Source organism: Sceloporus occidentalis, unplaced genomic scaffold (genome assembly GCF_023333645.1).
Source record: "Sceloporus occidentalis isolate IW3139 unplaced genomic scaffold, rSceOcc1.0.p SCAF_78, whole genome shotgun sequence".
Taxonomy (NCBI): Eukaryota; Metazoa; Chordata; class Lepidosauria; order Squamata; family Phrynosomatidae; genus Sceloporus; species Sceloporus occidentalis.
In genome coordinates, this window is record NW_028317058.1 from 3,293,818 (window position 1) to 3,365,906 (window position 72,089).

At 40.1% G+C, this 72,089-nt stretch overlaps 1 protein-coding gene across 3 annotated transcripts; it reads left to right on the forward strand.

The window, feature by feature from the left end:
- The first annotated feature begins 13,173 nt into the window (after positions 1-13,173).
- On the forward strand, positions 13,174-30,173 carry LOC149285526 (DEP domain-containing protein 1B-like). 3 transcript variants are annotated; one of them, XM_089495294.1, is made up of 12 exons: positions 13,174-13,221; positions 16,035-16,300; positions 16,600-16,735; positions 18,197-18,324; positions 19,805-19,935; positions 20,123-20,170; positions 21,062-21,202; positions 27,394-27,560; positions 28,678-28,854; positions 28,922-28,924; positions 29,231-29,425; positions 30,012-30,173. In XM_089495294.1, exons 1-12 carry the CDS (start codon positions 13,174-13,176, stop codon positions 30,171-30,173), a joined length of 1,602 nt encoding a protein of 533 aa, XP_089351420.1. The 3 variants fall into 3 exon arrangements, with proteins under 3 accessions (XP_089351420.1, XP_089351421.1, XP_089351422.1); XM_089495295.1 differs by lacking the exon at positions 28,922-28,924; XM_089495296.1 differs by lacking the exons at positions 28,922-28,924; positions 29,231-29,425.
- Positions 30,174-72,089: the final 41,916 nt, after the last annotated feature.

Below are 72,089 nucleotides of genomic sequence, written 5' to 3' on the forward strand. Positions count from 1 at the left end.
ATTATTTATTACTATTTTACAGCATTTCTAATAATACCTACATTCGATGGGTATGACAAAACTAGAATTCACAGACTAAGACAAAATTAGAATATATTAGGTAAAGAAGGCCCTGCTCGCAAGTTTTTCTAAGCATAACTGTGCCTTTAATATACACTTAACTTCCATACCTGGGAACTTCTGGGCTCCTGCTACCTGGAGCCTTCCCTTGCGGGACGCGGCCAGGACTGCGCACTAACGACGGCGGGGGTGGTCCCGCTGATGTCGGCGGGGGTGGACCACGCCCCACATGTCGGCGGGGGTGGAACACACCCCCATTTAAAGGAAAAATGGGCGGGGAGCGGGGCGTGTCAAGGATACGGGTCTTGACCCGGAGAACCGGAGGAGCCGCGTTCACCCGGTAATTTCCCCACTTCCCCATACTCTGCACAATGTTTCTAGTTTTATGGCAAGTTAGACTAAACAGTATAACATTGAATTGACTTGTATTGTTTCTTTTTTTATTTTATTTCAGAATCATAAAAAGTGATTGTGATTCCCTACATATGTGCACGTGCGGTTATTGTCAGTATTGTGCTGTTTAATATTACCATGGGCTTCAGTCCTAGCTGTCCATTTCAACATCTCTCTACATATCAAGTTTATTCTACAAATGATATAATTGGGGCGTGCGTCATAGCAGCTCACCCCATGTTCTTGTTCTCTGGAATTAATGGAAATAACTATTCATAAACTCAACAATCTTTTTTAACATCAGTAATAAAAATGTTAATAAATACCAAACTAAATATAAAAGCAGTGGAAGCTAAGGTATAGTAATTCAAGAGCTTGGTAGATGATTAATACAGAGACAGATTTTTTACATTATGTACTCTTTTGGTACATTATTTTCTTCAGCCCGGATCTGCAGGGATCTGGTTAAGATCTCTTATCATTTTGGATGAGGAGCAGCAAGTGAACGAGACCTGACCAAACATCTGTCCTGTAATATAAGACAGCTTGTAAGGTAAAATATACATGCCACATTCTAGAACGTCTTAATGTATTGTAATGTGCACTTGTCTCTGAACAATGACAGTGTTGCTTTGTAGGGGTAACTTTTTATCCATACATTGTAATTGACAATGGTTAGAAAATCTATAGGAGAAAAGATATTGGATATTTTACACCCCCTCCTCCATTATCTCTACACTAGCATCAATCCGCTATAGTGATAAAAACTACAGTTATGAACACTACGTGTGTACTCATAATCCTATATGCTATGTAACAGCACGTGGTGGCTGCCATTGCATATACAGCCCTCTTGGATCTAACAGAGGAACAATGTAAATGTGCGCACAACATCCAGGCAGCCATATTGGGATCCCCCAGTAACTGGCATGGGCAAATCTTAGGTAGACTTGTTATACATTTTCTACCAATTTAGGTAGCATAACGTATATATTATATGTTATACGTACCTGGAGTGGGCCCTGTCACCTGCACTATTTTGGATGACAGGTCAATATTTCCTCTACAGAAAGAAAGTTATTTTTAAAGCCTGATGACGCCTTCATTTGTTGTGTTCTGTAGCTTTTACACTGTATGAGCATTAGCTAGTTAAGCAGGTATGGGTCATCTCAGGTCATTGGAGACGGTATATGTTTGGCTTCTCTCAGGCAGCGATACCAGTTTCAATCACTTGGCATTGTTTGTAATGGCAAGTAGATGTGAAGGGCTGGGTGTGAGATGTGTTAAACCTGCCTACACACACAAATAGGTCATCTAAGGTAACGTTACAAGTTTCGCAGATCCCTTGCTGTGCGCTCTGTCTAGAAAGGGAACACCCATAAGACAATAACTTCTAAGAATGATATTCTTAGCATTTTCAAAGCAGAATGGAGGCAATAGATGGAAACTAAAAACCAAGAGATAAGTGGAAGAAAGGAAAAAATGGAGAGACAGAGATGAACAGGGAAAGGGTGGCAGCTTGAGGGCCCTACATAGCATCGGGTAAATGGTGAAGGGCAAGATCCCTATGCACATACCTGTGAACATCCAGACTCCGGCTACCCAGAGCCCTCCCTCTTAAGGATGCAGGCGGGACCTATTATTTTGTGGGAGGGGCTAGCAGCAAACGCATTAAAGTTGTAAGGGGCAGGAGGGGGAAGTGGGCTGGAGTGGGGCGTGCCTAAACACCTGTGTTGCCACCCAGAGATACTATGCTGTGATCTGGGGACACGGAGAAGTGGTGCTTTACTGAGACCTGGAGAGTTCCCAGGTTTGCATATGTTACACAAAGTCACTATAACATGATATAAATCATTACTAACACTTGGCATTCCACTTTCCATGCCACACCATACCCATGTGAAGGCATAATGAAAGTGGTTCTGGCACCTTAAGGCCAGCGGCTGCTAAATGTACCGCCGGTTGCATACACTCAGCCACGCACTAGGCTTTTGCTCTCTAGCAGCATGCGTTCACATGTACCCCCCCCCCCCCCTATCTGCCGTGCGCCACTGTAAAGGTAAATGTGGAAGCCATTTCTAATGGCTCAACCATCCGGTTTTGGTAAATAAACAGGAATCTTGGCAAGAAAGCTTACAGCTGGGACAAAGGCCCAAGTATTAGGACTGTCCTTATAAAATGAGACTGTTTGCTGTTAATACATATAGACAAGAAAGAAAGTGTATAGTTAATACTATAAGTTTCTTTTGAGGTGGGCCTCCTAGTGACCACGTTTGTATCATCACAATTGACTACCAGGTTCAAACAGAAGTGCCTATTCATAAAAATGTGAGTTGGTTGGTCAGTATAACATAGTTTAGGATCATTTAGATTATACAAGCAACAGGAAACAAATATTATATGTGCTCTGCTATCAATACACGGGTTGTACAAAAGCATTTGCTGATTAGATACATGCACGGTATCTACTTAATACCTGAGATAAGTCGTTTCTGTGCTTCTGGTGTATTGCACCTCATCACACTGAATTATCAATACCTGACCATGTGTGTAGTGACAGCACGATCAGGTAGGAAGGCTTGCAAAACACAAACGACAATGATCACTCCAAAGCAGATGCGTGACCTCAAAAATACTGCATGCAAGAAGACAAAAATGCTTCCTTTTATGATTTTTTTCTATATTACAACCTACCTTAATATTTATTCTTCATTGGTGCAGCAGTGTTGGACACTAGCACTGGCATTTAACAGCAATCCATTGCTTGTCTGATGTATTGCATTATACAGATCCATATATTACAGCTCCACTCACTTAGAAGCCACTCTGAAGGTCAAAGGAAGGCTGAGAAAATGTTTTCAATTGAACAGAATTTTTTAAAAACTCTTCCACCACACCATTAGCTCTGATATAGCTGGGCAGTCCAAAGTGGTTCCAAAATGAGGCCCTGGTATATAAAGCACAACAAGCAGCAAATTAAATGACAAATGCATGTGCCAGCCCCTCTACTGGCTCCCTATATCCTCCAGAATAAAATATAAACTCCTGACCCTTAAGAACGAAGCACTTAATAATGCTGCTCACCCTCTATCTCTGCTGTCCAAATCCCCCGCTATGTCCATTCACATCTACTCTCCCCTACTTATAGTAATCTTCTTAAAAGCGCACCTGTTCAGAGAGGCATACAATCAGTTTGTTCTAAGCTCCATCAAGATAACCATGTCATTGACTTCTTGATATGATCAAGCAGTTCCTCCTCATCTCACTTATTTCCCCTCAACATCCTAATAGATTCTAAGCTCAGAAGAACTGGTCCTGTTTTCCTTCTGTATGTTTTAATGTGCTCTAATGTTATTATCGATTATGTATTTTGTCAGTTTTAACGTTATTGGTAATTTCCCCTTTCTCTTAATATAATTAGGGAACAGATCCAGCTACCAGGTAAAATGTGATGTAATGGTGTCTGTGATAAGACGTAGTGCTGTAAAGAACATTGTCTGTGTGAGTGTACAGGCTCCTTTATGGCTATGTCCTGGTGCATTGGTGTCTGCTTGTGCTCCTTCTGTGAACCAGTCACTGTTTCACAATGCTAGGTATTGTCCTTTAGCTTGGTGCCCCCATGTGGCCCATTCACAAAAGTACACTAAAAAGCTCATGCACACATAAAGAAATACGGGAAAGAACAGTAGATGACTAGATCTGAAGTGCTCATTGACTTTAAATGTGGCCACCTTTGCCAGTTTATGACATTTCTGCCCTCCTAGCACTGTAAGTGCTATTATTGTGAAGTGGGAGCATCTAGGAGTAACAACCCCTTAACCATGAAGCAGTAGACCACACACATTCACAGAGCAGGGTAGACAAGTGCATTAAGCATATAGCCCATAAAAATCTCGTCCTCTGTATCACTCACTACAGAGTTATAAACTGCCTCTGGAAGCATCATCAACACAAAAACTGTGCGTCAGGAGCTTTAGGTAATGGGTTTGTATTGATGAGCAGCTGCACACAAGCCGAAGATCACTATGGACAATGCCAAGCGTCAGCTAGAGTGGTGTAAAGCACACCGTCTCTGTAGCAGTGGCAATGAGTTCTCTGGAGCAATGAATCACATTTCACTATCTGGAAGTCTGATGGGTGAATCTGGGTTTGGCAGATGCTGGGAGAACGCTACCTACCTGAATACCTAGTGCCTACTGTAAAGTTTGGTGGAGGGATAATGGTCTGGACATTTTAGTCAATTGTATGCTTCCAACTTTGTGGGGACAGTTTGGGGAAGGCCATTTTCTATCCCAGCATGACTGTGCCCAAGTGCACACAGCAAGGTCCATAAAGACATGGTTGGATGAGTTTGTGTGGAAGTACTTGAGTGGACTGCACTGAACCCTGACCTTAACTCCCTTAAACACCTTTGGGATGAATTGGAACGCTGATTGCGAGACAGACCTTCTCGTCCAACATCAGTACCTGACACACATACACTTTTGGCTGAATGGGCCAAAATTCACACAGTCGGCCTGAGATAAGATACGTCACTGGCTCTGCCTTAAAAATGGACTTTAAGTACTATGGAGGCTGTGTCAGCTAAATGAGGCAGGTTACAAAGAAGATCTTTGATCTCCCCAACTGATCTATTGAACGGAGTGCATAGGTGTGCCTGATTGCGCAATAGGGTATTTACCTATACCACTAATAAAGATTGTGTTTTATGTATTAATATGGTTTCAAATTAAGGACCTATGTATTGTAAATATATATATATAACTTGTGTGAGCATGGAAAACGCAAATCATAGTTGAGCAAACATATCATAAAAAGCCCCAGTCATTAGTGTATAAAAAACCCCCTTTAATAGTTTCTATTAAAACCCTTACCATTTGTCCTGCACAACATGAGGTCCTCGTAGAGTTACAAAGGCAATAAAACAATAAAATGTGAAAATGTGTAATTGTTCGGAAGGTGTTATCTTGTTTTTTTCCATAGAGATTGTACCTTGTAGTAAGGTTACAGCTAGGGCTGCCAACAATAAGGAGCAGGTAAAAAATGAAAATGTGTTCTTTTAAGAACAATTTAACAAACTTCTAATATTGCCTCCATTTGATACTGGAAACATAGCATCTGTGTGGATAAGTGTTCATCTAGTCGATTCCATTTTCCCTACTGTGAAAACCTCAAAACCTTTATTTGTCCTTGGTCTTGTTATTTGCTCACATTGTATATAATGAAATGGTTAGATTGTTTTATCACACCCTTATGTTTCATAATGTAGCAATTTATGAAATAAGTAAGTAAAAGCCAATAAGTAAAAGCTTCAGAGTAATAATTTACCATTTAGCACCACACAATTTAGCAGCACAACGCATTAATTTAAGATAAAAATTGCAATTGCTTATATTTATTTCATTATTATTGTTATTAAAGTAAAAAGCATCAATATATTATTTGGCATTTTATGGTAGGAAATTATAGGTGCTAAAAATTAATTATATTGTTTCATCTTACTCCAAGTGGAAAAATATGAAAATGTTTTAAAAGTGTTTAGTCTACAATATTTGCAGACATGTGCTTTTCACAAAAAAACGTTTACCCAGCTCCAGGTCAAAGTTAAACCAATTAAAGGGTATACCCACTATGAGGCGTGGAGGGTATGTAAGTATATGGTGGGATATGGAGTGCTGAAGAGCCTTGAAGGTAACATGGAGGATTTTGAAGGTGATGCACTGTTTTATTGAAGGCCTTGGCATGATTATGGTGTAAAGAGGAAATAAAGTATTTTGGCATTTAAGTTGAGAACATGTGAAGCATGGAGACCACTGAGTAAGGAACTATAGTAGTCTAGACAGAAAATATGAGTACATGCATAAGTATTGTGGGTGTACAGTCATAGAGAAATTTGTGGATTTAAGCAATATTTCAATGAAATAGGTGGCAAGTTTTGCTACTTCTTCAATGTGGGACATAAATGAACGAGGTGAATTCAGACTTACCACTAGAACCCGTGTAGTTGTCACAGGGTAATAGTAACCAATGGTAGCCATGCGCAGTTAGACCGAAGCAAAGTATTTAAGAGGGATATGGGTAAAAAAGGCATCTTTTTTAACATATTATTCTTAGTCACTGGTGAGACATACAGGAAGAAACTACAGTGAGGAAAGCTGTAACTTTATGTTGAATTTCTGGTGAAAGTGAGAGCGTGGATAGATTTGTGTATCATCTGCATAGAGGTGCTAGATAAAGCCAGAGGGAAAAAAGAGATAGAGGATGGGACCCAAGACCAAGCCCTGGGGTACGGCCCTAAAAGGGGAAATGCTGTTCATGGGTTTAAGCATATAATACAAAAAAGGATCATTGGAAAAGATAAGACAGAAGCCACAAAATAGCCCTCACCAATATGAGAACAAAGTGTAGAGAAGCTCCACATGTCTGCTGGAAACAATGTATTTCAACAGTGTACTGACTGAAGAGTCTGTCCTATCTCAATGAACAATTCGCTGGAAAGTGCTCACCAAAGAATGGTCATAAACACTGAACTTGTAGACAAACCAGGGTAGTAATTTCAATAGCATTCATAAAACACGTTCAAATGTAATAATACAACAATACTACATTCTACAAAACCACTGACCAATGTATTTCTCTGTTTAAGCCTGCAGAACTATTTTCATTCTGTAGCGCTCCCAATTCGCAGACCCAAAAAGATTTGTGCCGTAAGAGGGCTTTAACCCTATCACGCCCTTGCTTCAAACCCAAAAAATCTCAAAGTAGCAGGAGAGCCATGGCCAGCCATATGATAATGTACGGCCATGGAATTTTGCTTTTCCTTATCTGTGCCCATTATTTTAAGAACATTTTGGATAGCAGACTCATGTTCTGCCATCCTTTCTTTTAGAGGTCTCTGGGTACATCCCACATAAATCTTGGAGCACGGGCAAAAAGTGGTTTGCTGTGTTACATTTAATAGTTTAGTAAGGGCAGTTTTTGTTTATGTAACCAATGTGACCAATATCACCAAGCAGAAAGTGTTATATCAAATGCCCTGTGGTGGCATCTCTTAAGGAGGTAATCTGTAGGTGCACTTGCATTCACGCTGTGCATTACATTGACTGAAATCACACTGTATATTAGACTACAAACCTACTGGGGGGTATTCACTAAACTGTGAGTGGTGGGCAATGTGATACAAAACCTTTTAGCTGACAGCTGACATCTCAGTGTGAACAAAAAATCTGTTTCACTTTGGCACTTAGTTCCTTTTCTTCATGTCCCTGTGTCAACATTTTATAAGGCGGAGGATGTATTGAGTAACAACAAGGACCGGAAAACATGTAACTATCCCGCAGCAATTAATCAGGAGCTCTTGACAGCTGTTTATGAATCACTAATCAGTGGACAGGCTAGACTGTCATAGACTTGCACGTGGAAATGACTTCACAATTCAAGAACCTCATATATTTAACATCCAGTTACATGGTTTCCGAATGCTTGTTAGCTGTAGGAATTTCCCTTTAATTTTTTCTGGTGTCTGTAGATGAGTGTTTAATAATGCTTCTACTACCCCCTTAATTTTAAGTGGAAGGGTTTTCCATCACCTTTACCCACCATAACTTATGTAATGGTATTTCTTAGCTACCCCAAGCCTCAACTATTAAGCCAGTATCGCAGCCTCATGCTGATGAGTCCCATTAAGGATGAAACAGCTGTCCATGAGTGGTGATCTGGCTACTGCACCTCTTTCCTGAGTTTTGTCTAAAAGCTGTACAGCGGACAATTACTTCAAAGGGCTCCATGTATAAAGTGGATATAGAGGCAAAAGGTATGTAACGTTCACCCTTCGCTGTATGGACTTGTTTAAGCTTGGTGCTACTCATTTTATGTTTCCAGCCACTAGTGGCCGCCCTTGCCACTCAGAACCACTCAGACTGATTATCAGGTCCAGCTGCAGTTGATTACCTGATCAAGACAGCCTTTATAAACCTGCCCAGCCCTGCAGCCTGGGCCTTGACATTGACGTTATAGGACTGCCTGATCTGGTTCCTGATCTGGTTCCTGATCTGGTTCCTGATCTGGTTCCTGATCTGGTTCCTGATCTGGTTCCTGATCTGGTTCCTGAGTTGCGGCCAGCGCCCCACTAAGTGGACTCCCAAGTCGAGTGCCCTGCAAGTGCGTGTTCCTGAGTTGCGGCCAGCGCCCCACTAAGCGGACTCCCAAGTCGAGTGCCCTGCAAGTGGGCAACCTGCCGTGTTCCTGAGTTGCGGCCAGCGCCCCACTAAGCGGACTCCCAAGTCGAGTGCCCTGCAAGTGGGCAACTTGCCATGTGCCCTGCAAGTGGGCAACTTGCCATGTGCCCTGCAAGAGGGCTTCCTGCCGTGCCGTGTGCCCTGCAAGAAGGCTTCCTGCCGTGCCGTGTGCCCCATCCCGAGGGCTTTCCTTGTTTGTATGTTGTACCAACATCTACAATACAACTCTTAATCCGCATCTTCTGTCTGTGGTTTATTTCCGGTGCCTGTCTGTACCAACCCCAAGCCATCATGCATCATGGGGTACAGACAGAGCCCCTCGTATCCCCTGCACCTGGGCTCCTATCAGACCTGCTCCCCCGGTTCGTGACAGGGTGATTATTGTTGACCTTATTTGCATGCGCCTACCCAGAATCCCCTGTGGTTGTGACACATCCATACCCCAACAAAGCTTGCTGAACACCATATCTACCAAGAACACATATTCATTAAATCAAAAAGCAACAAAACTGTGACATAAAAACTAAAGACATTATTGAGTGCAGCCTGGCTGTGGCAATCGAATCAGGGTACCACGTTAGGTCCCCATACATGCACTATTAGACTGGGGTAGTCAACCAGGGGGGCTGTTTTAGTCATTTCTGATGTGTTTAAGATTATTATTTAATTAAAAAGCATCAATGAATGGTTACCATTTTCACATTTGTTCACCTGCAATTTAATTTTAATGGGAGATGAGCCATATGGCATAGATAAAGTGTCTTACTTATTGCTTCAGAGCAGAACTGAAACATGCAGTATATATTGAAAAGAAATAATTGTAAATGGATCTATTAATTTCCTTTTGGCCAGTAGCTGATTTAATTGTTTCTAAGACTAGGACATGTGTGTGTATTGTATTCAATGTTAGTAACAATGTTTCTGTTAATGTTTCCTGAAGTTTGCGGAAGACGGCAGAAGGTTTGGTTCCTTGTAGAATAGGAGAAGTGGTTCTTGGTGTTGTCTATTGAGAAATTAACAGCTAACCCGTGTGTGACGGCCCCGGGTTAATCGGTACCGTCTGTAATAATTATTGTTTGTGATACCTGCATTTCCCAGTATATGTTGTGATTATGGTGTGTGCTTTTGTTCCCCTTGTTTGCTACCCTGTCCAGGTGCCACATGTCCTGCCCCTCCCTCCTTACACAGACTACAGTAGAGACCCCCTACTGGGCTGAGGGCTAATGCTCAGTCATATGCAAAGGAGGGCAGGATGTAATTCCCTTGTGTCTATTGGACGCAATTCCCTTGTGTCTATTGGACGCAATTCCCTTGTGTCTATTGGACGCAATTCCCTTGTGTGTCTATTGGACGTAACTCAATCCCTTGTACTGTTTAAATGCCCCTGTGTTCCCAAATAAAGAGAGTTCCTGTTTTACCTCACTACGAGTCCTGTCTTGTTATTGAGGTAAGCCTCGGTGCTGCCCTTATTAGGGCGGTAGGGTGCTGTATTGCTATACTTCGGTATACTACAGTACGGCCGAGGTTCCTGAAGAGCTGTGTTCTCTGCTATGATAGCGTATTGTCCTTTTCAGGACGATAGCCACCCTGTGTAGCTCAGTTTCGGCTAGCCACAGACAGCGAAGGGGTTAGTCTCTGGTGCCCCGGTGGCCATGGGGCGAAGGAAGCAACGTTCGGCGGGCGTACCCAGTCGGGGTACAGGTCGGTCCCGTCACACCGTGCTTTTCTTTAGTTCGCTCTAACAATCTAAAACAGTAACAATTTGTAGATATGCAATTTTCTCAATAAATACTTAATATGAGTAAAAGAACAACATATACAAAAGAATGGGAGGCTGACATAATGATTTATATATATATATATATATATATATATATATTGTACAGCGCTACGGAATTTGATGGCATTATATAAAACAATAAATAATAATATATATATCTTTATAGCACTGTTATTGATAACACTGTTGAGGGAATTGACCAAAGTCCTGATCTTAGTAGCTTAGTAGGAAGTAGCCCTTCCTGGCCTGTAACTAAAAGTTATTGCTGATTATGTTAAAAGTCACAGTCACTAATGCCTGCATGTTAGATGTAACTTTCGTCAGGGAGCACAGATCATCTTTTTCCCCAGACTCCCTTAACCAGTGGCTCTAGGACAATGCATGTGCATTTCCAGCAGCAGCTTTCGGTTTTATCAAAATCATGGACCAGCTAAAAAATCAGGACGTTGACTACAACAATGTGGAATGTGAGCACTGGTGAACCCTGTCCACCAGAAGCTCAACAACCAGGGACTCATATATCATTGTATATATCAGGTTAAAGCTATTAATCATCTTTATTAATAAAAAGGCTTAACTGATCACATGCTCAGGTATCTAAAGAGCTGGTAAGCTGCAGGCAGTCAGATGTTATAGACAAAGACTTCAAAGGCTATAATGTTCTGGGTGAACAGGTTTTACTGGACTACTTGTTGTCACCTGCAGGGTACAACAGTGCTGGTCTGTATCTGTTATCAGCCTATGGTTGTAAGGAATATAATGTAATATATGGTAATCTAATATTTGTCACAGATGTCTCAGAAATAGTTATTTCATCATTTCTTTCATGCGAGTTCTTCCCTACCCAAACTAGTTCCCGATACCTGGAAGAGTGCAATATAGTTGTATTTATGCTGCCAATTCCGTTAAACATCTATACACGCTCCATGTCCACTTTCCCTCCAACAATGGCGTGTGTCCCGTGAAGTCAGCTGGACCATACCTGCTGACGTCAGTGGGGAGTCCAGTGGATATTGCAGGACATGCGCTATTTTTAATGGCGGAGCGGGGCGTGCCGCTTCCACGACCTGGAGTTGCTCCTTTGCAACCCCGAGAAGTGGCGAAACTTGGACCTGGAGTTCACAGGTATGCCCACGACGTCTGCGGGACCCAGGTATAGGCAAAGTGTTCGTACAAGGACACCAGTGTCCGTGGCAAGGTTTCTGAAGGTCCATAGAACATTGATCAATTGTCCACTGCATACCCCGGTAAATGTCCACCATAAGCAATCTTGGTGCTGACCCCTGGCGGGACGGTCCACTGATGTCCCACATCAGTGGGACCACCACCAACATCGATGGGATCTACTACTCACATTCGCAAGTGGGGGGACTACAGGTAGCCGGAGCCACAAAGTTCCCAGGTATTATTGTCGCACAAACAGCAAAATGCGTCTTTGTTTGTGACGGTGCCCTGACTTCATGTACAGCACTTCTGATCTGAGCTCTGGATAGTAACACCCCTTACCGTCTGAGGTCTGACTACAAAAGGCCACCCGGGGACAGCAGAGACTAAGAAACACCTGTGCAAAATGTTACAAATAGCGACTTAGCAGACATCGCGAGGAACCCGCCAGACAATGCGAATGGGCCACATACGCAGGTTGTAGTAAATATCAGGTGAATTGGTCCAGAGTAGGCTGCGTTTTGCCATTTAGTAGAGATTATGCTGGGCGTGAGCTGCTTCCGTCACTTAATGATTTGTGTAGTTAATCCATAACTAAACCCAACTGATTTGCAGAACGACTGAAGGAACATAACCTCGCAGCAGCCATTCCAGTGAGGCGGCTTTACACAGTCCGAGCCATGACCCCCACGGCCTCGTCCTCTCCGAGCCGAGTGTTTACTCGGAGCAGATTTGAGCTCATTTTGTGCCCTTATGGTCTCTAATGGGTTTCATATATTCCAGCTAATCCTCTCCTATTTTAGCCATTAGCGTGTATATTGTGTGTCACCCCATTGCATGATGTAAGCGGGTGTGTGAAAAGGACAGCTTGGTGCAGTATCACTTTGTGCGGTTTCGGAAGCAGTAATGTCTTTTACCCTGTAGTGACCTGAACCGGGCCGGATTGGAAATGCCAGAGAGTGTGCCTCCGCCTAACCGGACACTTCGGGCTCATTAGTACTATGTAAAGGACCTGCTCGGGAGGGAATGACGTCACCAATACAAACAAACAGCTCAGGATAACGCGCTCCCCCCCCCGCCGCCGCTCAGAGGATGCAGCGCCCCTTCCTCGTTGACCCTCTAAGAGGGCTTATCGCGTCTCTCCCACCACCAGCTCCCTGTCAGCTTCGCCCCAAAAGTTGCCAGCCAGTTGAAGACACGCCCCCATATAAAGTGTTGGTTTTAGCACTCGGGCTGTAGGCGGCGCTCTTTGATGCGATGTTTCGGAAGCGCCCCGGTGTGACAGGTGTGTTAGGTGTCACCCGTGTAAAGGTCTTCGTGTGGCGCACAGCTGCCGCCGGCGGGGTGTCTCACACGTTACACATCGGTCGGCAGCTGGGTGCTTTCTAGCACCGCACACAGATGCCGCCATCACTCTTCGCCTCACCTAACTCTGGTCACGTGGTGTGCGCTCTAGCCAATGGGAGCGAGGCATCTTGCAGGTACGCGATTCAAACTTTAATCGTCTCCTGGAGACGCCGAGACTCTCAACCCGGTAACATGGAGCACCGGATAATCGGGCCAGGGCCGTACCGGGCCACTAAGCTGGTGAGTAACCTTCACTTAGTCCTTTAGCAATCGCGTGGCTGACACAGACTGGAGCCTTGCAGTGCTTTAATAGGGGGCAGCAAGAGGGGGGATTTTAATCATTTCCTGAATGATGCAGCGGATGCACCTACCCAGTGATCAGAAAGAAACGCGATTTAGCAGAAAGAGAACACTAAAGTTCGTTCTGCTCCAACGTGCATGTATTACTCAAGCACTTGAAGGGTTAACATCATCTAGTAAGGGTTAATAGAATGTGGCTGCATTTGTGTTTCTTGCAATTAGTTTTAAGTATTAAGTGTCTATTGCAGGGATGCATATACGTTCATATATTACCCTTTGTACAGCGCTACGGAATGTGATGGCTCTATATAAAACAGAAATATAAAAGTATATAGAGCAGATTAAAGGTTTTGCTGATTTCTAGGCAGGACTCCGACCCGTATTATCGGATTATCTCCCGAGTTCATTAATGTCTGCTTGTGACACCGTCCTAATTACCAGGAGAATCCCCGGTATCGGTCAGGATGTTTACCAGACTCCCCCGCCCCCCAGGGAGTGACTGTGATGGCCAGGAGTGATAAGAGTTGCTAATGCTGTCATTTAACTCCAGTCACAGATCATTTAATGTTAATAATGCTGCTTGAAGGGCAGGTCCCGCCAGCCTGTATCCCCCCTCCCAGTACCAGAACCGTTTGGGTTATGTATACATTTAAACCCTGCCTCGCTTCAAGAAATATACACGATCAAGGGCTTTAGTTATGATTTCTAGGTTAAGACGGTATGAAGAGGGCCCTCCTTATTTTTAGCCTCTGTAAATTCAAATTGTTGTTCATTGTACATCTCTACGGAATATGAAGGCGCTATATAACTCAATAAATACTGTTTGGTAACTTTCCTAGTGTGTGACTGAGAATAAAGCAGTTAAGTAACACAAATCCCTCTATTTTTACTTTTGTTTATTGCGCTGAATGATGTCAGCTATACCGGCAGCGTATGTCAATTACTCCAGACATCGCTAAAGAATAGTCAGCTTGGCCATTAAAATAAAACCGTAAATAGCGAAACGCTACTAATGCATTCTTGGCCGTAAACAATCGTATCACGATAGCCCCGGAAACAGATACAATGAGATCAGTACGTCGTCACCGTGATGTCACAATACATGTTTATCAGGAACTAATTAATATGCGCATTAAACATTCCCGATGGTCACGCTAAGGCGTACATGGAGACCCCTTGGTGTGTTCTCCGCTAGAAGCTGCTCTCGGGATTGGACCCAGCAGCACCCTTCCCAGGCTTGGAAACAACATAGCAACGCAGCACAAAAGACCACCACTAACACTAAGCCGGAGGATGTGTTTTCAATAGCGCGGGAACCTCAATTACAGGAAGACTAAACATTATCTGTGCACAGCGTCGTGTTTGGACATGAGCGAGGCTTCACATCTGTATCCGAGTGACACAGACCACGTTATTAACACGCTTGCACGGGGGCTGTTGGAGATTTGGAATAAATAAATCTATTTATTAGAACGATCTTGTTTACCGGTCCGTGTAATTGTATTAGAAATGTTTAGCCGGGTTCTGTAGCTATATACGGGACGGCGCGTAATGGCATTTAACCGGTTTCTCATCCCGCCCTTACAGAAACGGTCATTTCCAAGGCGCTGAACACGTACACTTCTCCGAAATAATTCCTTAATCGCGTATAATGACGCGTTTCTAATTTTTGACGGGAATACTTTTGTAATGTAATATAATAATATAAAAACAGAAACTACATTTTTCACTAGCATTTAAAAAAAAAAAATCTCTGTGAGCTATAGATCTTTTGTGTAGGATACTAGAAAGTGCAATTATGTGAACGGCACCCTTAACAATAGGAGAGAATGACAAGGAATACATAGAAAGTGTTATATATATATATATATATATATATATATATATATATATATATATATATATACACACACACACACAGTATATTTGTGTTTCTGATTATATTTTCAATCTGAATTTTTTAAATATTTCCCTGCATTATTTCAACATGAACATTCCGTTACATGCATTACAACAACTGACCATTATAGGAAAAGAAATTGTAAAGAAATACGTTTAGCAACACTGAGCCATCGATTTGCAACATAGTATTTTTATACTCATACGACGCAGATTCGCGAATGATGCGCCATTTAATGATGTCACCAGTAACTTTCAGTACAGAAAGTATTCCACGAAAGGTTTACATTGTGTCTCTAATATGACATTTCTTTATTTTTCTGCATACAGATGGAGGAAAAAAGGTAAGTTTGCTTTGTTTCCTTCAGGAATGGAAGAACTTCAATATGCCAGCAGCATAGCGCAGAATGTGGGACTCCCTTTCGTGTTGAGTTGCTGCATATATATATATAACACACACAAAATCTTGTTTTTGATAAAAATGGCTGTGTATCCGAGAATGTCGTTGCGCATGAACGTAACGGGTAACTCGCTTATGTGCATTTATAAAGCGGAGAAAATATTGTTAAAAACAATAAATAAGCGGTGATATAAGCGATATATTGCTTATACCTGGGAATCCGTTTCATTATAATCTGCTTCTAATGGTCCAAGAAGCCTTAAGGGGCTTCTAAGAAGTGGGTCGTCCTGCTTTTTAGGCCTACACCTCCCCGGTTGGTCTGTCGCACAAGCAGTAGGGTCTCCGTTAGGCATCATGTCTAAGTTTTGGGTGATTAATACCTTGCGCTGATATTTTTCCTTTGTTGAATTCCGAATGACTAACCCTAATGCCGTTCCTTTTCTTTCTGTGACAGTGGAACGAGACCATTGAGCTTTTCCGCGCTGGGATGCCGCAGAGAAGACACCGTGTTCACTTTAAAACATACGACAAGTGCTTCACTGCGTCGGAGGCCGTGGACTGCCTGCACAAGCTGCTTCAGTGCAACCAGAACTTTGGGCCGGAGGTGACCCGCAACCAAACCGTCCAGCTCCTGAAAAAGTTCCAAAAGAACCACGTCATTGAAGACGTGAAGGGCCAATGGGGGAGGGAAGACTTTGAAGACAACGGCTGCTTATACAGGTGAATCTGATTGACTTCAGATAATAGGGTCGTTAAGGTACGGGCTCTGGTGCTTAAGTGTTCCAGGACATTATTCCATCTTCATGCAATAATCAAACATCAGAGTGAATTCACTAGAGAAACGGAGGTAGCGTGATTCGGTAGTGATAAATAATTTATGGTCCCCTAATTATAACTACATTATCACATCACATTATCATGATTACTCTCTATCTCTGACAGTATAGCTGACCATGTCTCGGGTGTCTTGATCGCTTCTTAAGCATGAGCTAAACTTGTGTTGCTTTGCTGTTATATAGGTTTCCGCCGACCTCGCCACTAAAACCGTATCCAAGAAGACCGCAGTACGGCATGGAGCCTGTTCCTTTCCCGAAGTGGGCAGATAAAGATTCTGCCGCGCCGCAGGGTCGTGTTCCTGTGAAGCCCATCGTAATGGTAATTTCTTTTATAAATATAAAATTATGCATAATAGAAGCCCTGCAAATTATTGGCCCACATAGTGCCTTATTGTCTAAACTAAATGCCGAAATATTTAGCATTTCAATTTAACGTGCAATTTTTTTTAAGGTGATTTTATCATTTTCTTGATGAATTCCATGATGCCACCTGCTGTACTTTAATCACTGTTGCTGCTGTTATGTTAATAAATTCCCAGATGAAAAAAATCAATTCCCTTTTTTTTTTTTCTTTCTTAATCAAACTTGTTTTGTTGCACCCAGCTCTCCAGTCCTCAAGCACTTGAACAATGCTTCGGTGTCAGCTTGATTTTGACGATTAAATCATCAACAAGCGCTTGCAAAGATTGTCTGATTGCTTTGGCACCTGGGGATTTTTCGGGATTGAATCATCCAATTTCGGTTGAAAGTCCTTGTGTTTTATACAACTGAAAAAATGCTTTTTAAAGTCAAAGTATTTTAGTACGTTAATATGCGTGGGTTCAGTCTAACACATCTCCAAGCCAAGAAGCTTGACAGGTAGGAGGCAACTGTATGGCGAGGGGGATTCTCCCGAATCCCTCTATGCATTTGCAAAGGGGAGAAAAAAGATAGTTTAAAGAGACCCTAAGCTAACATATTTATTAAAGTGATAGAAGCCCCAGAGCTGCGACTGGTTATATTATTAGCGTCCATCATGTTGTCCGGTAAAAGGGAAAAAGCTTAAAAAAATGAATATCAATGACTGTCCCCACTGATTCCTTACGTATGGTATACTATAAAATATCAGGTATAATTCTACATTAATATATGCAAGAAAATATTAAGTAATTTTGTCCGTGTGCATAATATTCCCTGAAATAAGGAAAAAAATGCCAGTGTTATCTGTGAGATTTTACTGTTATGTGAGGAAGCCACAGCAGATATCTGGTGCCATCGTTTCGCTGACATCGTTGCAGTCGGGCCCAATTGCAAGTAATTCCATAATGATTCCGGGAGAAATTCAAACCAACGTAAAAGAAAACTTCATGACAGCTCAGCCCTGAAAAAAACTGGGCTTGAGTCACCATAACTAAACTCAACGCCCTGCTCGAAATGGGGTCATAATTTCTAAACATACTCAACACCATCGCAAACCCTGATTTCAGCTGCAGCACGCTGTATTTAAACCCATTACAGCGAGGCTTCATTTTGTGAGCATGCGCTTGCATCTAAGGGGGTACAAGGCCATTTTAAGTAACGGCGGCCGTTCCTTAGTCCGTTATAGTCTATTTAAACAGCTTGTGCACCCGCGCTAATACAACAGCCTGCAGCCATTGTGCTTAATCCGCAAAGCCCATTATGCTGTGATTTATTAACTTGTGCCTAAGCGGTATGTTAACCACAGCCCTGAAAACTTGGTGTAGTTCTCGCCATGGATTAGCAAATAAATTGTTTTCCCTTTTGAATACTTTTTTTATAGAATTCTGAGATGTGGTACAAAAGGCACAGCATTGCGATAGGAGAGGTGCCTGTCTGCCGGCTCGTGTATCGCAGAGAGTTATCGCCAGCCGATGTTGAAGAAATTTGGAGATCTAAAACTTTGTCGCAGTGAGTATTCCCTCTTTGCTTTACTGTCTGAGTAATGTTTTATAGACATTGCTTTGTCCTCCCCACCCCCAACCTATATCCCGATGTGTCAGATTCATTCATAAACACAGTCCAGGAGTGCTGGGTATCTACATACATTCATGCGCTGGGGTTCAGCACGACACTAGCGGCACTCTGTACCTCCCTAAAAGATGGGTGCCCGGTGGTCTGTCTAACCGCTATCAGCAAAGGGGGGGATACAGCCGTGCTATGGAGAGCCATATGGAACCTGTGAAAGTAACTTATTTACTAATAAAGAACAAATAATTGTGGATACGCCCATATAAGATGATAAAATATAATAGTTGCACTTTGTTGGATGTTTATTTTTTAACTATCCTGGGGCATGTCCACTTTGTTTCATATAAAAGGACTGTTATACCATTTAGATTTATAATCTCTGCTCTGAAATCCTGCATCCTAAACTTTAGTATGTAAGTTTCTAAATTCTGTTATGTTTCTGTTAATACGTAATTATCAGGCCAAGGAGAATATTACCAGGTTTCAATGGCCATTCCACAATTCCTATCAATGGGTACCCTTATTTGACCACTGCATATTCTATACGTACTGATCTCAGTATATTTGACATTTCCAGCCCATTACCGCTTGTTGTATTTGGTTTCTTTCTGCATTAATCTGTCGTTAGTAGCATGGAGCCTACGTTTGCTGCTTGATCCTTGATTTTACATCATTATTGTTTAAATGATTTATCAGGCTTGCCATGTGGAAATGGACAGTCGTTTTCTTTTGTTTGATATGACTACTATGAGAAAAACTACTCCGAGGAAATAATCCAATGAGCTATCATAATTTAAAACAAAGCACCAACCACGTCGTTTTAACCGCATGGGTTTGTTTTGCAACATTCGTCTTAAAAGTTTGTTCACTGAGTTTGTTTCACTTGATTAAAGACTTGTTTATGTGAAAGTTCATCAGTACTAGGAATGATTTCACTAACATAGCATACAATTACAAGTGTGAAATTCAGTGATGGTGGAACGGCACCTTTAACAAAATATTTTTTTTTTTTGTGACCGATGTGCTTTAAGTTAAACATGGCTTCGGTTCATGCTCCGACATAAGAATTAAGGAAAAAAAAAACCGATGGTGCCGCCTTAAAATGCTCATTAGCGCTGTATGTTGACATAGCGTGATAATCTGCTCTGCGGATTTCCTCTCGGTGAACACATGATCCAGAAAAATCACTCGATGAGAACGTCTGACTAATGCAAACACGGCTAATCTAATGTTAATTCCTGCTAGATTGGGTAAAGCCATTGCAGCTTCTCGTTATCCGTGTCCACTAGGGATTTATTGTGTATGGTTTATGAAATTCTGAAGATTGCGTTAAATCTTGGTCTCTCGGAGGCTTAAGCTAAGGCTCCCCCCCCAGCTGTTTGTATATATAATTAACAGCTTATTTTCTTGTCGCTTATAGTTTGCAGAAAATTCTTGGGCTGGATTCTCTGAACGATGTAATGGATGCCAAGTTGGTTCATGGAAAGCACATAGTACACAATGTCTACAATATCAATAAACAGAATATTGTGGTTTTGGAAGACAAATCGAGTAAGTAGTTAACTTTCTATTCGATAGTCCAGATACAAGCAGACATTTCCTGACCGTTAGTTCCTATGGTGCTAGGTTACCACCAATGGCTTGCCAAGCATCATGGGAGATGTAGTTGTCTATTGGAAGAGTTCCCACTACAAAATCAGAACTGACAAGGGTATGTTTTTGTGCATGTGTTTTACAGAAGAGCTTCCTCATTGGTTATTATCAGCAATGAAATGTCTGGCAAATTGTAAGTACTTCATTTCTATTTGTATTATTACTAGCTCTTATACACATTTTCCATATGCTGGTCACCCATTATTTTATACTTCTATATAATGCGGCATTCTATGTATCACATTTCTATTAGTTACTTTTCTAAGCTTTGATCCATTATGTTGTCATGAATGCGACCAATGCAATGATAATCGCTGTATTAGCCTCTGTCAGTTCTGATGGGAGGCCATTATACTTGCCTTCCATCCTCTCTTTATCTGCAGACCCGGAGGCTGCCATTGTTGTCAGTCATGATATTTTTGCTGGCTTTTCAAACACCGCACTGAGCTCATTCTTTACTGCAGTGCTAATATACAGCTGCCTGAAAACATTGTATTACACAACAACTAGAACTAATAACAATATAAACACTATTTTTGAAAATGTACTTTTAATCTATATGTATTAAAATGGTGGGAGTTAGTGGTTAATTTTATTTTACTCAAAGAAGGGAACTGTCACAGCTTTTAAGTTGCTTAAATTAATTTATTAAAATTATTTACAGCTTGATCATTACATTTTGGTCAATTGACCCACCTATCATGGTGTTATCTGCTGGCAGGGAAAGACCTCACAGCAACCACAATTAAACAAGTCTGCACTCCAAACCACGGTGGTGACAGAATGAATCCTGTTTTAGTTTCCCCAAATTAAAGCCCTGTTTCTGAAAGATCCGATGGAGGGTTTTTTAAGCATACTGTGCTGATCTCTGGCATATTTAACCTGTTCCTTAGGAAGGGCCGTGATGGGAGACTTTTTTTTTTTTTATTTAATTTTTTTTTACTATTAACGCAATACACATTTATTTTGTGTGTTTTATTCCTTTGTTTTTTTGGGTTTTTTTTCTATTTGTTTTGTTTTTTAGGGCCCAACTGCTCAGACCTGAAGCAGCCAATGTACTTGGGGTTTGAAAAGGATGTCTTTAAAACCATTGCTGATTACTACGGTTACCTGCAAGAACCACTTCTTACATTTCAGCTTTTTGATGTTTTTGTGAATGTTCTTGGTAAGCAAATTCCCTAGAATATAGTGTATTCTCATTAACCCCTTAATGATACAGACTAGCTGAGTGTGTACATGTGTATACAAAGTGATATTATATACGGGCTAAAAGTAACAAGCTGAACAAATTTGATGAACCAAAAAAAAAGGTAATTGCATAATAACGTGCCCGTGAATGGAGCTTCTTCATCTCAGCTCCCAGGAGAGGTATGGGAAATACCGAGGTTGACCTGCTCTTCTATCTCTTTGGTTAGCTTTGAGTGTAGTCTAACCGCCTGACCTGATATATTACCTGCTGGGAAATTGCGTTTGCTGAGCGAGACCTTGTTGAGAGGACAACAAACCTAGAATGTGATGGCAGATAAGAACCATTCAGCCCATCTAGTCTGCCCATTTTTCCTGATGTAAAGACTCAAACCTTAATCAGTTCTTGGTCTTAGATTGAGAATAGCTTTATGCCCATCCCACACTTGTTTAAATTCCCTCACTTCATTAGCCTCTAACACTTCTGATGGGAGCCGGTTCCATTTATCTACCACCTTTCATGCAAGGTGGATCCCTTGAGAACAATATACATAATATGAGCAATCTAGAAGAGCATCTGCAAGGACCATAGTTGTTGAGATGTCTTTTTATGTAGGGTATTTCCACCTGTTTGGAAGTTATAAACTGCATTTTACTGAAAGCTACCATATAAACACAATATCTGTTTAGTCCATTCACCATGCACACGGCCCTTGGAGCGTAGAACATTACACAGAGATTGATGCTGCTGTTCGCTTGGTACAGTTCACTGACCTCCCGGACTGACAGTATCGATGCAGTAAATTTCAATGGATGGTGTTTGTCTCCCTGATTATATCCTTCCATTCCAGGTGGCACATGAGAAGAGAAGGCTCTGCCTACCAGGTAGGGCAGGAAACACTATAAAAAAAGGAGACCTCCCCCTTCCTCCCCAGTGTTGTTTCCTGCCCTACTCAGGTAGCGGTTAGGCTGAAGCTTACCTTCTCTCTCTTTTTTGTTTTCTCGGAGCCCCGGGGGGGCGTCCTCTCTCCGATACCCGGTAGTGGTCCCGGTGGATCCAGGGTTATGCGGCAGCCTCGGAGGCTGTAACTCCGCGGTCATCGGGGCAACACGAGGCTCAGCCCTCGTTAAGCGCTGCCCACAGCCCAGGGGGCTCACTGGGATGTGCGTCCCCGGGCTCGGGTTCTCTCCGTCCCGGGGAATCCTCAGCGTGAGGCATGGCAGGAGAGTGCTCCGGATAACAGGCGCTGTGAGCAGGATTCCATAGCCGGCTGTGCCGGTTTCACGGCAGCCGTTTTCATAATCTCCTCTCCGCATCACTTCCGGCACTGCGTCCGGGGTCACGAGAGGTCATTGACGGGGAATTTCCGGATATGATGTTTCCGGGCCTGTCTGTGGTTTCATCTTTGTGTTTTTTCTCCTCAGTCATGTCAGACAAAAATCCAGACATCACTCCTGAGGCCTCCCCACATAGGAAGTCTGTGGGAAAAACGAAACACAAAGCCTGCTCATCCTGTAAAAAGACCCTACACGACCCTACGGCCAAAATGTGCAGCTCCTGCTCTCGGCCTAAAGAAGTTTCCACAACAGAATTTACCTCCTGGTTGAAGGGGGAACTTCAGTCTACCTTTGACTGTTTTCGAGCCATGGCAAGCTCCACTCAGGCGCCGGTGCCTCAGCATCAACCTTACCAGCAGGGTCCACCAAATGTTCTTCCAGATACCCTGGAAGATTATTCGGCTCCTTTTTCTGAATACGACTACCAGTCGAATGACCCCCAGTCTTCGGATGAGGACGGGGAAATTAAAGAGGAAACCTTTTTCTTCCCAGTCGAAGAAACAGGGAAGCTCATCTCTGCAGTCAGATCTACTTTGAATCTACAGGATGACATACCAGTCTCAAAACCAGATCCTTTTCAGGGTCACTCTAGGAAACCGCAGACTTTTCCAGTTCACGATTCACTTTCTGCCATGATCACGGAGCAGTGGAGATATCCTGACCGGAGATTCTTCACGTCTTCCAGAATCAAAAAACTGTTTCCTTTCGATAGTAAGAATTCTGATGCCTAGGAAGTCCCGAAAGTGGACACTGCAGTAGCCAAGGCTACGAAAAAAACAGCCATTCCGTTGGAGGACGCGTCCCATTTCAAAGACCCCATGGACCGGCGGGCTGAGAATGCCACCAAAAGGGCTTTTGAAGCAGCAGCGGCGAACTTTCGTCCAGCTATTGCGATGGCGTCAACTTCTACAGCCATTAAAATCTGGCTCCAACAGGCGGTGGAAGACCTTGCAGCTATTCCAGGGACTGAGCAGGTCGCTAGAAACCTGTCCGACACCTGCTTAGCAATTGACTTCATCTCCGATGCCTCCTTTGAATCTGTCCGTGCATCTGCTAAAGCTACGGCGCTTTCAGCGGTTTCTAGACGAGCTCTCTGGCTTAAGTCGTGGTCTGCAGATAATGCCTCAAAACACAAGCTGTGCAGCATTCCGTTCCAGGGGAACCACCTCTTCGGCAGCGACCTCGACACGATTCTAGAATCCACCACGGGCGACAAGCACTGGTTACCTCAGAGGAAAGGACCACCTCGTTTCAGGTCTAATTATTACAGAGCTCCAAGAGACAGGGAGTCCTACAGGCCCTCAACCTCCAATCAAGACTACCAGTCCTTTCGGGGTAAACCCTATGCAAGAGGTAGATTCCAGAGAGGAAGAGGCAGAGGCAGGGACGGTAAAGCAGGAAGGTTCTGACGCCAGCAGGCTTCAGGTAGGGGGCAGGTTAACCGGTTTCATTCATGCCTGGGAAGAGATCACCTCAGACCCCTGGGTCCTTAGCATCATCATTCAAGGCTATGCACCGGAGTTTACTCGCCTACCTGCCCAGAAATTCCTGCTGTCCATGCCTCCCGCAGATCCTTGGAAAAGAGCGGGATTCTTCTCCACACTCAACAACTTAATTCACGAAAAGGCTCTAGTCCCGGTGCCTCATCAAGAAATAGGAGAGGAAACCTATTCCCACGTCTTTGTCGTGCCAAAACCATCCGGGAAATTCAGGCTAATAATCAACCTACAGTTGGTAAACGCCTGTATAAGATACAACAGGTTCCGGATGGAATCCCTGAAGTCCGCCACAGATTATTTCATCGGGGGACTTCATGGTCACCATAGACCTGCGGGATGCCTATCTACATGTCCTCATCAGGGAGGACCACCAAAGATTCCTCCGTCTGGCCGTTCCATTGCCTCAAGGTGTTCGGCATCTTCAGTTTCGGGCTCTTCCTTTTGGAATTGCTTCAGCACCACGGATCTTCACGAAGCTCATGTCAGTGGTCGTGGCCTTCCTGAGGCAAAAAGGCATAAAGGTGGTCCCATATCTGGACGATTGGCTCCTGATAGCGGCCTCGGCATCATTGCTCCAATCCCATCTAGAGTTTTCCCTCAGGACCCTCCACAACCTAGGATGGCTAGTAAACTTACTAAAGTCACAGTTACTTCCAAACAGATGTCGGATCATTCCCACAATGACTTTTCTCCCGCGGGACAAGATCCTAAGATTAAGGGAATTCACGCACACGGTCCTACAGAACAAGTCAGTGTCCCTCAGATCCATCATGTCATTGCTCGGTCTAATGACCTCCTCTATCTCGGCGGTTCCCTGGGCACTGGCTCATGCAAGACCTCTCCAACAGTTCTTACTGGATCACTGGGATCGCTCCAGGACGTCCCTACACAAGAAGGTCCGGCTTTCTCCCTTCGTTCGGGAGTCTCTCCGTTGGTGGCTGTCAGCCAAGAATCTTTCACAGGGACTCTCTTGGCAGACAAAAGATTGGGTGGTAATCTCCACCGACGCCAGTTTGACAGGCTGGGGTGCTGTCATGGGAAGCTATATTACCCAGGGAACCTGGTCTCCTCAAGAATCAGGCCTGCACCTCAATCTTCTAGAACTGCTAGCGGTCTGGAGGGCTCTAAGGTTCTGGTCTCCAATCCTGCGGCACAAGTCCATCAGGATCCTTTCGGACAACGTTACCGTGGTGGCCTACCTTTCCAAGCAAGGTGGCACCAGAAGCAGACGCCTGCAGACCCTGACTGCTCAGATCTGCCGATGGGCGGAGTTCAGTCACTGCACTCTCTCCGCGGTTCATATCAAGGGTTCACTGAATCAGGAGGCGGATTACCTCAGCAGGAACTCGGTACCTCCGGGAGAATGGTCCTTAAACAAAAGGGTCTTCGCCTTCATCACGAGAAAATGGGGTACTCCTCAGATAGACCTGATGGCCACGCATCTGAACACACAGGTAAAGGAGTTTTTCTCTCTTTCACCAGTCGACCGTCCCCGAGCCCTGGAAGCACTCTCGCAGACCTGGGATTTCAATCTCGCATACGTTTTTCCTCCGCTTCCCCTTATCTCCAGAGTGCTCCGGAAAATTCGGGAAAACCCTCAAAAAGTCATCCTGGTTGTTCCTTTCTGGCCTCGAAGAATCTGGTTCTCGGACCTTACCAACTTGTCCATAGACAAGCCCATGCTTCTTCCTCAGGTGAAGGATATTCTCGTTCAAGGTCCTGTTCTCCACCCAGATCCCTCCCGGTTCAACCTCTCAGCATGGCTTCTGAAAGGGAGATCCTGACCTCTAAAGGATTAGCTTCATCAGTGGTGAACACTATTCTCTCCAGCCGCAAAAATACTACGGCTGCTAAGTACCAGAAGGTTTGGGAAATGTTCATCACCTGGTGCAATGTGCACGAAGTATCCTCTCCATCCATCTGTGAGGTGCTGCATTTTTTTCAAGACGGCTTTGATAAAGGATTACAACCTGCTACTATCAAGGTCCAGATTTCGGCACTGAGCAACTTCTTGGACTCCAATCTGGCTTCCCATCCCTGGATCTCCAGATTTTCTAAGGGGATGTGTAGACTTCGCCCTAGGCTCCGTCCGTCGGTTCCACCTTGGGACCTTAACCTCGTGTTGCACCAACTCACCACGTCTCCTTTTGAGCCTCTAGAGGATACCTCTCTAAAGCTGCTCACCTACAAGGTTATCCTCCTAGTAGCCCTCACCTCCGCTAGGAGGGTGAGCGAGCTCCAGGCTCTCTCCAGAGTGGAACCTTTTCTCAGGATCCTGCCGGACTGCATTATCCTTCGTTTGCCACCAGAGTTTCTCCCTAAAGTAGTCTCTCCTTTCCATTCGGATCAGGAGATCGTCCTGCCTACTTTCTGTCCGGATCCCAAGAATCCCAAAGAGCTGGAACTCCACTCGCTAGACCTGCGGAGGTGTATCCTGTCTTATCTCTCACGTACGTCTGCCTGGAAGAAATCCAATTCGCTCTTTCTGTCCTTTGCGGGGACCCGCAAGGGCAGATCAGTATCCAGGGCTTCCGTGAGCCGCTGGCTTAAGGACGCAATCTCTTTATGTTACATCTCCGCGGGAAGAGTACCTCCCTCCGGCCTGAAGGCACACTCGACCAGATCCGTCTCGACTTCCTGGGCTGAACTCTCCGGGGTGACTCCGTCTCTCATTTGCAAGGCAGCGACCTGGAGGTCGATTCATACGTTCGATAGGCAGTACAGGCTGAATCTACATCTCTCAGACGAGTCTCAATTTGGTCGTTGTGTCCTGCAGACATGAATCCTTCCCTCCCCATCTTGCTAATTCTTCTCATGTGCCACCTGGAATGGCAAGGAAAGAAAGAATTCTTACCTGGGAATTCCTTTTCCTTGTCCATTTCCAAGGTGGCACACTTTTTCTCCCACCCATTAAATCTACTTTTGTTTGGCTTTTATTGGTCTGAGTCTTTCTTTTTAACCACACTGGGGAGGAAGGGGGAGGTCTCCTTTTTTTATAGTGTTTCCTGCCCTACCTGGTAGGCGGAGCCTTCTCTTCTCATGTGCCACCTTGGAAATGGACAAGGAAAAGGAATTCCCAGGTAAGAATTCTTTCTTTTCCTTTCGGCCCATAATTCTGCTTTTTGAAGGCCAGCAATACATTTAGCGGTTTTCTTTGTGGTTTGTATCGATGATTGCTCTGTCTATTTAGCAACAGAGTTCCTGTTCCCATTAAAATTACATTTATTTGATTTGTGTAGCTAAGATTTACAAACCCACTAAAAGCTTTTATGATTCTGTCTCGATGGCAGGAGATTTCCTACTTTGTAATTCATTGTTATTTATGCTGTATTAGGTCTTCTGCACAGAAAGCTCATCGCCATTGAAGCTCTTCAGGTTTGCTGTCTTCTTCTGCCATCGGAAAATCGCAGGAAATTTCAGCTCCTAATGAGGATGATGGCGAGAATGAGCCTGAACAGAGACATGCCGCCTTTGTGCGATACCGTTGGAAACCGGGCATTGGTACGTCATTAAACAAGCTCTGGATAATTGGGACTTCATTTCTCGGCACCGCATACGTCTCTTCACAGAATGACAGTTTTATATGCCTAATAAAACACGACTAAAGCATTTGCTTTTTTTTCTTTTCCCATTTTAGCGCTTAGATCAGCACCTTTTCAAACAGCTGTGACCCTAGAATTGCAAATTGCATAGCTAACGGTAGCGTGATATGCTTGGCAGACGGGAAATAAATCTCCAACAGTAAAACATTTCATTTTTATGTAATTACAAGTCTGCTAGAAATATGGTGTTGGTTTTTTTTTGTTTTTTTTTTCAGTTATCGTTTTGGTATCTAAAACGACAACATATAATTAAAAAAAAAAAAAAATGTAATTCACATAATACAATAGTTCAGAAGCTGACACAGTAAATAACTCTGGCTTATAAGCCACCGATGTGGCTAAGTATAGAGGTGGACTATATGGCCTGGGTAACATATGAGATGCTTTGGACTCGCCTGATGAATATGGAAGTGCAAGGGGAATATGGATTTTACTCCATTTGGCCACGACTTGTGCTTCTGTTGTCCTTACGAGCTGAGTTGAGCCAGAAACTGTTAGATAAATCTCTTAACCGCGATTAGATGTTCTGATTGACCTAGCTAATATTTAACTCCAATGACAACCTAGGGCCTTATAGCTTTTACTCTCACTCTCACTCACTCACTCACTCCAGACATAAGCCCTGCTTAATAAAACATACAGTAACCAATATGATTGAGAGGCTTGCAGCTAGGAAGTAGTAGGTCTTTGTGAAACGCTGTTTGGTATTACGTTTTAAACATTTCTTTTCTAGAGCCCCATGTTCCAACTGTTCCAAAAAGTCATTTTGATGTCTTACAATCCCATTACTTGGTTATACAGTAAATTGTAAGCGAGGCGTAAATCTGATTTAATCCCTGTGATGGTCAGTGGCTGCTCTTCAGCCCTGCGTAATAGAGGAAGGTTTATTTATTGCCACCGGTTAACCTTTCTACAAAAAAATAATTGCTAAGCTGTCACACAACTCCTTGTTTTTCCAGATTTCATTGCTGTGGTATTATGAGTTTATGGCTTTGACCCAATTCTCCTTTTCTCAGGTAGTGCAGACCTTTTCTCGTTGTATCCTACGTTCTAAAGAGGAAGCTGACCTGGGTGAGCTCTTGTCCACAAAGCTAGTGACATTTATGATGGACAATTATCAAGACATTTTGAGTGTTCCCATAACTCTGAAAAATGCAGTGGAGGATTATGTTTTCCATCAGCGGCGTGTTCAGGTATAAGCTTTTCTCGCCTCCTGGCTCTATATAAAATACTCGGCTTCTTACAGCAATAAAGGCAAAGCAAGTTATAAGTAATTTTAGGGTTTTGTACTTTCAAGTAATTGGTTCTCAATGTCTTTTTGGCTCCTTTATATCATAATAAACTGTGCTGCTAATTTAAAACACAGTTAGCTGGCTGACAATCAGTATAGTATGTGCTTTATCAAGGAGAAACTAGGAGCCTATGAGATGGGGGGGGCAATGCTTAAAAAGATAGTACAGATGGTAATGTAAAGGGGGGTGCTCTGATACCATATGTATATGTAGCCATTTAACTCTGAATTGGAGGATTTGAAAACATTGTTGATTCACTGATTTCATTTATTTATAGATTAAATACCCTGGTGCTGATACCGATGCAACAATACTCCCTACCATCCCTCAGCCTCAGATGAGCCACAGTAATTCCCATGAGTATGAGTATCAGAAGACAAATAAACCCCAAGATCCCTTGAAAGTATTACTGGAGGATATCATCACTAATAAACAGCTATCATCAAAGGAAAAAAAGAAAAGACTAAAACAGGTTACAGTCTATCCTTTCTTTTACCATCCATTAATGAAGATATCTATACATTACTACATAATATAGCCTGTGGTTCTGCGGACACAGTTGACCGGATGGTCATTTATTCCAACTGCAACCAAGTAGCTCCCACATGCCACTTCTCACCATAGGCTGAGCTCTACGACATACTGCGTTACTCACTTCGTTACCCAAGTCTATCTTGTTATAGAGATGGTATACTAAAAAATCCCTTAAATGTGCAACCACTTTAATTTTGTTTTTGCACAACACAGTTTGCTAATTAAAACCTACCTTCTTACAAAAAAAATACCATTCCATATTTTGATGAAGATCCAGTTTTGCTCTTGTGTGTATAATCTGAAATTTTTTAAATCTAATGACACTTTTTGTAATGTCTGTGTATATATAAATAATGGAGCTGTTGCATAGGTAGGGGGATCATTTTAATGATTTGACTGCTGTTTTCCCATAGCGCTAGGCTTTCTCTTGTATTGGTTCACATATTAATCAGTGTTTAGCATCTTTTATTACTTTTGTTGTTGCTTTAAGAAGCCTTAAACGTTTATTTTTTTTTCCTCTTTAGTTCCAGAGATCCCATCCTGAAACATACAAAGAACGGTTCCCTACCCCTGAAAGTGAAGCATCTCTGTTTCCAGAAAAAATGAGTCTCAAATCCCAGCTCTCCTTCTTTACATTAAAACGGCCTTTCCAGCCATTTCAGAGGACACGCAGCTTTCGAATGTAGCAGCACATTTTGTTTTTACCTTCAGTCAGCAGATCTTTCGGATGATATCCATAATCACATTTAAGGAATGTGTTTTATGGCCAAACCTGTCTATATACTTAACTACTGGAAATGAACCTTAAAAGTGCAGAAAGACACATAATGTTCATCGCAAGTCATATTTCAGTATTTAATCACCGTACTTTTTTTGCATTTTCATGGAAATAGGTCAATTTTTTTGTAGCCTCAACTTGTTACTTGAATTTAGGCTGAAAGCGTACATTTCAAACATTTTGTAATTTTTCTAATTTTCTTTATTAATTTTATACATACTTGAATTTTTTTTCATACACTGGACATTTCAAGTGTGTAGCACCATATATGCATTACATATTTTTTCTGTAATTTTTTTTGTTTTTAATCTGAAATCTAAAACTTTGTGATTGGACGTGTAAGAAAGTATGAATGGCATCTGCTTCTGTTTGCTATTTTTAACAGGATAATTTATGTATATGTTTGTATAACTAGGGACAGAACTGTAAATTGTACAATTACTTTAACTGGATTTTCAAAACCCTATACTAAAACATTTAGAAGGGTCAAAATATCCATTACTCACAGCAATTCTATATTTTAAATAAGAATCCAGTAATCCACTAACCTACAAAATGTAAATGGAAAGAATTGGATTATAACACAAGTTAATGGCTAATTGTCGGTTATTTTTGTTATTTAGTACCATACGGTAATTTGTTTGGATCGCCAATCCATTCTTAATATATATATAATATATATATAATATATATATATATATATATATATATATGAGAGAGAGAGAGATCATGTTTGCAAACCACTATTGTTTTTGTAATTCTTTATAGTGTTGATTGTTTTTTTTTGTACATGGTTGACAATTTTTAGCAGTAGATTTTGCTTTGCTTCTGCAGAAATGGTTCGAAGCAGTTGTAGGTGGTTCTAGATCCTTATTATCCTTATTGTCTATAAATCTCTATCCTGGTAAGCAAAGGCTCATACATTTTGGTTGAACTACGAATCCCTTGATGCTTAGTTAGCCAGAGTTGTCACTCTTACATCAATCCTCATCAGAGTGGTCACAGGCAGTGAAATCCTCGCCGGACACAAAGGCTGTGGGTGTGCAGCCCTCTAGCTGTTGTCAAGATGGAGGATAATTACGTTTGCGGCAAATTCTCTTAGAGCTGTTTTTAAGAAAAAAATATAAATCTTATCTCTGAGGACATGAGGCCAAACCTCTGTTAATTACTTCCCTGCACTGAACTTCCCACCCTTGTCCTGACCCCCCTTACACCAGAAAAAGCTTACCCCAAAAAGAGAGGTGTAATTTAAAGGGGAATTCCCACCAATTCAGTTTTTTTCATTATTTATCCAATTAAATATCTTTTCAAAAAGTATTGTGATGTTATGTTGGTTTAATCTACTAGGCTGTAGCCTGACACCTTACTATAATGCCTGGAAAATGTCAGGTCCACAGATGAGGTTTATTTTATGAAATAAAATCAGGTTTTATACTTGTTACCCCCCCCATTGGAGATCCTCTTTAATATAAAGTAGGAGTAATGAAATACTGAGAAAAGGAAGTAAATACAGATGTTGCCATGTGACAATATTTGGGAAGTGGTTTATACATTGTAAAGACATTTTGTTTCTTGGGTGCAGAAACTTATTTTCCTGTGTTATTGTTTACAAGAAATAATGTAACAAAAAATAAAATAAATTGTGTCCTCTCCCCCCCCATAAAGGATCTTCCTGGAGAAGATGGTAAGTTTACTTTATAGAAAGCTGGTACTCAATTTATGTAAATCAATAAAATTCTGTATTAATATGAGCTTCTGTTTTTGGGTTTTTTCTATATGATAAAGCCATGTACTAGATGGGCATCTACTGTTATTGAGTGGTTGTTGAAGGCCCCATCCTCCACTCAGACATTCATGGGGCAAAACAAACGTGACAGAAATCGATGTGAAAAGAGGAAGATTAAGCCCTTTTCTTGTATAACGGAAGGCAAGGCGAGGGACACATTCCCACACTCGGGCTGTCAGCAATGACACGTTATTGTTAGGACAGTTGGTGGTAGGAAGTGACAAGATTTAAATAGACACTTTGTCAGAAGATGACTTCTCTGGCCAGAGAAGTTATACCAGGAATGATGGCGACAAAAAGAAAGTGACTATTTTAATTACATTTATTGGTAAATCACCTGAATTTAACGTGTGGGCATTGTTGTTAAAATGTTAATCCGTTGGTTGTTAGGAAGGGGGTCCCATACGTTTTCCCCTTGGAATTGCTTCTTTAAAGTAGGTGGTTTTATGATAAGGGAGAATTAACGATTGGAAGGTGATGGGATAAAGTAGGGGGAAAAGCTTAATTGGCAAGTGCACATTTTTTTTATAACTTTTATTCTAGGGCAACTTAGAATATATGGCAAGACAGAGTACAAACGTACAATACAACTCCCATCGAGGATGAATCACTTAACGGGTGCAATAATCATCATGATACCGGGGACAGGATATTAGGAGGGCTGTTTTTTTTTGTTTTCTTTTTCTTTTATATATTTTTTTTGTTTGTTTTATTGTGAACACATTTACCCGTGTTTACGTGAACTGCAAAATGTAATATCTGGGATAAGTGACACTTTAGAACCATGACATGATAATATATAATATTTCATTGTTTTTAAGTGTGAATTTTAGTTAGAATGGTGTCCTGCTTCAGCATCAACAGCGATAGGAAATGTTTTTTTTCATCTTTCCAGCAGATGGCAGCATTGTTCAATCCTGCTTTTTACATTTTGAGTACAAAAGAAAAGAAAACCATAGGGCTTTGGTGTGTTATCTCCTTCGCTTTACTGTACATCATGGCACATGAAGAGCCAATCCCAGTGAGCTTCTGCTGCAGGAAGACCTTGGCTGCCCCTCTATAATATATAGATAAATGTGTGAGATTTCTTCAGTCTCCACAATAATTGAATCATGCATCATACAGGGCCAACTCATCCCTTTTAGCTGATAAATCTGGCTAGTGTTGGCCTTCCATAATAAATATTGAAATGAAGAGAGTTCACAACCACAACTCTCTTCCACTGTGCAAACCCCATAGAGATCTGTTGGTCTAATGAGACAAAGATCTAACTGCAAAAAACTAAGGAAATAGTACACATTTGCAATAATATCTTATGGTATTATTCTGTCAATATGCACAATATAGCTGGCTTCTCAGCATTATTTGTTAGACCAAATGCATTTGTAATCATGTGCTTTTTGAACTGGTAATCTGCAACATTAAAGCAGCAGGGGGAATGCTAGATATGTTACCCAAGATGTTCCTTGAGCACATATATCAGCTACAGATTTCATAGTTAATGTGAGATGATAATGTGTCTTGTTTTCCTGTGGGTTGCTCAGATTTTTTAGTCTAAGGTGTTCATTGCAACTCACTTCAGCTTTCATAATGTGCATTTTAGCTGCAATCAAAGGAGGCCTGCTGTGTTGCGTAAATAGAATATCCCCTGCAAAGAGTGTCATGCTACGCTCTTATTTTATAGGGTAATAAGCCCCTTTTCCCTCCACTGTTATTTCACTTAATGTTAAGGGCATCACATGTGTATTTTTAACTTTTAAATACATTAATTTAGTCTTCACTCTATTTTTGAAGAAAGAAAAACCCAAAGTGACACTGAGGACTGTATAAACTCATGACCATCATGAACTGAGTTGGTCCTCTCCTCGATGGCAGTTCTTGACAATTCGAGGCTTACAAGTTCAGCACAGATATTAGCTGTCACTGAATAGAGGACAAAATCATGGCCGTCATACAGTTCTCACTTGTCCCATTCTCATGACGTTGACTCCAGATCACACAACCCAAGGAGGCCACTCTGCTTTACCTGCCCTTCCGGGCCAGAAGGTGTCAGCCATCCCCTTTATGCGAATGATCAGAACAGTCAGAAGACTGTGTTTGCTTTAGTGCTAACTTGATTAATGAATGTATGGGATCCAACCACAGAGGTAAGGATCAAATATAGGTGTGTCAATATTATTAAACAGAAAGGCAAAAAACAAATCTGTTTCTATCACAAAAGCAACAGAATGTAAAATGCATATTTAACATTTATTAGACTGTGTTTGTTGAGTCATATGTTAGTTGAAGCATGACTTCACGTTTGGATTCCAGCAGCCCAAAGCTAATTGCTTATTTCACAGCTCAGAGCAAGACCTATTTCTTCATTTAAGGATGCTCCAGTTGTTCCCTCTTGACTCATGTTTCGTGTTTTCTCCAGCCTGTTTCTTAGAATTTAGGTTACAATTTACCTAGGGAAATATATTTATTTACGTTCATGACAAATTTAGCACTTGAAAGATACATTGTCTAAGACAAACCGTGTATCTGAGATTATATTTTAAAAAATTGAGTAACCTTAACTTTATAATACTTACTCTTCACCATTTCCCTCTCGCTCCTCACCTACTAAAGCCTGGCTGGGTGGATTCTAGTTTAGAATCAAGCACTATAGATACAATACAATATATATACAGTGGCAAGAAAAAGTAAATTACCCCTTTGGAAATACCAAATTTTTGCTTTAATTGTTCATAAAATGTGATCTATGCTACATCAAAAGTATAGACAAACACAATGCGCTTAAGTTTATAACACACAAACAATGATTATCTTTCATGTATTTATTTTGAACACACAAATTAAACATTTACAGTGCTGGTGGGAAAAGAAAGTGAGCCCTTGGATTTAATAACTGGTCAAAACTCCTAAGGCAGCAATAACCTAAAACAAGCCCTTCAGGTAGCTGTGGATCCGACCCACACAATGTTCAAGAGGAATTTTAAACCATCCTTCCTTACAGAACAGCTCCCTTGAGGTTATTCCACAGCTTTTCTATTGGTTTAAGTTCTGGTCTCTGACTGGGACACTCCAGATTTCTACAGTAGATTTACTTTCAAGATTAGGGTCATTGTCCAGCTGCATCACCCAACGTCTACTGAGCTTCAGCTGCCACCTTGACATTATCCTGTATGACAGCTTGATAAACCTGGAAATTCGTTATCCCCACGATGATGGCAAGCTGACTAGGCTCCGACACAGCAAAGCAGCCCTAAATCATAATGCATCTTTCACCGTACTTCACTGTTGTGGTGCCCTTTTTTTGCACCATACGTAGTGCTGCATGTTCTTCTAGAAGTATCAAGGTGCAGAGGCTTCCTCAGTGGTGTCCGGCTATAGACTTCATGCCTGTTCAATGTTTTGTAAATAGCAGACCCATGAACAGAGATGTTAACCAGTTCAAAGTATTCTTTCAAGCCTTTAGCAGGTTAGTCTATGGTTCTTATTTACCTCATTGAGCATTCTGCATTGTGTCCTTGGAGTCATCTTGGCTGGTCGCCCACTTCTAGGAAGCCATAGTACTAAATCGTCTCCGTTTATAAACAGTTTGTCTAACTGTGGACTCTTAGAAATTACTTTGTAACCCTTTCCAGCTTTATGCAAATCAACATGTTTGATTGTAGGTCTTCTGAGACTTCTTTTTTTGTGAGGAATGGTTCACATTAGCAGATGCTTCTTGAGAATAGCAAACTCAAAATGTTTGGGTGTTGAGTCAAAGTATCTCTAAAACACACCTCCAATCCCATTTCATTTATTAGACTAGGTTTGCTAACTTCCTTCTCCAATTAGCTTTTGTTGAAGTGATTAACCTAGGGGTTTACATACTGTGGGTGTTTGAATGAAATATTCAATATGAATAAGAATAATACAATAATTTGTGTTTTATTAGTTAAAACAGATTGTGTTTGTTCGTTATAGTAATATGGAGATCATATCATATTTTAAGACAAATGTATACTTCTTCTTGCCACTATATATACATGTACATCGTTTCCTACATTTCTAATGTTTCCTAAGTTAAATCACTTAAATGTTACTCAGTTATTAGACTGTGTAAATTAGATTAACCACACAATGTAAAATGCAGCTGGGATTTACAGCATCATTTCTATTTTACTGCAAAAATAACCCTTCACACCCAAATGAAACAAGGTCTTACAGGGCAGCGATTTAACAAATGTTTCATAATGACTCATAACAGGATTGCAAGCTACATTTTACTATTAATTTTTTTTCCCAAGGAGGGGTTGAAGATCATTCAAAATAACCTCAATATACCCATCACCATAAAAAGTGAAACTACATCAGAAAATTAAGCAAGTTAAAATAATTACTTCTGCTCATCTAATAAAAGAAAAGGGCTGCTAGATTGGCAGACATAAAAGTTTCCACAGACAATCCCTCTGTATTTATTTTATTAGATGAAGAAGCAGCTAAGGTAGCGTGTCCTTAAATGTCCCAATGATTAACTCTTTACTTTCTATAAGGTTAGCTTTCCCCTGACAAAACTACATAACGAGGCCATATCATACACAGAACAAAGCTGAGATGCCCTACATATATTAAAAATCCCAACATTACAGAAACACCATTGTATATACACTTTCTACCAATGAAATACATTGCTTTAAAATTTAGGAAATTTGGTCCATCTGTAGAATGTTAAAATAAAAACTCCTTTTTTTAGGCGTTGCCAGGGGGCCATGAACATGCTACCTCCAATGGGATCAACAAAAAATATGTTTGAATCTGATGCAGAGAAACAGCTATGAGACCGTGCTGATGATGTTTCATTTCAGGTTTAATCAATAACCCCATTACTAAATAATTATATTTAAATAACACAAATTATACAGGTTATGCCTTCTTTTAAATCCATGGAAACACACAAAGTATTATTAGTGCTAGTATTTTTTAAAAAAACAGTACTAAAACAAAAAATAACAAGTTTTTGGAAATTGATGCTGAACAATAATCCACTTTGTTTGGCAATATTCCTTTATTACAGTAATTACCCGCATACATAGTTTCTTTGGTGCCACTTTAGCCTTTGCTCTACAGGCTCAGTTCACACTTTAGCGTGTGCTCTACCAGCCCATTCATGAACAATGCATGTGTCATTTATTTGTATTTATTTGTTTTACTAATTTCAACAACACCAAAAAACACCATAATTGGAACCAAGTATTTATTGAATAACGATATAGTGTTTTCATGTGAAATGAATAAATCTTCATTCAGACAAATTTTTTCCAGCACAAATGATCTAGATGAGATTGGAAGAATTGTCAACTTATACCTCTCATTTTCGTTAAAAGTTTAGTTTTTTTAAGCCAAAATTGCTTAATGGACTGAATGTGAGCTCCTGTCCCTGGGTCAATGTAGTTTCCCTGGTGATTGACAGTGAATTGACGGTAACATCTTGCATTAATATCGTCGTATGCCAGCAATTCATCAGAGTTTATTACGGAGCCTACTGCACACTCCCTTTCAATAATGGGAACCAATATCACCCATGATCCATTAATTCTGGTTTCCTGTTGTTGTGAATTACTGCATCAAAGGATTTACCTCTTAAAGTCTTCCCACATGTGTATTCCATCAACTGGCAAACCAGGTTTATCTATTTGAAGAATATTGGGAAGGTGTTTCTGACCAAATTGACCACTATAGTCTGTAACTGTTGCAGAAGGTTAGTCACCACATATGTTGGAATCCCCAAAATGAAATAATAAACAAGTTCTAAAATATCAAAAGGTTGCAATGAAGTTTACCATTTAAAATGCATTACTGCTTTACTGAGTGTGTAGTAGTAGTGGTAGGATCTGTTTTATATATTATGGATGTCAGTGATGGGTTTTTTCCATTTTTTTCTCACACTGTAACAGTCTACTTACTAGTGAGTGTCAAGCAGCCTACAGCCTGGGGGGCAAGTCTAGTCAAGTAGCCAATTGCACCACTGTATCAGCCCACCATCCATGCCTATCTTTTCCTGATTTTCTAATGCATATTGATGTAGTGTGATGGGATTGGGAGTACATCAGTATACACAAAAAAAAGTCATCATACACGGGACGTCTGAAGTCACAATTTAGTGCCACTAATCCTTTTAATAAAATATACAGATTGAAACAGAGTAAGTAACACAAAACCAGTGATTCCTGGGCCTAGAAAATTTTGGCAGGCTCTGCCACACCGATACCCAAATACACACACAGCAGGACAGGCTCTGCCACACCGACACCCAAACACACACACAGCAGGACAGGCTCTACCACACTGACACATAGGACTTGCTACCTTTGCCCCCAAACAACCTGCCTGTGGCATCCTAGCCTCAAACAGCCTCCCTGTGCAATGCTTTCCCTCACTTACACACCCATGCAATCACATACACATTCATTCATTCATGTACTCATTCACAGATACTCATTAATTCCCTCAAACTTATACTTGTTCATATACCTGCTGCTTTCCTCTGTGTTGCTCGCATTCTGTGTAGAGTGGATGCTGTTATAGCTGCAAAGGGGGGGGTGATTTTTTTTTTACTAAAGTAAATTGCTTAAGATAAGAACCATTACCATTGTCAGCAGAGGTTATGGTAACCTGAGATTCTAGGACAGAACTGCACAACTTGTTTCAAGAATAGAAACTTTGAAACTGCTTTGAGATCTGTCTGTCCACCCTGTTTAAAAAGTATGTCAGATAAAGAATAAATACAAAAAAACACACATCTCCCAAGTGTCCTTCTTTAGGAAGGCATAAGACTGGCATAGAAAAGGAAAAGCATTAGAAATGCAGACATAAAGATTGCAAGCATCAGTCTAGGCTCTCACAAGACATGTTTTCCTAGCTGACAGTAAAACATGCATCTGCAGGTAAGATCCCAGTAGGTATGGGTGTGACAATACCAAGTGAGCAATGTTTATCCGAATGTGCAGAGTTTACTGAGAAAAAACAAATTTAATCCAAGTGTTCACTATTATTCATTAATATAAGTTAATTTGTTATTCCGTGTGGTCTGATGATTAATATAGCATATCTGTGTATAATACTCTGGTTATCATTTATGGTGTATTTAGGTGCAAGATATCTTAAACTAGAGGACAGATATTTTGATGTTATGTTTGAAAGTTTTTCTTCTTATTAAGGAATGCTGTATTAGCTTTATACCAGATATAACAGGACCCATGTCTTCCAAAAAGTTCCACTTTTGACTCATTGACTCATTTTCCCAAAAATCTTGAGCGTAAGCAAGATGTTTTTTGGCAAACGTGAGATGAACCTTTGTGTTCTTTTTTAGTCAGCAGTAGCTTTTACCTTGCAACTCTCCCATGGAAACCATTGTTTCTTGTTGTGGAGTTGGGAACACTCACCTTAACTGAGCCAAGTTAGTCTGGGTTCTCCTAGATGAGTTGCTGATGTGCTCTTGGAGGAATTTTGTTAGGTTGGCCGCTCCTAGGAAGGTTCACCAGAGTTACAAGTTTTCTCCATTTGTAGATAATGGCTCTCATCATGGTTTGCTGTAGGTTTTGTAACCCTTTACAGACTGATAGATATCAGTGACTTTGTTTCTCATCTGTTCTTGTATTTCTTTAGATTGCGCCATCATGTGCTGCATTTTGAGAGCTTCCAGCATACTTCACTTTGCAAGACAGTTTCTATTTTATTGATGTTTAGATTCAGCAGGGCTGGCAGTAATCATGCCTGGGTGTGTCTAGTGAATTTGAACCCAATTAAAATTGGTTGATCTAAAAACAAAGGGGCAAATTACTTTTTTCGCATAGGGCCAGGTAATGTTGGATAGCTTTTTCCTCCAATACACGAAATAATTATTTAAAAACTGCATTTTGTGTTTACTCGGGTTATCTTTGTCTAATATTATAATTAGTTTGATGATCTGAAATATTTAAGTGTGACAAATATGGAAAAATAGAAGAAATCGGGAGATACTTTTACACAGCACTGTAGCATAAGTGATAGAGGTTCATTGTGAAAATTTTAGAATGCATCATAAGGCTTTCCGGCAAAAACAGATTAGATGAAGAATCAGGTAAGTCTGAGTTGTACAGCAGGCAGAATATGGACTGACCAGATATAAACATAGTATTTTACAGTAGATAAGAACCATTCAGGCCATTTTGCTGTCCATTTTTTTTCCTGCTGTCAAAACTTCAATCCTTATTCGGCCCTTGGCCTTGTGTTATGTTCAGGTAAGCTCAACGGTCTACAAATTTTATGTCTTTATGTTTGTAATGTATGTATGTCTTGCAGTGGTTGGGGCAAATAGCTTAAAAATTCAAAGCTTCTCTGGCATAAGTAAATCTGAAAAAAGAGACAAAGATATGACTTTAGATAACTCAAAGGATGAGAAGGTGAGATGAACTGATTAGTTCTTATATTGTCAGAAGATATTTTTCAGTCTTATGCTATATGACGTTAGCAGTGAAGGAATCAGTCAAAAAGTCTACAAGGAGCATTATTCAGTAATAATGACTCAAAGTGCATCATCCTCAGTAAAAAAAACCCTAAAATCTATGTTGTTTTTTAAAATGCTGACTTCAGGCATGCTAATCTTTCAGGCCGTAGAACTCTGAAGAATTGAGATTTACAATTCACTTTGAAAACTATTGTGTTTCTCTGTCAATACTAACAAACCAGGGAAAACCAGAATCAATGGATGTAATCTGAAATGAAAGAGTTATGCTTGTTTGTACACTAATGAATTGAAGCTCTGTTCCTGGTTATTACTGTACAACGTAACCCTATTCTGTATAGAAAGCAAAGGCATAACATCAGAACAGGTTTTCCAATAATTATGTGGCACTTTCATGCCTATTCTTGTGCTTGGACCAGAGTGCTAAGTAACATATCAATTTGATTTCACTTCGTACACACAAAAACTAATAAATTACAAAATAATAATTAGTAAGCTTGAAGTTTTCTTTATGTGATACGCCTGTTAAGTTGTAGTGTTGACTAAAGCAGGTCACTCCAAACATACGTGATATATAATTATATTTTTTATTAGGATTCAAATATATACTTGTTTGTTTAACTGTAAATTTACTGAGTGCCTTCTTGACTTTTCATTTTAATGAATATTATGAGAGAAGATATTATCAATACAAACCCATACACAAGCAACAGCAGCAAATATAAAAATTTAAAAAATGAGTAAATATCAGCAGAACTTGACAAATGACACATCTCTTCAATCAAGACACAAGGCCCAACATGTGAATGAAAAGAATGGTTTGGGAAGAAAATAACTGCCCTACCCTGTATTAGTTGACTTGAGGACCATCATATGCAAGTGACAAAAATATGCAGTGGGGAAGACACAAAAAACAAAAACTACAACAAACGAGTTAATGAGAGTGGATTGTTGACTTGAGGACCAGCAGTCAAACACATAAAGACTATGAATAAGAGGAACTTTCTGAGTTGGCAGTAACTTGGGATCCCCTGCTTTCCTTTTTGTTACCACAGCCCCCCCTGTTTAACTTTGGTTAATTGTCCAGATTATGTTGAGTATCACCTGTAATAAAAAAGGCAAATGTAGGTGGTTGGGCCCTTTCACGAAGTGAATGTGAAGGGCTGTTGAAAATGGGGTACACATTCACCAGGTTAGAAAGTACTAAAGCCCCAACGGAGTTCTTCCCCCAAAACCACAGCTCCAAGATTTTAATGATTCATCAGGCCTTGAAACAGGGATTCTAGAGACCGTACCATTCTGTGTCTGTTGGCATTTTGCACAACAACTTTAGGCAACAAGAAAAAAAGGAAGCAATTGAATGAGATGACCTGTATCACATGGGGAAAGAAAATTAAAAAAAAGAATGAGAAGAGCCATATTCTTAATTTGGGGCATATGAAAATATAAAAGGGAAATAAAGCAAAAAAAAAGAAGCACTGACTCCAAAAAGCTCTATGGTGGATCAACCTTCCGCCTATACACTACATACACATACATAAGCCGCGTTGGAATGCTGACATCAGACCTGGGTCTGAATGTGTGCATTCTTGGAATAGGATGTCCTCACAACCCCCTACCTGTGCTATCCATATACTCCGTACAGCTCAGAAAACCCAGATACACTTGTTCAGCAGCCCAAGGCCCCACAGCCATCCCTCACATGAACCCCTCTGCCAATAGTTTCCACTGGTGCAATGCTGGGGAAGGCATTTCTACTGCTAAGACACAAAAGTTATTTTAACGACGGTCACATTAGCTGGTATATGTATATAGTTTCCAGTTCAATACTAAGCACATGCACATTTTATCAAAATTACAATTTGCAATAGCAAAACAGTAAACACACTTTGGCATCCAAGATCATCTGTTCTAGGATGGTTAAAAGTTTATTGTAGACGCTTGACGGCTGGAATTCAGTTTCTACGATAATGTCATGTATTAAAGTACACAGACAGGCGATGGATTAGGGGACTGATAGAGAGCCTTAAATTCCCTTGCTAGTTTATAAGACTGGCTGATGTTATCATTTTGATTTGAAGGCAAGCAGCTCACACACAGAGAACTGAATACTTTTAAACCGAAACAATGCAACCGGCTCTGTTAACAGACAAGCTTTGGCTTGAAAACATGGTAAAGCATGATGGGAGTTGTTTGCTAAATGTACCAGTGGCTGCATGGCACACTCAGCACCTTGGACCCTTTCATGCACTTTAGTTTCCCCTACTAGCCTGGCCTATAGCTGGTAGGTGGTAGAATTATTATTTTTTTAAATTACCAACCACGAGCATAACTAGAAACTACTGGGCCCCAGTGTGAAAATTGCCCGGGGTCCCCCTGACTTTACAAGTAACATGTCCCTTTGCCCCCAAAAAGTTGTGAGTGTTACATCTACCCCAAAACAGCTTGTCAGTACCATCTTTGCCCCAAACAGCTTGTCAGTGCCCCCAAACAGCTTGTTTGTGCTATCTTTTTCTGTAAATAGCTTGTTATGGCCCCCAAACAGCTTGATTGTGCCATCTTTGCTGCCAAACAGCTTGTCTGCACCACCTTTGTCCCCAAACAGCTTGTTAGTGCCCCAAACAGCTTATCTGTGTAATATTTGTCCCCAAACAGGTTACCAGTGCCTCCAAACAACCTGTCTGTGCCATGTTTGCCCCTCAAACACTTACACATCCATGCTAACGCACAAACACTTTCGCATTCATGCTCACATACATATTCATGCTAAGACACTCATTCTAAAATGCATACTCCCCAATTCTACCACTCGTTAGATTGCTCCCTCCTTCATGCATCCTTTTACCTCATTCACAGCTTTCTCTGTTGTGCTCATACAATATTCACATTACGTGACCCCACAGAAAAAGCGAGGCTGCTTGCACGGTATGCTAGCGCCAGAGAGGTAAGCTGTGGCCCATGGCATGCAGGCAGAGCAGCTTTAAAGGGGTGGACAAGTGGTCATAATGGTTGTAGGGGTTGTAACTGCGACCAGGCTCACCAATCTAGGGGGCCCAGGCGGCCCTTGAGAACACTTGCCTCTCAGGTGCTCAAGCACTGTGCAAGTAGCTTTGTTTTTATCATGGTTGTTACACCACTGATTCCAGCCATATGCTGGGATGTTGGGACCTCTAATACATTTAAAGGAAAGGCTTTGGCTATGCAGGGAAGGTATCACATATCACCACGATGGGAGTGTGGTCCCAGTAGAACAAGATTGGGGACCTGGGTCCCTTGTGGAATTAAAAAGCCACTATAACAAGAAGCACTGGGGCAATCTTTCTGCTATTCCACAACAGGACCAATTTAGGCTTCCAGGCAGTCCAGATATCATGCTTCCATGTACTCCATGTGAATTTCCACATGATGATTGACCTTGGTATATACCCATGTAGAACATCTTATGCATAGCATTTCTAACAAAGGTGCACTACCATTTAAACAAACTATGCAGCTTCTTTGGGCATCCATTGATCTGGGTGGAGGGGTTAAATACAGATACGATAATGCATTTTTCAAAACAAGCTTATGGCCATAATTATATTTTAATTTATCTAAAAGATATCTATAAGAGGAGCCCCCTAAATCTGTGCTTTGGATCCCTGAAACCTTAAAGCCACCCACTAAAAAACATTAATGCAAGGTTTAAGAAGAGTGGAACAGTTTAATTACTTAAAGAAGTCACCCCTAGTTAATAATAATAATGCAAATTGCATGAATGATCCTTTGACAATATTACAGTTTCTGCCTAATGCCAATTAGTCATTTTTCCTGCCTCCTTTTGATCTTCTAAACATCCATTTGGGATACCCCTTCATCCTTAACATGTCTTATATTTCATAGACTGTGATATACAGCTGTATTACTAAGAGGCTTTGTGTGATTTATTGTTATGATATAATGTGTTCAAATCTTAAACTTACCATATACCTGACACACCATTTAATTTGATCAAGATATTTATAGAAATAATCATTTCTGTGCTTTATGTTTATTATTACAGAAATACAGACCTTGAATGCTAGCGTGTAATTATTCTACTTTTTGTGGTTTTGTGTATTTTAAAAAAATGTATACTGGTAGATTTATTATCAGTACGTGCACAAGTTAATTTCTCTTGAACTCTGAATGATCCAAGTATCTAAGGATAACATTAATTTATCAAACATGGTACATTATTCCTAAACCCTCACTGTTAAACCAATCTCACTAACTATAAATCCCTAACATTACCCATAATCCACTAAATCTTAATTTAGATCAGCAATCTGTTCAAATATTCCAAATAACTCCATCTCACCATCTCTAACATGATTAACTTTTCCCTTAATACTTCTTAATTTATACTGTAAGCATATATTGTGTGGCCTCTGTTACTTCATCCACTTTCCTCCATCCAGAGCTACTTATTCTCATGCCTTCCCTGAATGCTTCATTAAAGGTGCATTGATATAAAATAGCAGTTTTCGGACACTTTTAAATCATTTCCTTACAATTGTACCCATCTGCAGGTAATATGATTACACAAAGACGGTAACATAAGGAAGGGGAAGAAGACACTGCAGCAAAAGCCAAACAAGCAATTACAGTTTCATGGTGTACCATATGCTTGTAGTTTGCATTCACCTTAATTTGCATGAGTCACAGTTAAACGGTGAAAACCATAATGTTATTTTACTTGTATGAATAAGGCATTGCAGAGCTTAAGAGGCACTGTTGTATTCTCACAATTACACAAACTTACATGATAACACACATGTACACTCATGCTAACACCCATAAACTTACTCTAACACACACTTATACATACTCACATACAAACATACACTTACACACTTGTGCTAACACAAACTCCCTATCACATACTCACACATACATGCTCATACACATACACTCTCACTCTAATATATACCGTATTTGCTCGATTATAAGACAAGGTTTTTTTCAGAGCAAATGCTCTGAAAAATACCCCTCGTCTTCTAATCGGGGTCGTCTTCTAATCAGACCTCAAATAGAGGTCATATTACGAGACTAAGATCCAGATCCAGCCGGGGAAGGTATGCACGACGGACACAGACAAACCCCCGCTACCAACTCCACCTCCTTCCGGCTGCAGCGGAAGGAGACGTCAACCCGCTGCCCCGGCAATACAGCAGGAAATATATGATATATAGATATATATATATACACACCCTCCCGTTTCCTCAAATTACTTTGCATAGGGAAAAATCAAAAGCTCAAACTAGAACCTCAGATTCTAAAATCTGTGCTTTTAGAACCTATGCATTTTTATGCTAACATATTTTTTATTACATTGTTTAATAACAACCATAAAATATATTTTTGAGTGCAAGACCATCGAAGACTAATGTGCTGTAGTTGTACAATTTTAATTATATTAAGTCTTCCTGTTACTGTTATATTTTCTTAATGCATGTCAGTTTCTTTGGAACTTCATTTAAACAAGTAAGCAGTACTGAACACGTATTTCTTCAAGGAGACCTTTGCATTATATTAGGTAAACGGCATGTCAGTGCCCTTGCCAGCAAATTGGGATTGACTAAGTGTAACAAATGGATGATATTTAGGCTTTGAAGTGGCTCACTTGAACGTTCTAAGTAATTTGCATTCTAGCAAGAAAATAATTTTTATTTTAAGTAACTACTTCACCAGTTCATATTATCAAAGCAGGAGGCCAGTGAGATACAAACTGTAGTGACATATTTCAGGTTGCTACGTGTTGGCTGTGTTGGAACTCTGCCAAGAAACACACATGCCTTGGATGAAAAAGATTTCTATTGTCAGAACAGGTTAGAAGATTTTTTTTGGAAGCTAGACAAACTAAATGCAAACTAAAGCCAACCTGAGTGAGATTTGGCTCATGAATAGATTGAGATTTCTTGAATATCATTTTACTAATTCAACTATGTTTGGTATAGGGTTTTCTTGCAGAGGAATGTGGGATGACCAAACTTGGGATGATGTCCCACAATATATATTTATAGTGAATTCACTATTCACTACTTTCCTACAAACTCTTCTGCCAGCTCCCACTTTAGTGAATAGACCCCACTATTTTATTTGATGGTGTTTATGTACGGATGTGCTAAGGTGTATATGTATATGTGTATGTAAATGTGAGCATGAATGTCTATGTATAAGTGTATTTGAGCATGAATGTCTATGTTTAAGTGTATTGGAGCATGAATATCTATGTTTAAGTATTAGTGAGCATAAATATATATGTGAAAGCGTTTGTATGTACAAGCATGAATTTGTGTTTCTGTGTTAGCATAGATGTGTGTGAACATAGATGTGTATGTGTAAGTGTTTGTGTATGACCATGCATGTGTAAGTGGTGGGAGATGGTGTGTTAGCATCAGTGTGTGTTTGTTTTAGAATGTATGTGTATGTGCTGTGTTTGTGTGCGAGCATGAATATGTAAGTGGTGTGAGAGGGAGTGTATATGGGGACAATGATGGCACATACCAACTGTTTGGTGGTTTAGCTGCTAGGGGCAGTGTGGGGAGTGTTCTTTTGTGAAGTTGGGGGGCCCAAGAGCAATTTTTGCACCAGGGTCCTGTGGTTTCTAGTTAAACCCAAAATCAAGGGAGTGGGAGGTCTGTTTATACAGATCTCCATATAATGCTCCATTTTGATGAGCGCCGGCTTCTTATGCTGTGCACTGGGATTTGCACTGAAGCCACCCCCACTAGTGAGAGTGTTAGAAAGCGTGAAGTATGTTTGCTTGCCCTATGATGGTGGCACACAATAACTCTCATCACTGATGGAAGGTATTGTGCACCACCATCAGTACCTGGCTCAGCAAGTGATGGCAGTTGTAGTGTACAGTTCACCTTTATGCCGATCACTATATACTGAGTAAGGCACTGATCATGGTACCATCATCAGTGTCTGGCTCAGTAAATAGTGATGGCAGTTATGCTGTACCACCGTCAATGTCTGGCTCAGCATATAGTGATGGCAGTTATGCTGTACCACCGTCAATTTCTGGCTTACATCATAGTGATGGCAGTTATTCTGTACCACCGTCAATGTCTGGCTCAGTTTATAGTAATGGCAGTAACGCTGTACCATTGTCAATGTCTGGCTCAGTATATAATGATGGCAGTTATGCTGTACCACTGTCAATGTGTGGCACAGTAAATAGTGATGGCATTTATGCTGTACCACCCTCAACATCTGGCGCAGTATAAACTGATGTCAGTTATGCTGTACAACCGTCAATGTCTGGCTCAGACACGTCTATATTTTTCAGATAGAGTTTATGTATTTAATTACTTATGATTAGAATTACTTGTATTTTTCAATTGCTGATATATATTTATATCAGTACCTATATTTAATAATAATTAGATTTATGTGTGAAAACCACACTGTTTAAAGGTTATCTTTTTATTATTAGAAATACTGAAAAATAGATATGAGGGGGCTTAACCAGGAAGGGATGTAGTAATGACAGGGTGTGGCAAAGGGAAAGGCATCCACATAGGGGTCCCATTAATTTTTGTTGCTCAGGGTCCTGGATGGTCTCAGTCCGCCCCTGCAATTATTTATATTACACATAGAGTATGTTTTTACTTATGACCTTTTTATACAAAATTACGATTATATTTAATATTCATATTTAATATTTCAGCTTAAAATTAACTGTGTTTTAATACACTGAGAATTTCCCAGACAAACAAGTGTCATATTTCAAAAGGTCAGATGCCTTCACCACTCCAGGTAAATTAGCACTCCTGGATACAAAAAAGGTCAGAAATGTCATTGTCTGGCAACAGAGTGAATAATCACATCTGTATGTATGGTTTTATTAGACTATTCTTAGATTACATACCAGAAATAATGAAACTTCCTTGTCATATCAATGTTTTGTGGAATCAAATTACATTACTTGGTATGGGAGAAAAGTCTTTGCTTGGAAGAAGCTTGTTTGGAAAAATCTTAGTAGTTTACTTGCTGTTAATAAACAGTATGCAGTAGGTAGTACATTTACACAGAAAAAATAATATTGCTTTTAATTTCATAAATCAAAGAAAATTCCTGAAACATATTCTATGATAATACACTGTCTTCCTTGTTAGGATATGTTAAAGAAAATTGAAGCCATAGGGCCAGTTATTATTATCTTTTATGTATATGTATATATTTTGTGTAGACAATGAAAATGTAAACAAAATGAAAGAAGGTGTGCTTCCTGGCATGGACTGATCCAGGGTGACAACGGGTCAATTGCTGCCCCTTGAGGAAAAATGATGGCATGCTGCAGGAGTAGAAATAAAGAAGTCCTAAGTATGTCAGTGTAAGTGTGTGAGTGTCTGGGTATGTTAGTGTGTGTATGTGTGGGTATGTGTGTATGTTAGTGTTTGAATGTTTGTGTCTGATTATGTCAGTGTGTGTGTGTGGGGGATCTGTTAGTATATGTGTGTGTGTATCTGATTATGTCATTGTGTGTGGGGGGGGCTCTGTTAGTATATGTGAGTGTGTGTCTGGGTATCTTGGTGTGTGTATGTTCATGTATGTGGGTAATGTTATTGTGTGTGTCCGGGTATGGTAGTATAAGTGTTTGGGGGTATGTTAATTGGTGTACAACTGACCCTGGCCAGTATTTCACTATAATCCTCCTGCCCTGATCATTATAGGTGATCTATATTACGAATGTGCTTTTCCAGCACCAAACCTTTGGCATTTTTATTGATATCCGTAAGGGAAGAACAAATACCAATTTGGTTCAGTATACCTTAAGAGTAAAGAATAAAATGAACAATATAATATCTCATACAGTACCACCAACAAAGAATGAATATTAAAGTACTTAGTAAGTACTTTAATATGCATTCTATACTTCCTGCAAAATAATAATAAAAGTAAGAATTCTAATAAAATACTTCCATACTTTTGTGTGTCTTTGCTTTTTTGGTTTATGAATATATGATGCTTTGTTGTCAATGATCCTCAGTGGACAACGTTGGAAGTTTTGTTGCCATTTATCCTGTATCTCTGTTTATGTTTTATTCAAAACATTCTTTAACATGAATAGACGTTGCAATGGCCTGAGGCTAATCCCACTTATGATATGTTAATTTTATATTGATTAGATAAATTGCCGCAAATCTAAATTGTTTTAAAGATATTGGCTGTTAAGACAAAATGTTTTCTGAGTTATTATTTCTTTTTCTTGGTGTAGAGCAATGTATTGCTGGGAGTTTTAACTACAAAACTATATGTGCACAAGAGAGTAAAGAACTGAAATACTTTGCTCTGTATTAATCAAATGCTGTGTTATTGTTTACTATATAATGAATAATAAACAATTATGGTGACTATCCACATGTTTTCTGAACATTGCTCATAGTCATGTAACACAGGAAAACGTTTGGTATTTGTGTGAGCTCCTTGATGCAATATTTGTATATTTTTACTTACAACACATTGAAAATATGGCACTGTGGGTTTGGCTTTCATCCTTCATATTATATTTTTTTTCTGTGTTAGAAAATTATAAGCAATTGCAATCTGCTAAGTATGTTCACATTGAAAAGCATAAGAACATCCAGGATAATATTTGCTTTTAGGTTCAGGTCATCATATAAACGCAATAGCTAATTGCAGTTTATTCTTAAGGTAGTTCTAGGAAGAGTACACAGATTTAAGAAGTAGTAGTTCCATGAAATAAAATTATCTTTCTAAACATTAAGCACAGTCCATTTTGCTTATATCAATAATGACACATATAACATTTTATTATATATGTATTGCATAACATTATATTATATACAATGTAACTGTTAAAAATGGAAACAAATAATTTCATGGCACAAATGTCATGGTGGTCTCAGATTAAAGATAACGTTTTCACATGCATGTAAATGAAATTGGCTGGTTTCAAAGATGTCCCAATTAGGGCATAGATGCAATCTGACCAGATGTCAAAATTCCCCCCAAAATAAAAAAAAATGTGCACTTGCCAAATTTTAGCCCTTGACCTTTTAGCCCCCAAACAACCCTATGTATAGGTAGTATCACTATACTCAGTTGATGTTGCTGAACACATATTGTCTTGTTTGGCAGTGGCATACACCAGTAACTATAAATTCATACCTGTACTGTGTGTGAAACAAAAAACACCAAATAATTACTACCACAAACTTTGACAAATGCTGGTGGTAAAATTAGTACATGGAAAATTAGTGCATGGAAAGGGTGGAAATACCAGCAATTTAAATACCCTGTGGTGTCTAGTTTTCAAAAATATATGATTTTATGCTTCAAATATGTCCCAAATAATACATGGGGGTAGGATGACCAAGTGTCACAATTCCAAATTGAACTGAACACATATTGGTGTGGTTTTTTTGGCAGTGACATATGCCAGGAAATTCATAAATTCATACAATGTGTGTTGGAAAAACACAAACAAAACTTTGCCAAAGGCTGGTGGTAGAATTAGTGCATGGAAAGAGTTCACTATATTTAATTAGATGATATGATCAAAATAATGGTATCTAAAGAAAGCCCTTCATGTCCCGAAAAGAACAATATATCATTTGTGAAGGTTAACTAAACAGGAGAGAAGACAATTACAGCTAAACACAAGCACCGCAGAAATGTCAGCCATTGCCACAAAGGGTAAAAAAAATTAAAAAACAGCTCTGTCCTTATTGGGTTAAAGTATTTAAATGTTTTACATATCCCCTATACATATTGTGATCCCTTGGTCCTTCCTTACAATTTTTTCCCTGTAAACCATTTACCATTTTAATAGCCCTCCTCCAAACTCTCTCCAAAATGTCAGTATCTTTCTGGAGATGGGACCCCCAGAATTGTACACAATACTCTAGGTGAGGTCTGACCTGAGGTTTATGAAGTGGCAGAACCACCTCCCTCGTTCTGCTACTAATGCCTCTAGCTATACAACCCAACACCCAGCCTGCCTTTATAATGCTTTATTGGACTACTAAAGCTCTACCAGTTGATGCTTGATTATATTTATTACATTACATTTATTTATAAAGCGGCAGCAGATTCCGCAGCGCTATTACAGTCAGTAGAACAATTTCACATACAAAAACACACACAACAAACTGGTGCAAAGGAGAGGAGGGCCCTGCTCTTGTGAGCTTACAATCTAGTCGGTGGTTGAGGGGTGGTTGAGACAGTAGGAGAAGACGGCTTGGATGGGGATGAGTTGATCGGGTTCTGATGATGTGTTGAGGCTGTTGATTGTTCAGATGGCTTGATTATGATGGTTGGGAGTACTGGGAAGGAATGTTGTACGCTTCCCTGAACAGGTGGGTTTTCAGAGTGGTTTTGAAAGTTGCGTATGAGGCAGAAAGTCTGACAGAACGGGGAAGGGAATTCCACAGGAGGGGAGCGGCGCGGATGCAATCCTGCTTTCTGCAGTGGTACTTGGTATGTCGTTTCCCCTCCAGTTCAACTCCAGCGTAACTCTTAACTATCCACTTATGAGGAGTCCACTTGGGAAGAGGCCCCAGCAGCTACATTTCCAAGCAAATTGTCACACTCCTATAGGCAATGTCACAGTAGCACTAATAGAAAAAAGAAAGATGTCTAGACTGTAAGCATGCACTGTAATTATGTTTGTCCACCAGTACATGCTGCTGATTAGAAGAGCAAGAATGCCCTTTAAGAGGTACTCCACAGCTTCTTGTTTATTAAAAACTACCAATAGATTGTGTTTTTTTAATCACCACTATGATGTAAACTATGATTTAAACAAAATGGTAGGGGAGGAATAGCTTAACGGGGAAAATAATTTTGCAATAAAAGGAGTTAAAAATTGTTATCCCCGTGCTCAGTACAGAATGTGGGTTTCTAATATAAATACAAAGACATGCACAAAGCAACAGATCTCCTTTAACTAAAATTGGTTTATGAACTTTAATGCATATGGTAGCTGTCTGGTCACTTTAAATTTTCATGTGGTCCTCCTTGCAAATGCTTGGCGGAACTTACAAAGTAATTTAGTATGCATTCCCATGCCTCCCACAACTTATAAACATTGAATTTGATGGCAGATAAGACCATTTGGCCTATGAAGTCTACACATTTTTGCTGATGTAAGACTTAGGTTTTAGTCTGTCCTTGATCTTTATGTCTATACCATGCATGTTTAAATTCCCTTACTGTATCAGCCATGTGTCTTCCTTACATTACAGTTAAACTTTTGATCCTCTTGTTTTAGATAGTGACCTCTACTTCTAACATTTCTATGTTTCTATCGCATCTCCTGTTTGGCTTCTTTCCTCCAAGCTATACATACTGAGATCCTTAGTCTTTCTTATTAATTTTAATCCTGCAAGCCATTAACCATTTTAATAGCTGTCCTCTGAACTCTGTCTAAAATGTCAATATCCTTCTGGACATGGGGTTTCCAGAACTATAATAATAATCTATGAGTGGTCTGAAAAAAAATCTGTAAAGGGGCAGAACCACCTCTTTCTGCTACTGATACCTCTAACTATACAACCAAGCACCCAACTTGTGCATTTTTTTACAGCTGCTATACTCTCGATCATTGTCCTAATTTACTTGCCAATTGGCTCATTCCACCATAAATTTCTACCATGTTCTAGACCTTTGTATCATCTGCAAAGAGATATACCATACCTATTTTGTAACATCTCTAATAAATATATTTAAAAGTATAACTTCAACTCTACTGTTTGCTGTGACTTGTCATGAACCTTAACCATTTTATTGAAGAGCAAGACTAACTAAGAGTGGCTAGGGGTTCTGGTTATTATCAACCCTCCCAACCCTCTCATTAAATGTGTACTTTATCAGTGGTGTAACAAGCACAGTAGGTAGGTTTTAAGTGGCCACCAAGATACACAAGTGGGACATTTGAAACTGTCACTACCAATAACAGCTATAATTATTTGTTACCCAGCATGGACCTTTTGATAGCATGCACTTGCTGGGACGCCCACTCCTGGGAAGATTGGGAACCTTGAATGTCTTTTGAATAATCTTTCTCACTGTAGAATGACTGACTTTAAATGGTTTGGAAATGTTCTTGTAACCCTTTCCAGATTGATGGGCGTTGCTGATGTCTTTCATCTTTGACATTGTGTTAACACACACCTGAATGGTCCAGACCAACAAACTGCTAATACTTTGGCTTTTATAGAGATGGTCACAATTGCTGATGATCATTTAATCAAGGGCATTTGACTAGCAGCACCCGTCTGCTACTTAGCATCTTAATTCCTATGGAAGTAGAAAGGGTACACATGTTCTTGTTAATCTGAAGTTGTATTTACTTAATTTTTAGACCTGCTAAAGAACAGATAATTGTTATTATGTCCTGAAATGTAAAACCATATAATTCAAAGAGGTTGTACTTTCTTTTAAAAATCCATCCTCACCCTTATGGGTGCTGTGTGTCTTCTTCAACTTCGGGTCCTCTACCAGAGGCCTGGAAATTTCAAGGTTCCATGAACTGCTGTTCCTAGCACTGCACTTTTCTGGGCAGAGTGTTCTGAAGTTAGTCCTGAAATCTGTTGGAGCCACTCTCCCAGCTCATGAGTCACAGCCCGAGTGCTCCTATGACCACTGGAACCACTTTGGCCTTCACTCTCCACATCTTCTCTAATCCTTTGTTCAGGTCCAGGTACTTGTTCAGCTTCTCATAGTCCTTCTTCCTGATGTTGCTGTCACTTGCCATGGCTACATCTATCACAACAGCTGTCTTCTGGTCCATATCTACCACCACAATGTTGGGTTGATTGGCCAGGCTTGTCCGTCTAGATCTGAAATTCCCACAGGAACTTAGCCCTACTATTCTCCACAACCTTCTGTTGAATATCCCATTTGGACTTGGGAGGGTTTAGAACTCTTACACCATGCCACTATGTGTGGGAATGTTTCAGAAGCCTCTCTACATAGTCTGCACCTTGGGTCCTGTCTGCTGCGGTAGATGTCTGCCTCTATGGGTCTATTGCTTAGTGCCTGCTCTTGTGCTGCCATTATCAGTGCCTTAGTGCTGTCTTTGAGTTCAGCCCTGTCCAGCCTTTGGTAGAATTTCCCAATCTCAGCTATTTGTCCATGGTACATCCCATGCAGGGTCTTGGCTTGGTATTTGCAGTTATACAATAATAATGTATGGAAACATAGCATTGCATGTATAGAACTAGAAATCACATGTAAATTCAGCACTGAGGGTATAAATGGTATATTTCACACAAATCATTTACACATATTCATTAATGGACTCTCACAAATTCATTAATTCTCTCACTCATTCACACAATTCATCCACACATTAATTAATTCATTGCTGCCATCCTTGCTTCCTCATCATGGTTCCCATGTGACTGTGGGATACCAAAGCACTTGTAGCTGGTCTGTATGTCTGCTATGTGCCCTGCTAAGTAAGTATCATTCCTTGTGCATTCGGATTCGTACAAAGCCACAAAAACAGGACCAGACCCACCGCAAATTACATGAAAATGAAGCAAAAAGCTCAGAAATTTCGTCCAAAATATGTGGGCCACATTCTCGTTGATTTGAGACAGGGTGACCACAATAACCTCCAGTTTTCCATGACACATACATACTATACATGCATGTGCTGCAGATGTGTTGCAGAAAAACATGGCGGATGTGGACACCCTAGAGTCAAGACTGACGGTCAGCATAATATCTCATACCTGTTTTAATGAAATGGTCAGTATTTTACGGTCATGGAACCAAAAGCCTGGAACATCTAAAACTATAGCTATTTTTACAAATAACAGTTGAAAAACTTGTATTTAAAGAGCTTTTCATTATAATACATAATACAAATGTCAATACAAATTGGGATCTATAATTATATATTAATTGTAGTACTCTGGGCTATGTAAGCACCACATTTATTATAACTTTACACTCTTATGCGCATTGAAATGTGTTCCTTAAGTTCTGTAGCTGCCTTTCCATGAATGACCTTTTCTTCCTCTCAGCGAACAATAAGACTGTGAGCTTTCTCTCGCTACCTGGCAGTAAGAGGTTACAGATAAGCAGATTAAGGACGTATAGGATATCTGTTGTTCTAGTGCTGCCCTTTTATTTGCTTCAAGCCAGTTAGACTAGTTGTGAAAAGCTATGTGATTGGCGGAACTTTGAGCTCTGTTTCATGAATTATAAGTCAGCGTGTATGAGCATGAATGATATCGCTGCAGCCGCAGGTCCCAAGGGCCTGCTATTGCCTCTCTGCATATGTTTTTATTTGTAGTTGTTAATGATCTGTCCTTGGAATCCTTTCTCTCGCTCAGCTGGCTCTTGCATCTTAAAGGCTGCGTGAGTAATTCTAACATTTTCAACTGCCTTCTTGATTACAGATGATTGCACAAGGTTTATACATGTTAAGTTTGGGATTTCAGAATGAGTGTTAGTACTTTGATGTGCTGATATGAGCAATAAGACTTCCAAGTCACTGTATAATGAAACGCCTATATTCTTGAACCATATGTACATATATTTGTAATTATAAGATGATTAAGGTGCTGAAGTTAAACTAATTAAAAGAACAGAGGATTTATGTATGTTTCACATTTTAGATCCTGTGCAATCATAATAATTGGGGGTTTTTTTATTTTATTTTTGCATGTTCCGATATTGCATAAGTGAGTGCCACAGTAATTATGTCAATTACAGTAAATGGTTATTATTTTAATTAAGTAGATATTTGGCTGACTGTTAAATACCTTAATTTTCCTTTTTCTGCCATTGATGCCTGTTATATATATATATATCCTATACATTTTTGTTGCTGGTGAATTTTATAAAACATTATTTACATATAACATTTCGATAGTTGTTTTTGCAAGTCCAAGTAAACCGTACCTTTCGTAAAAACATTGGGTTAAAAGTTCCCCCGACAGACACTATTCTCCATAGGATATATGATGTAAAAATAAATGATGTATTTTAAAGAATTATAGCATTTCATCATAATTTTATGATTCACATCAGACAATCCCTATCTGCTGATGACCCCATGGGGCCAACCAGCCACAATGATTTACTTTACTTTAAAAAAGTAATTTTTACTTTAATAAACAATAAAAATATATACTTTTACAGAGCTTGTACCTAACAATTATTAAAGTACAGGAGCATATTTAGAATTAGACCCCTATTGCCACTTTGCCAGGACAACCATGATACTTACCAGTGCATGATATTATATGATGATATTATTGAGTCATGATGCTTCTGCCCACCTTACAAGGACATTCTTGTGAAATGGTTTGCGTATGATGACGCAAATCCCTGCAAACCTTTTGGAGTATTTGCAGTGCCGTATTTAGCCACTTAGCATGCACGGTCCCAGAGTTGGTGCACTGGACAGGACAGCCAGTGCTATATAACTGTATATTATATATAACTTATACCATTTAACAACACGTGTTCTAACTATATAATTAAGTTTTTCTTGCATAATTAAATATCATTCAACATCTTCACAGAGTTGAAAGGTGTTTTATATATGTATATATATATATATATATATATATATATATCATCAATTGGATAAAAGTAAATCAATGGAAACAGGTGTGATTTTTTATTATTCAAGAAAAGAAAATGACCTTCATTATTTTTTTTTACCTTAAAAAAGAAGGCTTGCTCTGTTACTTGATTTGTTAAGTAAATTGTATGAATTGTATGCAATGTTTAGAGCATTACATGTATTTTGGATTTATCGGCCCCCTTTTACAATACACCATAGTAATGTTCTTGATTGACCTCAATGGAAATAGAGAATTCTAATGCCTTTAATAGCAAATAGTTAACATCGTCACCACTCAAATAGTGATAAGTACAACAAACAGCACACAAATGCAGTGTGTGCTTGGTAAATTGCTGCTGTTCTCCCTATGCGTTTCACTTGAAGGCTGCACTTGTTTGTCAGCTTAGGTGCTTATGTTGTGGAGCTACGTTGGAAAATGTATTTAACTGTGTTGCAATCTATCCAAGGTGTTTACTAAAAATAAACATTTTACACCAGCTAGTGTTATGTAGACAATTGGCAAATGTACTGGAACAAAAATATTCTTCTCACCTTCTTAATGTTGGTTGAAGTAAGGTAGTACTTGTCAATTTTTAATGAGGTAAAGTTTGTTGACAGAGTGATCGTACCTGTGATATTGTAACCTAATGTACTATGTAACCTGAATAATGTTTGATAAACCACAACTGTGTAAAGTGAAACAATGCAACGTCACGCAAGGTACTGAAACTACATGAACACATAAAACTATACTTTAGCCAAAAGTATCCTGTGGTCGATCAGATGTTTATTGACCAGATTCATATTCATCCTTTTAAGTAAAGTTTTTTGCTGAAAGATCAGGAAAGAGTGAAAGTTTATATCCTTCAAAGCAGATCTCTGCTCTTTTTCATGCTTCGTTTAAGATCTTCCTCTTCACCGAGTATTAGTGAAGTTTGACAATCACATCCCTGGGTGATTCTGTGGAGATTTGCCGTGTAAGCACCCTGTGGGATCTATTATATATCAATTGTCCATGGTCTTCAGGAGGCAGAAGTGATGAAAAAGGGAAGTAGAGGGTATCTGACACCTTTTTTATATTCCAGTAAATTTATAATCTGTTCTACAATCCTAAATCTGATTTTTCAACTTGTCAGTTCTGTTTTGTTGGGCACAGATGTCTTGTTGTGCCGATATTATACAATTGTTTACACCATCCTGTTTTTCCTCTAGATTTGTTGCTCTGGCTCCAAGATTATCTATGTCTTCTGACAAAGCAATTTGATTTGAGAACGCATTTCATCTTGGTTAATTTGTACTGTAGATGGATGTAACGATGAATGGTTTTCTGTATCAGAGTCATGATCCTCTAAGCGACTCTCATCTGACAGAGATTCGATAGCTTGAAGCTTAGGAAGAGGTCTGGCCTTAGAAGAGGCAGCTGACTTCTTCTTATGGGATGAGGCATGTTTATCACCTTGATCCTTTCTTGTTTAGTTTTTTCCTTACTTTTTTCTTTTTTTCCTGTTAGTGTAAAGCTCCCCTGCAGCTCTGAATAGCATTTTCCACAGTGAGGTTGTAGCTAACAATCAAACATGGTGAATGTCAAGGGTCTTCTTGCCCTTAAGACCATCCATATAGCTTTATCAAGTATTCATATAACCCCAAACAAAGAGGAGCTAAATTACTAACAGCACAGTCTCACTACATTTACTGTTCCCCTCTCTCTTCTTGTCTCCTCAGATCCTGATCTTCTCCTTTCACTGCGTTCCTCTCCCCCTAGGATTTTTCCTTGCTCGCTCCTTCCCTCTCTTCCATTTTTCAAAAAGGTTTCTCTCTATGCTCTACTATGACTCCTCCTGGTCCCAGGCATCGTCCACGCCACGGTTAAAAAACAACCTCCATAAAAGAAAAAAAAGGAGAAAACACATAAAAAAATCAGTGCAAAAATAATTAGAAAGCAATAAAGATAAAAAGAAACCCTCTAAAAACCTTGGTAACACCGGTAGCCAGCTTTCTATTTGCCACAAAGCAATTAATGTGTCATAATCACCATCCTTCCTTCCTTGCCACAAAAAAGTGGAAAGAGTAACTGCAATTACCGTATTTATGTATGAAGTTTTCATAAAGACGGCGGGACATTAGTAGAAGTTAAATGGTTTAATAAAAAATATATTTTTTGTGCATTAAAAATAATCAATGATATGAGTATATTTCAAATATTGTGCAGTTATTCCTGTGTTGAGATCTATCCGTTTTAATGAAATGAATCAGTTAGTGAAAGGGACCTGAATACGTGTTACAACTATTATCATGAGTTCTCACTAAATATGACTCTATGATGATGCCAACCTTTAATTTTTTAATAGTTTATGGCAATGATTCTATTGTGTATCAACCAAACTGCTATAATAGCTGTCCTCATAAAAAAACATAACATGTCAGTATGTTACAATATTCTGAATTAGCCTGAATTCAAGCAAGCTTTTCAACTGTGAAATGGCACCAACAGGTATGCTCTGGCATCACCTTGGGAAAGCACCATGGGGATGCTCGGAGCATTAAATCAGAGAAGAATATTAAAGAGACAGTCCAAGGTTGAGACACAGTGAAAATTTGACTACTGACCCAGATACCCTTAGATTGGACTAAAAACCTTGACACTCAGGAGCAAACCCTGAGAGTTGCCTCATAGCTACCCCCATGAGGTAGGTAATGGTTTAGTAACAGTAGCATCATGATGAGAAATTAAGAATTACCGTAAATAGAATGTCATACATTTTGTTTCTTCTTTTTATATTACATATAATTGTTGTCCTACTGGAACACTATACTTTGTTATATTTCTGTTGTCATCCATAGGGAAATATCTAATATAATCCAATATGTTTAAATAATGAATGAGAATATCCTGTGCTGGACTGACTTGTAAATTAATTAAAAATATATTAAAAACCCTAGGTAATACCGATCACAGCTAATCAGAGGAAGCGGGCACCGCAGCTTTCCTAAACTCCCATTATCATTTCCAAACACTTAATGCTGTTAACAGATTTATGGTAGAGAATACCAAAGCATGTGATTCTTGGCTCAGGCTAGATTGTATTAATCCACTGAGTGCAAGGAGGTGTTAAACATAAGAAAGGCATTGTTCTGGCAATTAAAAACATCTAAATTTTATTTGGATAATTTTTTGTTCTAACATGCATGTAACATTTATAGTCCAAATTTTCAATATTTTATATTTTCTTATATAATGAATTTATGAAGGAGGACTGCTAATCCTGTTTAACTCTGTAGACTCTAGCTATATAATTTGTCTTGTTTATTGTGATGCTTTAAGACTATGACTATTAATACGAAATATGGTTAAATTAAAGCTGCAGGAGAGGCAGCTGCGCCAGGCATGCCAATGCCCCTGTATGCCCTGCTGCTTCCAGGAAAAAATGTAATGTCAGTGAAGGACGTCACCTCCGACCCTGCCCTTGTTATGGCTCTGGCTTATTTCAAATCACCTTAAGGTGTGGTCATTTAGAGAAAAAACTTGCCATCCTTGCTCAACAACAGAGTTATAGCAATTGAGGTGTCAGGCTCTGGATAGGAATTAATTTGCTACAAGGGCATTTGCATAAAGGCTTAAAAAGTTACAGGTTCAGTTCTTGGGCTTGCATCCATCGAAGGCATATAGTACAGGTACAATTCAGTCATAATAACGAGATCATTACACTTTTTAATCTTATTTTATATGTGTGTATAAGGCTGAATGACTTCTACAGGTATTGTGTCCCTAATGAAAATAGCAAATGGTTTTGTTTTTATGCTTTTCCTGACAGGTAAAGCAATGACTTTAGAAGAGCCATTTGCTATATTTCAGTGACTTTAGGTGGGAATACAAGCCATAGCGGAGCACAAACTGCGCTGGGACAAAGCTCACAGATGCAGCACACAAGCTGAGCTAACCTTCGTTTGGAGATACATGTCCTCTTACACAGGTCCCTCAGGCCATTGTTTCATTCCCATTTTCAGGCTTATCTCACTCATCCTGGCCAACCTTGGCACTTTGTTTCAGGACACACAGACTCACCCAGCTCTACCATTACAGACCACTATTTGATTGGCCAATGATTCCTTTTTTACCACTTTTTTGTATTTTGAATTTATACAGTCTTTAATGAAACATGAAACATACATGGGTGAATATTTACTCAGTATTAGTTAAAAGGTCTGGAGCATTCATAGTTAATATACAGGAAGCATTTTGCCCAAATCGCCATTTTACTTACTGGCCACTGCCAGATTAGCACCAATCAGCTTGCAGTGACCTTTGTGTCCCAGAGATTCACATGAACAAAATAAAGGTCTGATAAAGTTAGAAAGGTCCGAGCAAAGTGTAAGTAGTATCACATTTAGTGTAAATTGCCAAAATGAACATATTGGCATATTCACTGCAAGACAGGTTGTGATAATGAATGTTTCATGCAAGATGGGCAAAACTGTCCCTTTGTTACATGATACATGTTTAATCCAGTAAAATAAACTTTTTCATCTCACATCCATTCACACGTTAGTAAATAGCCCAAATAGTGTTGAAATGTAGGCTACAAAATGTCTGTTCTCATCAAGTGGAGGGGTGCGGTGACAGATCTGGAACACAGCTGACATTGTAACAGTGGAAATATTAATAAAGATCTAGCCAGATTACAGGAGGTACATATATGGGTGCCAACAATAGTTTCAGGCCAAAAAACAAGAGTTGGATCTTATCCAAAGGAAAATTAAATATTGCCAATATCAACTACTCCGAGGAAAACACCAGGATGCTGTTAGGATGGGGGGATTCTCATAAGAATAAGAATGTAATAATGACGATGCATAGTACTAGACGTATGAATAAATTCCATCTTATTTATTCCCAAAGCAACAGGGAGGTCTATTCATTAAACTAGGAATGCATGCAACAGCAAACTCATACAAGTTACACTAAAGACCATTTCTCAAATTCACCAGATCTTTGTTGAATAAAACAAGCAAATAGTGAATTCACTAGTTGTAAATGTGAGCTATTTTATTTACCACTCCACTTCCCCTTGAGTTACCCCAACCCTGTTATCTATAAATAAAAGAAAACTTAATATACAGTAGATAACAATGATCTCTCCATCCTCTTCTCTCATACCTTGTGCGGTGTTGTGGGGTTAATGGTATATGGAGCCACCTACCACCCCATTCTCCATCCAGAACTGAAGGATCAAAGTTTGAAATATGTGAAGAACATTGACCCATTCTGCGCCCCATCCCTATATATAAGGAAACAAAAGTTCTACCTACTCAACCAACTTCTAAATCCAGTTGGAGGGGGCCAAGTCCATCAGATGCACCCTTTGGGTGCCAGGAGGGTGGAAAGTAAAAGTCTAGGTGGTGATTTTGTTACACTGGGAACATGAAATGCAGTGTATACAAATGTCATGCTTGTAATAAAAGTACAGCTTATTCAGTAAATAATAAACTAAACTAAATAAACTAAATTAGCTTTTTAAAACTGTATTTTTTGTTGCAAATGGAACAACAAGGTCTGTATATGTTAAGAACATTTCAACTATACATGAGAACAGGTAACCCCCCTTCCCTTAAATGCAACAAAATAAATGAAGAAACCATCAACACAAAAAAACCCCAAAAGATTTGCTCTAATACTCCTACATAATTGGACTGGGAGAGCGATCACAATCACCCAATCAGATTTGCACCTTAGCACCAATTGAAAATGAAAAAGTGAAGTAACTGGTATTATTTGTGCCAGTCGGATATGGACACTTCATGTAATATAGTTTGAATGCTATGTCATAAACATATTATTTATCATTGTAAAAGAAGATATTCCACACTCCCAGGGCCGGCCCGACAATGGAGCCGAGTGGGGCAACCGCTCCAGCACTTTGTCGCCCCAAGCCCTTTTTTTTTTTTAAAGCGAAAGAGAGAGAAAGGGGCACCGAGTGGTTTTCGCTTACCAAGCTGTCAGTACCCGCTCGGCACCCCTCTCTCTCTCCTCTGCGGCGAGTTTTCCTGTTCGGTCTCGGTGCCGGCTTGTAATGCAAGCCGGCACCGAGACCGAACAGGGAGACTCGCCGCAGGACTGCTGAAAGGTAAGTACAAGGGGGGGCGGCAGGGATGGAGAGAAAGGAAGGGTAGATAATGGGGGGGCGGCAGGGACGGAGGGAGAGGAAGGGTAGATAAGGGGGGGCGGCATTTTAAAATTCGCCCCAGGCGGCATTTTGCCTTGGGCCGGCCCTGCACACTCCGTATTGTTTCAATTTTTCTGGAATAAAACAAATAATGGCGTTGTTTCCAATCCCCCCCCCCCGACCTTCCCATCTCTAGTTAGGATGCAAGGACATACTATCTTTGTTAACTATGGTCTTGTCTTATTCAACCATTGTGAGATTAGCGATAATACAGATTCACTGCTTTGTTGGCCCAGCTAAGCTGAACTGTTTAATGGAAACAGCTATTACCTGCATTAGTGAATTGGAACATGAAAATTGTGTTGGGGCCAAAACAAAGGTCTACGGTGACTTCATATTATTATGTTTTCTGGTGCCTGGTGCTTTCAGGTGCATGTGTTTATTGTTATCAGTGCTTCCAACATAGCGGATTGAATGAGATGCATTGTATCCCTGCTAAACAGTAGTGTGTTTTGTGATACATGTTTGTGTTTTCTTTACAATTCTCCACCACTGGTGTTTATATATAAAAAGCACATTCTTGGAAAGGCATAGATTTACTTTGTTGTCTCACAAATAAGAACTCAATAGGCATGGAGCTTATTATAAACAAGTAAGGAATTTAAGCATTGGTCTCCATCACCTGGCACCAGCATATTCTTAATAAAAACATAAATAAATAATAATTAAAAAAATTTACTTTATTATGTATTTCCATAAATATAACAAATAAAAAGTCCATATACAAATCTAGCTAAAACAGATATATAAAGTAAATTAAAGTGAAAACACAAAAAAAATCTTCCCAAGTGTTTTTTTTACAAATCATCTTCCAGAATAACCAAATAGAACCACATCTGCACCACATAAAAGCTGGAATATATCTTTGAGAGTTGACTTGGGGTTAAAAGCCATCTATTGAGAACCTTGTAGCGTACATCACATTAAAGTAAGCCAGTGAGTTGTCCTGTAGACCGATTTCATTGAAGACATCCAATCTTTTTAATGGATAGAAATTGATAAATCTAATTCCCATTTAGGAATGGCCTTAGGAATATGATTTGGAAAGCTTAGTTTCTATAGGTTGATACAGTGTTGAAGCATATTTTTTACTTTATATTGCACAAAAACAAATTCCAGTTTAAGTAAAAGAGGGAGGTTATCCACAATTTTCATTTGACAAAACTATACTCTCTTAACAGATTGTTTCAAATGCAGCTTATAGGTCAGTAAAAAAGGAGAACCTTATTATTTATGTTTCCACTCTTTTTAAACTTCGCCCAAATTCCCAATGATCTGTAAATGATCCGATCAGGCAGAATCTATCATTAATAGCTGTAGGATAATTCTGAGGCCTTAACAGATTCTCAGCTCACAAGAGCAGGACTCTGTCACCAATATGTCTTAGTGTATGCTATGTTATTGTGAATTTTAGTTATTGTTGCTCACTTTTGCTCTCTCTCGTTGTAATAGCGCTACAGAATGTGCTGGGGCCCTATAAATATAATGTAATATCGTGTCTTTGATCTTGACTTTTCATCCACCTGTCAGTGCTTAATACCAGAGAGTATTTGTACATGTATTTACTTTATATTTAATTTGCCAGAAGGGCAGCACCCAGGAACTATGTTCTCCTTTTCTATTGTGAGAGATTGAGATTGATTTACTTTTTTGTTTTTCAACACACCTCTGATTCTACCGATTACGAACACGTACTGCTCAGATATTAAAAAACAACACCAAAAAAATGTGGTTAGCCAGTAGTTCTAGTTGGCTTTCTTTTGTTCAAAGCATTATGTGAACATTCCCTATTTCCTGTATAAACATCCTGGAGCTGTCTTGTTTCTTGCGTATGCATGTTGTATGTAGCCTGTGGTGCTGTGCTTCTCTTGGGCATTCTAGCAATAATTAAAGACAAGAATTATAATCACTTTATACACGCCATTCATGCTAAATAAAAGTAACAAAGGGTTAACTTTTGGTGGATGAATAAAGTATAGGTACACTTTAAAAATCATGGAATGTATTAATCAGAAGAATTGCAGTGGATATTTTCATACCTTCTGTGTATTTTTCCATAATATAGAACTTTTTCATTGTATTCATGTTAATATTGTTCCAGTTTGAAGATATAAATCTGAGCAGGAGAATTAGCCTTTACCTTTTAATAAAGGTTAGGATATGTGTATCTTCCAGAAAGGTTTCATATAGATTTGCAGATTCTAACTAATTGAATCGTCATGGATTCATATTAAATTTGAAATTCAAAGTTTACAGGGCTTGCATCTTGACTCCATACGATATCATTCCTACGACACCTTAATGCTTGGCAATTCTAGGCACTAAAACAATCATTTATAGCACTAGATTTTATCCATACATTTTATACAAATACCTTTATCAACAGCCACAGTAATAAAAAGACATTATATCTAGCTTTCGGTTTATTATGGTTAAAATGAATAAAGGCGGTTATTACGCTAAAGTGTGTTGCTTGGATATTTATAATAATTATGCTTTGCTTGGATGTAAAACTCAACACAAAGGTAATGAAACCCATGCATAGTAATAGACTCTTCTGTTTAATAAACTTGTCTCAAAATATTTTCCTTGGTTGCAATTATTCTGTTATGCAACATTATATAGTGAGAGTATTATCTGCGGCGAGGGAAAGTAATATCACTGAATGTCACTGGCAAACAAGAACAAGCGTTTCTTTGTAGATCTCAGTTTGTTAGAATACTAGATAGACAGAGTTGTTTCATTTTCATGGGGTAAACCTCTGTTGGGAAAACACAGATATATTACGCATTTTTGGGATAATACTTGCCCATGTGATCACATACACAGGGCCAGACAGGGCAGCCCTGGAAATCTTTAGACACCAGCCCCATGCACTATATCTTACCGCTCACTAACTTTAAAGGTGCCTTTCGTATGCCAGTCCTTTTTAATTTTACTTAGATTTATATTTTCATTTTTATCACATATTGTGAGCTGCTTACAACACATATTTTTTCGCTGGTTTTAACTCTTCTTTTCTAAGCATGATATCATGGGTGGGTGATAACGACGAGGGACTTTAGGCTTCACTGTATTTTTATTGCACAACTCACTCCCACATTTTTTTCTCTCACTAAAAACATACGATATGTTTTTAGTGAGAGATTGGTGTAAAAGGTAGACAAGCAAGTTAAAAGAAAATGGGAAACAAAAAAACGAGGAAATTGCTAAAGAGGGAGGAAAGAACAGAACAGAAGAAAAAAGACCACAAGAGATGGAAAGGAAAAGGAGGAAAAAACAGGTTGTAATTGCTGCCGTGCTCAAAGCTCCTTAATCTGGCCTTGTGTGTAAGGGAGTCAGGGCTATTCAGTTTGTGAGTATGAGGAATAAGGACTGTATGCTCAGTATGAATGAATGAGTCATTAAATGTGTGAAGGAATGAATGTATAAGTGTTTAGGGGCAAAGATGACAAAAGCCGTGTGTTTAGGGGTAGAGGTGGCACAGGCAGACTTGTTAAAGTTCGCACATATATGCTGTTTGTGGGCAGAGGTGGCACTGTGGGATATGTTGCTTGTGAAGCTGGGATTTCCCGTGCAATTTTTTCACCGGGGCCCTGTAGTTTTTAGTTACGCCCTTCGTGTGGCATATGAGCTCGACCATGCAATAAAATATACTGTATGATAGAGTATAAATTTAGCTTCAATACACCAATTCCCTGACCAAACAGAGGGTAATACCACATTTGAAAATAATTTAAAAAAACGTATTTAACTATATTGACAATGATCATGGCACACATGATGAGGCCCAATCAGATCACTGCTTCGTGGGACAGGTGATGGGTATTGGTCTGTCAGAATGCTGGGACTCTGGAGCAATTGGTGCAGGACCCCGCCGAACAGTCTGTGTACTACACTGTTAATGCGTTCCCACTTATACAGTACACTGCACACATTTATTTGGCTGTATCTGAACGCACAAAATAGCTAACACCAGGGGCGTCCAACCTGCGGCCCTCCAGCTGCTGCAAGACTACATCTCCCATCCTCCTCAGCCAGCCCCTTAGCTGAAAGAGCATTATGGGAGATGTAGTCCTGCAGCAGCGTTGGACGCCTCTGGCTAACACACTCCAGACAGGAAGTTCCCTTAGAACAAACCACTTTAGTAGAGGGGTGTAGTTTTTTTCATTATTAACTTGTCCGATTGTCTTACCCTGACACACTGGGACCATACATTGAACGATAATAAGTTGGCATAGCAGCAGCTGTGTATTTGCCCCTGAGAATGCTTGAGCCATGTGTAGCTGCCCCTTTTACCCTGAGGTAAAATAGCCCTATCATTACAGTAAATACAATACTCTATTTATTATAAGGATGGCTGTCATTTGTAAATACTAAGTACTATGTACATTTTAGCCAAAAACACACCTGGAGTTACATTCTTCATTGCACCCCCTTTAATACTTCCTTCAAAAAGTCTTATTAAAAAAAAATATTTCACATCAAAGCCATAGTTTACATCTGTACTCATATATGCATATAGGTGCCATGTATTTACATAAAGTAAAAGCCACAATAAAGCTGACAAGTGCGTCAGAGATTCTGCAAATATTCGCAGGAAGTCCTGCCCTGGCCCAGAGGGCTTAACCCTTTGAGCACCTCTCTCCATTCTTGCATGTATGTAGTTTAGTCGGGATAATAATAATACTTCAAATAAGGGCTCTACATAATTTTTCATTTTGGTAGAAAGTTCGGAAAATAGTATCATAACTATGGCAACCAAATGAATAGCGCTGCTCATTGCAAACTTTGAACCAACCACCTCATAACATTTGAACATTCTTTTTAGTAAAACAATTGAAAAAGTGTAGGTAGTCAAATGCTAATACAGTAAAAAAAAAAAACATGGATAATTTTTGTCTTTTAAATATTATGTTAGTCCAATAAAAAAGGTATCACCGCATACTCTGCAATACTCTGTTTTTTGACATCGTGTCTACTGGACTAATACGGCTTCACCCATTTACATTATTATATATATATATATTCATAGTTATTAACAGAACATAATAAACAGTGTCAGCCAGGACACTTCTCCTTCAAGTTGTGATGCAGCCACATGCAGGAAAAGGGTTGAGATCATAGTCAGAGCTTTCACTGGTTTTAGCTCTCATTCCCTTAGAAGAATTTGAGATGAAACACTGTTAACAGCACTATTCATCAGGACTAATGCTTTGATAACTGGTATCTACAGCTTAGAACATATTATACGTATATCATACTGTCAGAGTTACTTAGGGCCCTTAACAAGGTTTTTCCCTTTGGAACACATTAAGGTATATGCCACCTGGGCCTGCACATAATTACCCTTCTCACAGTGGCTGAAAACAAAATGTGCAATTAAACCGGATTCTAAAGTCACCTACAATATGGACCTCTTCTTTAATAAGTTTTATTCAAGTCACCTTTATTTATAATAAAACAGCGAAGTACAATCACCATAGTACATCAATATACATACAGGTATGTAACAAAGAAATTCCAGCGTACACTATGTCTGAATATTGAGAGGGATGTACAAAGAGAGGAGACATACCGTAGCAAAACATATCCATAGTTACAAATAGATGTATGATGTTGCTCGAACAAAAGTGACAACATGAGCTAAACAGTCAAAAATAACAGTAGCATTGTAGAACAAACAGTACCCCTTATCCATAAAATAATTGGCGAAGAGAAAGACTCCCATGGAGTTGTATGAGTCAAATTAACATATACAGGTACCACTGTAACGCCGTACAACAAAGTGAAGAAGTGGGGGTACCAATCATATTCTGAATACAGTAAACAATGGGAAAAATACAAAGGGAGAAAAGGAAGAAAAAATGGGGGGTCTCCCCCACCTGGCAGGCGACACGAAACGAAAAGTAACAAAGTGGCATGAACTGGATAAGGTGAGTCCGGGTAGAGAAGGATCACTCAGGCTCGGAGGCATCCTGTGTGTGAAGGCCGGGCATTGGAGTCAACAGGGGGATGGGGGTGGAAACCAGAAAATAGATGTGAACCTAGGGGAGGAGAGAAATTGGTGCCACGGTAACCATTTAAGATCATTCTTATAACCTCGACCGTTGGCGGTCGCAATTAAATCTTCCATAGTACATATGTACATAACCTGTTTCAGCCAAGCTTCGAGAGGTGGAGGTTTGTCAGAGCGCCAGAATCTAGGGATTACGGTCCTAGCCGCATTGAGGAAATGAAAAGTGAGTGTACGTTTATACATTCCAAAGGACATGGAGGTGTGATGTAGCAGGATCAGTTCAGGTGTAAGACGGATCCCCGGATCTATGACCTCCCCAATGACCTCCGCTATCTTCCCCCAAAAAGGACGAATTAGTGTGCAGTCCCACCAGATGTGGAGGTATGTGCCTCGATCTAAACCACATCTCCAGCACAGGGGGGATATTTGGGGGATAAAGCGATGCAAATCTACAGGGAGTCTGTATCATCTAGATAAGAGTTTGAAAGCAGTTTCCTGCGTTTTACTTGAGATGGAACCCTTGTGTGCCATAAGAACCATGGAGTCCCAGTCTTCCGACGAGAAAGACATGCCTAAATCGTGTTCCCAAAGCTTGTAATAATAAGGCTTATCAGGAAGGCGCGACGAAACTACTATGGCATACAGTCTGGAGAGGAGATGAGCCGGCTCCGAACCAGTGTCGCACAGCTGCTCGAGAGCTGTGAGCGGTCTGTGGAAAAGAGGGTTAGAGACGTGTTTAGAAAGGAAGTGGCGCAACTGACGGTAAAAGAAGGCCAGGAGCGTCGAGGGAGTTTGAGTGTGTGATAGGTCAGTCAGAGGTCTAACGTCTCCGTTAGTTAGCACGTGAGTCATCCAAAGTACCCCAGACCCAGCCGGGAGCAAAGATCTGACAATGGGGTTATGCACCCCTGGGATAAACTCAGGGTTACCTGAGAGTGGGAAGAGCGGGCCGGGATAAGAGGAAAGAGCTCCCTTGGAATACATACGGGAGATAACCCTAAGGGTTGGGGAGATAGTGGGGTGCCTGCGTATATCGGGGAATCTGAATTTTCCCCCAATCCACGGGACGACCGAGATGTCGACCGGGAAGAGGGACTGTTCTATCTGAATCCAAGGTTTAGTAGGGTGTATGGTCCACTCTATCATCCTGCGGAGATGAGAAGAGATCCAATACATCTCCACATCGGGTAATCCCATGCCCCCCAGAAGACGCGGCCTGGAGAGGTGACCGTAAGACAGACGAACCGAACCACGGTCCCAGATGTACTTGATGAATAAACGGCGACAGGCCATGAAGAAGGACCTGGGAAGGAAAATTAGGAGCGACTGGAGGAGGTACAGGAATCGAGGCAGTATATTCATCTTTAACACCCCCATACGTCCAAACCATGATATATGGGGGAAGGCCCATCTCCGAAGGTCCCCGCGGACAGCAGATAGAAGACGATAATAGTTGAAGGACGCCAATTCACTCACATCTTTGGAAAGATAGATGCCGAGATATTTAAGAGAGGTGAGTTGCCAGCGGAAGGGAAATTTACGTCTGATTTTACGTTGTAGGGTATGGGGGATGTGGAGTCCAAGTAATTCTGACTTCTGCATGTTAACTTTAAAGTTGGACACCGAATGGAAAAGTCGTAAAGTGGAGGCTACGTGAGCTAAGGAGTTCAGAGGGTCCGAAAGGGAGAGTAAGAGGTCATCTGCATAAATGGACAATTTATGAGAGATGTCTCCCACCTCAACCCCCTTGATGTTGACGTCAGCGCGAATGGCATTAGCTAGGGGCTCCAGAGAGAGAATGAAGAGTATGGGAGATAGAGGGCAACCCTGTCTTGTGCCATTAGAGATCGGTACCGAATTGGAGAAAATCCCATTAACTTTAATCCTGGCCGAGGGACGGGTATAGAGAGAAGTGACTAGATCGAGAAAAGTATTACCGATTCCTAAGGTACGGAGAACACCAAACAGGAAGGGCCACGCCACCCTATCAAATGCTTTCTCCGCGTCCATGGACACCAACAGAGACGGGCCACCCCGATTGCGGACGTGAGTCAGGATATCTAAGGCCCTAATGGTGTTATCCCTGGCCTCCCTCCCCGGGACAAAGCCAACCTGATCAGGATGTACCAATCCCGGGATCAAGGGCTGTAATCTGAGCGCCAGGATTTTTGCGAGGATCTTGAGATCTGTGTTGATCAGGGAGATCGGCCGATAGTTCCCACAGTAATCGCTATCTTTATTAGGCTTCGGGATCACAGAAATGTATGCAGAATTGGTATGGGGGTGGAGGGGGAGCCCATCCGCCAATGACTTAAACAGGGCCAACAAGTGAGGGCCCAAGACGGGGAGTAGCGTTTTATAGTATAGGGGCGTCAGACCATCAGGACCCGGGCATTTGCCCGGCGGTAAGGCCCTGAGAGCCAGTTCGACCTCATCAAGTTGAATTGGGGCATCTAGAGTGATCTTAGCGTCCGCCGAGATACGTTTCTTGAGGAATTTCAGTAAATAATCTTCAATAGACATAGCCGCGGATGTCAAGGAAGCCTCCGGAGGGGGGAGATTATATAAAGAGTGATAATAGTTGAAAAAGGCATCAGCAATTTTGTCGGAACTATGATGCAGCATGCCCTTGGCATCCCGGATCCTGGGGATAAAGGTTGTGGATCTCTTAGCCCTAAGTGCCCTAGCCAACAGTTTGCCCGGCTTATTGCCTAATTCGTAGAAGTGGCTTTTCAAC

Excerpts from the sequence above, each read along its gene's own strand:
- LOC149285526 (XM_089495294.1), top strand. The coding sequence starts at position 13,174 with ATGGAGCACCGGATAATCGGGCCAGGGCCGTACCGGGCCACTAAGCTG. Across the intron at positions 20,171-21,061 it reads AATGAAATGTCTGGCAAATT|GGCCCAACTGCTCAGACCTG; the intron begins GTAAGTACTTCA and ends TTTGTTTTTTAG. Across the intron at positions 21,203-27,393 it reads TGTTTTTGTGAATGTTCTTG|GTCTTCTGCACAGAAAGCTC; the intron begins GTAAGCAAATTC and ends ATGCTGTATTAG.